The sequence below is a fragment of the Pristis pectinata genome, chromosome 33 (assembly GCF_009764475.1).
Source record: "Pristis pectinata isolate sPriPec2 chromosome 33, sPriPec2.1.pri, whole genome shotgun sequence".
NCBI lineage: Eukaryota > Metazoa > Chordata > Chondrichthyes > Rhinopristiformes > Pristidae > Pristis > Pristis pectinata.
This window is the reverse complement of record NC_067437.1, coordinates 9,916,091-9,988,179: the sequence shown is the minus strand read 5'-3', so window position 1 is coordinate 9,988,179 and position 72,089 is coordinate 9,916,091. Positions and strand designations below refer to the sequence as shown.

Sequence of the window (72,089 nt, the reverse complement as noted above, 5' to 3'; positions counted from 1 at the left end):
GTTTGGTCCAGTTGTAGTGAAGGGACTCATGGGTCCGTTCAATAGTCCATTCTCTGCATATTCATGTGCCTATCTTAAGAGCCTTTTAAACGCCTGTATTGTACTGTATCTGCCTCCACCACTACCCTGGCAGCACATTCCAGGCACCCACCACTCTCTGTGTAAAAGAAAATCTGCCCTGCACATCCCCTTTGAACTTTCCCCCTCTCACATGCCTTCTAGTGTTGGACATTGTTACCCTGTGAAAAAGATATCAGCTGTCTACCCTATGTATGCCTCTCATAATTTTGTAAACTTCTATCAGGTCTCCTGTCAGCCTTCGATACTCCAGAGAAAACAACCCATGTTTGTCCAACTTCTCCTTATAGTACCTGCCCTCTTATCCACGCAGCATCCTGGTAAACCTCTTTTGCACCCTCTCCAAAGCCTCCACATCCTTCCATAATGGGGCAACTAGAATTGAATGCAATGCTCCAGATGCAGCCTAACCAGAGCTAGCATTGACTCAGTTGGCCAACTATGTCATCAGGATATAGGAAATGGAATTGAGTCGGTCTCTCAGAGGTGGTACAGGGTGGGGAAATCTCCTCACGGGCTTTTCTTGTCTTTGGTCATTCCCCTACTCTTTAAACTGAAGTATTAAACTAACACAAAAACTAAAGGACAGTAAGTGATGCATCAACAACATACATCTCACGTGCCAGTGACAGAGTGCAAGGGGCTGAGGTGTGACCACCTTGTGCACAGCTTACTGGGTGAGCGCTTGCAGTCACCCTGCATCACATTCAGGAGGCCGCTGGTGCTTTCACAGGGGCTGGCCGTCAGCAGCCGGATGCTGCTTCCTCTGTTCCTCACCAATAGAGAGCTTTGAAGGCACTGGCAGGAAGCATCAAATTACACGCTCTGGTCACTGCGAGAGTCGTGGCTGAGAGAAGTGTTGCATCTCTCTCAGCTCGCTGTTACTGGATTTGCAATACATGGTGACGTAAGCTGCAGTTTTTAAACTGTTTTCCCACAAAATGTGGTCACGAAGAGAAAAATAGATTACTCACCATCTGTGTTTAAAAATTTAAAGTTATATCAAGCTTGATATGTCCAAAGACGGAGCAGAGAATAAGATTTTTATTTCAGGGGTAGAGAGGCTCAAAGTCTTATGTTCAACCGATAGAACATAGAACAGTACAGCACAGGAACAGGCCCTTCGGCCCACCATGTCTGTGCCAAGCATGACGCCAGATGAAACTAATCCCAACTGCAAACTCAACTGAGGTCCCAAATCACCTAAATTAAGTGTCAGGCTCAAGAAAAAAAGAAAAATTCAGAGACACAAGAGACTGCAGATGCTGGAATCTGGAGCAACACACAAGATACTGGAGGAACTCAGCGGGTCAGGCAGTGTCTGTGAAGGAAGATGGACAGTTGACGTTTTGGGTCAAGACCCTTCCAGATGAAGTCTCAGTCCAGATGAAGGGTCTCGACCTTAAAGTGTTGACTGTCCATTTCCCTCCACAGAGGCTGCTTGACCCGCTAAGTTCCTTCAGCATCTTGTTTGTTGCTGGGAAAAAAACTTTTTTTTTCTTGGACACGGGGTAGTTGGAGGGGAAAAGAAGGGGAAATTACAAGATGGGTTAAGCTGGGAATAGTCAAGCTCTGAGGTTCCATAAGGCAGAGGCAGCAGCTTTTCATGTCCGTGAAAATCAAAGTCTGCAGACGCTGGAAGTCTGAAATAAAAAGAGAACAGAGAAACAGAGTTCGCATTTGAAATCCAAGACGTAGACTGCCAACACTGATTCTCTCTCTCTCTCCACAGACGCTGCCTGACCTGCTGAGTATTTCTAGCTTCTTCTGTCTTTATTTTAGCTTCATGTCTGTTGTGGGTTCAGACTGGAGAGACAGTAATTTGTTATTGTGAATTACCCCTCGTGTGGGTGGCTAGTTAACTTATAGGGACTCTGGCACTTGAGGGAGAATGGGTTACAGGGAAATAAGTGGGAGGGAAGAGATTGCTCCGAGAGATAGCACAAACTTCATGGGCGGAATGGCCTCCCCTGTTGTAATGTGGAAACAAAAAGCTCTCAGCTGGTGAACAAGTCATGGAAATAAACCAGAAGGTGATCTTATTTCCATAGAAATAGGGCACTAATAGACGCAGTCAATTGGTTGTCTCCACCCATACGTCACCAGTTCCGGAACCAATTTTTGCCATCAGCTTTAGTTCAAACAGAGAGATTGATGAGGAGAAGAATTTAAAAATGTTGTGTGCAGTTGTAAATCAAGAGAAAGCAATAGGATTTTGTCCCAGATAGAATTTGCCTTGTTTGACAGAAATAGAGGGAATGGAGAGACCGTAAGACCAAAAGATATAGGGGCAGAATTAAGCCATTTGACCCATTGAGTTTGCACCGCCATTCAGTCATAGCTGATTTTCTTTGCAACGCCGTTCTCTCACCTTCTCCCCGTAACCCTTAACCCCCTTACCAATCAAGAACCTACCAATCTCTGCCTCAAATACACCCAATGATTTGGCCTCCACAGCCATCTGTGACAACACATTCCACAGATTCACCACCCTCTGGCTGAAGAAATTCCTCCTCACCTCAGTTCTAAGGGATGTCCCTTTATTCTGAGGCTGTGCCTTCGGATCCCAGACCCTCCCACTGATGGAAACATCCTCTCCACGTCCACTCTATCCAGGCCTTGCCATATTTGGTCAGTTTCAATGAGATCCCCCCCTCATCCTTCTGAGCTCCATGGAATACAGGCCCAGAGTCATCAAACGCTCCTCATATGTTAAGCCTTTTATTCCCAGGATCATTCTTGTGAACCTCCTTTGGACCCTCTCCAGGGCCAGCACATCTTTCTTTAGATACGAGGCCCAAAATTGCTCACTATACTCCAAATGCACTCTGACCAACGTCTTATAAAGACTGAGCAGTACATTCTTGCTTTTATATTCTCGTTCTCTTGAAATGAATGCTAACATTGCATTTTCCTTGCTTACTACTGACTCAACCTGCAAGTTAACCTTAAGAGAATCCTGAACTAGGACTCCCAAGTCCCTTTGCACCTCTGATTTTCTGAATTCTCTCCCCATTTAGAAAATAGTCTACACCTTTATTCTTCTGACCGAAGTGCACAACCCCACACTTCCCTACGCTGTGTTCCATCTGCCACTTCTTTGTCCACTCTCCCAACCTGTCCAAGTCCCTCTGCGGACTCCCTGCCTCCACAACACTACCTGTCCCTCCACCTATCTTTTTGATAAGAATGATGAAACTTGACAACAGGGGCAGGGTCACAGGGATGAGAGGAAGACAAAAGTTAAGGGAAGAACAACGTACGGTGACGAATAGAGGTTAAGAATGAAAGTTAGAATATCAGTAAGGAAGAAGATGGTGGGAGGAGGAAGGCGGTGGTACAACTAAAATATTTAAAAGACATTTGGACAGAAATATGGACAGGAAGGGTTCAGAGGGATATGGGCCAAATGCAGGCAAATGGGTCTGGCTTAGGAAGGCGCCTTGGTCGGCACCAGTGAGTTGGGCCGAAAGACCTGTTTCCGTGCTATATTACTCCAAACGCTGTACAATCACCACTGAAGAATAGCGTTCAGATGGGTTTAAGTACAAAACCCTTGCTTACAGTCACTGCGTCAGTCTCCAGCCCCAGAGGTGGGCTTGTTGCAAGTGGCTGAGTTCGCCGTTAAAAAAAGTTAATAGCCGTCTTACCTTCTTGAGACTGAACGAAAAATCCAGCTCAGCTAACATCAGCATTGTTCAATAGTAACTTAATCCCCTGAACTCACAGCCAAGTGTTGAGAGAATGGGAATCTTCCAGGTAAATCCAAGATTTCTCCTTGCACATTGAAATATCCAGGAAGGAAGCACTTCTGAGCAAAGTCATTCGATTTATTGGAATTGCTGGATAACTGCAATTTTCACACACCTCCTAAAAGATGCGGAATTCCTGAAAGGCCAGTCATTTGTTGGACTTATCACACTGATGATAGCAGTGTGCAGACAATGCTCCCACTTATGATGTCATCGTAAAACCAAGCCATTGGCTTCCAGTGCTGTACCAAGTGTCCAATTGTTAGCGAAGCTTGCTCCTCGATGGAAGTGAACCTAGAACACCCACACTCCCACCACAGCTTAAGCCACCTCTAAACATCTCACCCATCGCATCCACTACTCCATCCGAACATTGCACCTTGCTGACTACTACACTGAAAGGATCAAGTCAGTCACTCCATTCACAAGGAGGCACATAAATGAGAATGGTAATAGGCCATTCAGCCCCTCAAACCTGGCCCTCCATTCTGTGGAATCCTAGCTGATTTGACCTGACACCCACAGCTCGTGGTGAGGAGTTCCAAAGACTCAATAAATTTTACCTCATCTCCATCATAAATGGACACCTTCTGATTCTGGGACCATTCCTTGTGTTTTCCGACACTCCCAGGAAGGGAAATATCTTCTGAACGTTTACCCCATCTCGTCAACCTTATGTTTCAACCTTCATATTAAACCTCTCATACTAAACATCAATGTGTCCCAACCTGTTTAACCTCTCCTTGCACGACAAATCCTCTGACATAATCTTCCACTAAATTGTAGACTAAAATTATTCACAGTACTCTAGGTGTGGTCTTGCTAGTGCCTGGTAGGGAGCAATCAGACTTCTCTGTGCTTATATTCCAACCTCCTGAAATCAAACAAAAGTTTTTCACTGTATCCTGGTACATGTGACAATAATAATTTATTACAGAGATGAACACCAGCTGCATTGTAGATTAGAGGAACTCTACACACAGCCAAGTTAAATATGAACTCAGCGTCATACTTATGGTCAGTCAAACTACCAGGTCATTGAACTGTTCATCTAAGGAAAGTCAGATACAAATTCACTACCAAGCAGTGGGATAACTGCAAGGGAATTATGAAGTGGGCAAGATATCAATTTCAGTAATGACGACAATTCTTTTGACATGAGTGGGATAAGCAAAATGTTCATAATAGTGTGAGAAATGGAGTTTCTTGCTTAAGTACAAGATGGTGCCTAGATAGATAAGGCTACCACAATCGTGAGCTGAATGGTTCAAATGTTGATTAAAGTCAACCATGCCAGGTAATCCGGGTGTTTTTGCTCCAACCTCTCTTCCAACCTGACTTCTCAATTCCAGAATTTTTTTGCCAATTTGGTCGACCACGGAAAAGCACCACTTCCCCAGTCTCAATGTAACACACCAACCTTGTGGTTAGCAGTGATTTCTACAGGCCACAGGTGTTGGCCACACGTAATTCAGCCACATCTGGTCATCTGCTACAGGAAAGGGTTAATGCCACCATTGTCTACTCTAGCGGGCTGGTTTTCAACCGACTTGTGCAGAATTCGTTTGGTTGACAGCCTATTTAAATGGAAAGGCTGGTTTCCAGTGAAGACAGGCAATGTTGTTCCTGCTTCAGATGGGAGTGGGTGCAAAATGGTTACAGCTGATCAAGGAGCTGGTGGACTTTGCACTGAGCAACTCCACGTTGGTGGAGAAACCTACACAGTCAACAAGCAAATTCCACACATGCTTTCGTGTACTCCATGGAAAATGGGATGTTACCCTCTATTGCAAGCAGATGTTGAGTAATAAATGGGTGTTTCTACAACCATACAAGACAGAGATTGTGCCCGTCTAATGTTAGGCATTACTTAGCTTTACTTATCGAGATAGGTGCAATATTTAAGTGGATACCAAACCAATGTCAACCAGTCAGTATTGGTATCACAAGGGCATTCCACCTTAAAAATCCAATGAGAAATATGCTCCTTCCAAGCCAAATGTAAATGGATCCCAAAAAAATTGTTTCAAAGGAGTTAAGATGATTTGCAGAAGCCTTAAAATTTGATGCTGAGCCATGCAGAAATATTAAAACATTGATTAAATGCCTTGTTAAGTGGTGCTTAAGGAACATCTCATTGGGAGGTAGACTGAAACAACAAGAGGGAATCTCCCACCACATTGTAAATCAGAGGGACTCTAGGACAGTGCCATAGTCATCATCAGTCACACCACATTCCCAGTATTGCAGCTACTCAATAAAGACAGAGCTGGTTTTCAATTTCCTTATTTGGCTTGCAGCCCAGTTGAATGGAAAGGCTGCCATCTAGTGCAGCAGTGAAGACGTGCAATGTTGTTCCTGCTTCTGAAGGGAGTGGGGAAAAATGGTTACAGTTAAATTGGTATATTGGTTTATCATTGTCACTTGTACCGAGGTGCAGTGAAAAACTTGGCTTGCATACCGATCATACAGATCAGTTCGTTACAACAGTGCATTGAGGTAGTACAAGGGAAAAGCAATAACAGAATGCAGAATAAAGTGTTACAGTAACAGAGAAAGTGCAGTGCAAACAGACAATAAGGTTCAAGGCCATAATGAGGTAGGTTGTGAGGTCAGGAGTCCATCTTATTATACTAGGGGACCGTTAAATAGTCTTATAACAGCGGGATAGAAGCCATCCTTGAGCCTGGTGGTATATGCTTTCAGGCTTTTGTATCTTCTGCCCAATGGGAGGGGGGAGAAAAGAGAATGTCTGTGGTGGGTGGGGTCTTTGATTATGCTGGCTGCTTTACCGGGGCCACGAGAAGTGTAGAGAGCATCCATGGAGGGGAGGCTGGTTTCCGTGATGTGCTGAGCTGCGTCTTCAACTCTGCAGTTTCTTGAAGTCCCAGGCAGAGCAGTTGCCATACCAAGCCATGATGCATCCGGATAGGACGCTTTCTGTGGTGCCTCAATAAAAATTGGTGAGGGTCAAAGGGGACATGTCAAATTTCTTTAGCCTCCTGAGGATTTAGAGGCACTGATGAACTTTCTTGGCCGTGGCGTCCTCATGGTTGGACTAGGGCGGGCTATTGGTGACGTTCACTCCTAGGAACTTGAAACTCTCAACCCTCTCGACCTCGGCACCATTAATGTAAACAGGATCATGTACACTAGGAGCTAATGGACTTTGCACTGAACACCTCAGACAACAAACATTTGATCTCAAAGCCACAAAAGGGGGTTCCAGGTGGAAAAAGTCCAGAGAATCCATTGACTCATCCTCCCATTTTGGAAGGTGGTCTCCCCACGTTAGGGACAAGAGATGGGCTGCACAAACAGAAACAGAGGAAAGAGCAAGCGTGTGTTTGGCAGGGACTATTCCTTGGGTGGAGAAAAAGAAAAAAATAGAGAATAAAAGGTTGTTCATTTATGTGCAGAAAACAAATGACTTGAAATAGAATGGAACCTCAAGCCAAGAGCACCAAGAAAAATCTAGGGTCAATGTTGGCAAAGGACGGTTAAAACAAGCTGCAACAATTCATGCAAAGAGATCTCAGCCTTGCCTCAGTAGAATCACAATGCCATTGTATGGCAATAGAGAGAGATTTTAATTTTCTCCTATTAAGCAGAGCTGGATGAGAAGTTAATGACGGGGCCAAATCCTCTCCAAAAAAGACAATCAACTCCAAAGCCAGACAGAGCTGAGGAAATAGCAAAATCCAGTGTCAGGAGCATCACAAAAATATCCCCTCGCGCCTAGAGTATATCCATGGAGGTCCGGTTTGCAAATGTCACAATAGAGTTATTATGTAACTCAATTTCAAATTTGTATCCATGGAATTTAATGAGAACCTGTCAAAGCAAAAATGGGAAACAAATGTCAGAAAATTGACAGCAGAATTCATAGGAGCACACTGCCTGGTCCCTGGTGTCCAGGAACCTCCAACCCAATTCACTCCATGACCCACTGCTCTGTGCTTTATTTATTGTGGCAGGTGCAACACTTAAGTGGTCCACATCATATTTACTGGCCAGTACTGGTATAAAAGAGTATTCCACCTAACCAAACCAACTGGAAAAATGTTCTCCCAAGACAATTGTAGGTAGATCCCAAAATATGATTTAATAGTTCATGCTGAGTCACCTAGAAATATTAAGGTATCAAATGGGCAGGCAAAGTAGTGTAGCAGTTAGCATAACACTTCACAGCACCAGCGACCCGGGTTCAATTCCAGCCGTTGACTGTAAGGAGTTTGTGCATTCTCCCTGTGTCTGCGTGGGTTTCCTCCAGGTGCTCCGGTTTCCTCCCACATTCCAAAGACATACAGGTTAGGAAGTAGTGGACATGCTATGTTGGTGCCGGAAGCGTGGCAACACTTGCAGGCTGCCCCCAGAACACTATGCAAAAGATTCATTTCACTGTGTGTTTCAACGTACGTGTGACTAATAAAGATATCTTATCTTATCTAAGTGCTTTGTCAGATGGTAGTTAAGGAGGTAGAGTGAAACAATACAGGTCGGGGATGAAAATGAATCTGCAGCCTGGGTAAGTGAAGGCATGGCATGTCAATGGAAGCAACAGATCAGAATACAGAGGAGGCCAGAACTGGAGTGGGAGATACATCTGCAGTCAGTGTGGAGGTTAAATATCAAGGTTCTGAATATTTGGGAGATAGCACTAGAGGGCCTGTTTTATTAGAGAGATGAACACCAGCTGCAGAAGAATAGTGGAACCCTACACACAACCATGTTGAACATGAACTCAGCGCCATACTTACTGTCAGTCAGCGTACCAGGTCATTGAACTGTCCACCCAAGGAAAGTCAGTTAGAAATTCAATACAAGTGCCGTCCACATCAACTGAAGGGCCTGGGGTCTGGTCCTTCAGCTGATGTTACATGGCAACTTCTAGAGAACAAGCACCAGCAGAGACAGGATGGGCAAACAATCCCTGTATTCACAACATCTGAGGTGAGCTTTCACTCCCAGCTACACTCAGATATCACTGAGATACACACTGAAGCAAGTGTGCATCAAGCAATATGTGGCCAAGCTCACTCTATACTCTTTTAAGGCAAGGCCTTCAAACTGTAAAACTAGGCTCCTTCAGAGCCCCGTCTGGAAGTGTTGACCCACAATGATTCTAATTCCCATACCCATCTTGAACTCTCCCTCAACCACTGCCAAAGAAGTATGTATCACCTTGGAGACCTTTCATCAAAGGAAAATGCTAGCCCACACCCCAAACACATGTTCCTGATAAACACCATTTTGAGGACAATTCAGTGGACAAAAGGCTAAGATTCTGAAGATATTGTTGAAAGATTGACAGAGGAAATCAAAAATTTCCTTCCTTTCACTCAACAATTCTCAAAGCAGGATGCATGATTGGATATTAGGATAGAGACAAGGAAAAGTTCAACAAAGGGTGGGAATGTTTGGAATTCTCTAATCCCAGATGCTGCAGACACGGTCGACTCAAGATTTAAGACAAAAGGATGCTGGAGAGATTGGGGAAGAAGAAAGCATGAAGGTTGCAAGGCTGGTAAAGATCCTGACCTTCAGTGCTGTCTGTGTAGAGTCTGCATGTTCTGCGTGACAAGGGAGTTTCCTCTGGGTGCTCTGGTTTCCTCCCACATTCCAAGAACATGGAAGTTGGAAGTTTATTTGGCCACGGTATATTGTTTCTAATATATAGGCGAGTGGTAAAATGTGAGGAGTGTTGATGAAAATGGGAGGAGAATAAAATGGAATTAATGTAAATGGGTGCATGATGGTCAGCACAAACTCTGTGGACCGAAGGGTCATGTCCATGCCGGAGTCGGCTCTGTGTCCATGACCCCTTGCATCATCCTGTTTTTGATAACAAGACCTTAATCAGGTTTTCTACTCCCTTATCCACACACTCAGTTAGATCACAGCCCTATCTCACTTTGAACACGTCTCCCTTCTTAAATGGGAAGATGGTTTTTTGGTTTTTGGTTTTGGTTTATTATTGTCACTTGTACCGAGGTACAGTGAAAAACTTGTCTTGCATACTGATTGTACAGGTCAGTACATTACACAGTGCAGTTACACAAAGTTAGTACAGAGTGCATTGATGTAGTACAGGTAAAAGCAATAACAGTACAGAGTAAAGTGTCACAGCTACAGAGAAAGTGCAGTGCAATAAGGTGCAAGGTCACAACAAGGTAGATGGCTTTCGTCTGCTCCGTCTGCCACTCTCCATTTCCCATGTTGTTGATGGAAATCACACCGCCTTACTGATCAAACCGAGGGTTAAAATACAATGTCTCATTGTCATCATCCACTCCCAGACAAACGGAGAATCTGCAACAAAAGAAGATCATCTCCTCTGAAACACAAGATGTTCATCCCATCTGTAGCTGGGAAACTTCATGAAATATTTTGTTACAGAATGGCTTGTAAACTGACTTTGAAGGATCAAGCACAATGGCAAAAACAAAATCAAACTGCTGCAGGAACTCAGCAGGTCAAGCAGCTACTGTGGAGGCAGAGGGATGGTCAACGTATTGGATCGAGACCCTGCCTCAGGACTGAGAGTGTACAGGGAAGGCAGTCAGTATAAAGAGGTGTCAGCCCAGTGGCAAGTCTTGACTCACATGCACAAATTCAGGTTTCCAAATTAACTCAGACCACCAGCACAGGTTTAACAGCAACCAGCTTGGATTTGGTCCCTGAGTTTGGAATATCTGCTATAAACTATTGGTATTGGTTTATTATTGTCACTTGTACCAAGGTACAGTGAAAAACTTGTCTTGCACACCGATCGTAGTGGAAGCAGGCAGTTTGGAGGAGTTCAAGAAGTTTTTAGATAGACACATGAACATAAGGGGAATGGAGAGACATGAATGATACACAGAAGGAGGACGAGTGGACAGTCAGAGACTTTTTCCCATGGTAACAATGGTGAAGGCGAGGGGACAATTTTAAGGTGATTGGAGGAAGGTATAAAGGGGATATCAGGGGTAAGTTTTTTACACAGAGAGTGGTGGGTGCGTGGAACGCACCGTGCAGAGGTTGTGGGGGCAGATACATTCGGGATATTTAAGAGACTCTTAGATAGACACATGAATGATAGGAAAAAAGGGGGCTATGTGGGAGGGAAGGGTTAGATAGATCTTGAGCAGGATAAAATGTCAGCACAACATTGCGCACCGAAGGGCCTGTACTGTGCTGCAATGTTCTATGTTCTATGTTCGCTGTGTTTCGATGTACATGTGATGAATGAAGATATCTTATCCTATTCAAAGCTCATTGTAATGATTCACACCAAAACAGGAAGATCAGATTCCTGAAGGTGATTGAAAGGATGACTCCATGATCAGTATTAAAGTGAATGCTCAGTCTTAGAGATCACGTGTCACGGGGAGCCCCGCCTCCCCACCTGCCCCACCCACTGGCCAGGGAACCAGCTACTGGCCGCAAGCAGTGTCTACCATCTGGTTCCCCGCTTCATCCCCTCCCACGTGCCCTGCCCACTCTCCCCACCCCCCCGATGCTTCAGCCTCACGCCCTACCCCACCCACACTGACAGAGTCCATTCCCCCTTCAACTGTGACTCCCCTGACTTCCCAGGACCTCCTCCCTACTCACTTCCTTGCTCCAATACCCCTCCACATCTCCAGTGGCTGGGACCCCAGCAACCCCACCCACCGAACTGTGCACCCCCCAGATTGTTGGTTCTCTCAACTTGAAACATACAGGAACCTTGTTCCCCTTGCTCCCTTTAAACTTGCTGGATTCAGTGGAAAAATTACTGTTCTGCTGTGTAACATTAGAAAGAAAAACTGAATTAAAAGCGTGTTGGAATCTAACAGGATAACATCCAACAGTCTGGAAATCTGCTGGTCCAGTACCACCAAAGTGTGCTGCATTACTGAAGTTTTACTGAAGTCCACCTTCTTACGCCTGGCACCAGACGGTCTCAATTTCTACACGCGTCACCTCGCGTCGGCAATGTCATAGAGAAAGCAAAACCAAACACTAGGGGCTAACTTCTAGCAGGATGGATCTGAGAAGTAGGGAAGATGTATAAAGCAGCATCAAACCTTGATTACGTCACCACGATTACTACAGGCAGTTTTGGTTCTACAATATAAAAAGGAGAGGCACAGTTTGAGGGGGATGGAAGGGGTGGGATGCTGAGACAAACAATGATGACTGCAGAAGTGCAAGGCCATGCATAAACAGGGAGAGATGAACAGATTACCAACAAGAACAGAAATGCTGAGATATCTCTGAAATAGAAGCCCAGGGTAGCACTGGGGACAAGTCACAAGTGAGGTCTTTGACCAATGGGTTAATTGGGCACAGTTAGAGAAGTTGAACAGAGGAATGTAAATGCAATGGAATGGGGACAGTGAGAGAACAGCAATACAAATCGGCAAATGCTAACACTGCAAAGTGCAGCTTTGGAGGATGCACCCGGTAGGTCAGGCTGTGCTGGTGGAGAGAGAAAAACTAAGTTAATATTACAGACGGAGTTGCAAGCAAGAGATCTGACAGCTGTGGTAGAGGGAAAGTTCAGGAAGATGGAAGATTTCTCAGAGGCACGGGTGTGGATCGGCACGTCATTGGAGGTGGAGGAACTGGGGCAAAGGAATGGAGTCCTTGCAGGAGGAAGTAAAGGAAAACTCCGATAACCCAGCACAGTCGGGACCTTGGTAGTGTCGGATAACAGAAGTCCAGACTATTGGATACTATACTATTAATGCCCCAATGCATTTAATTCACTTTTTTAATGATACACAGATAATAAACCTTCCAGTAAACGCACTGAGTTTCATGGAGCACGGTAACCGTGTGGTTCGACAACTGGCTCACCATCGGGATATGGCAATAGCAGAATCAGAGAGTTTGACAGCAGAGGGAGAGACAGCTGTGGGAGTCTGTAGGCTCCAGGACAATAGGGTGTTACTGCTGCGCTGAACTTGGACCCCATGAAAGCCAATCCCACTGTGTTGCTCCTCCGATTCCAGACTCCTGGATGTCCCTAACATTCTCTCGGATTGGGGTAGGGCTGGTGAGGAAGATGGGGGTGAAACAATGGAGCAACAAATGGGATTGCTACAGGCTCTTCAGCCCACAAGGTTGTGCTGAACTAATTAAGCTAATGACACCTAATTAAACTAATCCCTTCTGCCTGCACATGGTCCATATCCCTCCATTCCTGCATATTCATGTGCCTGTCTCAGATCCTCTTAAACGCCTCTGTCGTATCTGCCTCCACCACCACTCCTGGCAATGCATTCCAGACACCCACCACTCTCTGTGTAAAAAACTTGCCCCGCACATCTCCTTTGAACCTCCCCCATCTCACCTTAAATGCACGCCCTCTAGTATTAGACATTTTGACCCTGGGAAAAAGATACCAACTGTCTACTCTATCTTTTCCTCTCATAATTTTATAAACTTCTATCAGGTCTCCCCTCAGCCTCCGCTGCTCCAGAGGGAACAACACTAGTTTGTCCAACCTTTCCTTACAGCACATGCCCTCTAATCCAGGCAGCATCCTGGTGAACCTCTTCTGTACCTCTTCTGTACCTTCCTTTAATGGGGCGACTAGAATTGAATGTAGGACTCCAGATGCGGCCTAACCAGAGCTTTATAAAGCCGCAACATAACTCCCTGACTCTTGAACTCAGTGGCTCGATTAACAAAGGCAAGCATGCCATGCACCTTCTTTACCACCCAAACAACTTGCACGGTCACCTTCAGGTTGCTATGGACTTTGACCCCTAGATCCCTCTGTATATCAACACTGTAAACAATCCTGCCATTAACTGTGTACTTTCCCTTTATACTTGATCTCCCAAACTGCAACACCTTGTTTACCCAGATTAAACGCCATCTGAATCATTGCTTGGATGCAGGAGAAAATGCAGTGCTATCTCAGCATTGTGAGGCTTGATCTAATTTCATGCACATGCATGGCCCAGGGTTAGAAGGCTACAGAGCAAGCGCTGGTAAATGGGATTAGTAGGGATGGGTACTTGATGGTCAGTATGGATGTGGTGGGACAAAGGTTCTGTTTCTGTGCTGTATGACTCTATTGCTCTAATTTGAAGGCAAATGTGGCTCTGAGCATTCAAGTACAACAGAGGGTAAGGTCCCATTTAGAGGGTAATAGAGGGTAAGGCACTCTTGCAATAGAGGGTAAGGTCCCATTTCCCTACTGTACATGAAAGTGAACATGCAGCGTCAAGTACCCCCAAATCCCTCCACACAACAACATTCTGTAGTCACTTCATTTTGCATTTTCCTCCCTACCAAGGTGGACAGCCTCGTCCTCAAGTGTCACATCTGGGCCCACTTCAGTCTCTCTCGCTTTGCAGACAACTTACTCTCCCATTTATCCTCTCCTGTCTGTTCATTCAAGCCATGGGTCATAAATAGATGAGATTCCAACTGATGCTTGTGGCATCTGATCAGTTACTGCTCACCAAACTGAATCACCCATTTACCCCAAATGTATGTGGCACCAGTCTCTAGATCATTATTGATTTGATCCAAGTGCTCAGCTGTTACTAACTGGGCTCCTGGATAACCTTTATTGACACAGCATCACAGATGGGTGTCATAGTCACCTCTTACTGGGCATGTGCCGAAATAGAGTCCAACTCTGGGCAAATTCAACCTCGACAGTCATTGTCAAATATCATGAAAGTGTCTCACCAAGGGATTAAAGAAATCAGACAAGACAATTCATGTGCTCAAAGCAATTTTATTTGCACTACAAATGCAAATCAACTCCATTTTGACTGTCATCTTGGTGACATATCCCAACATCCAAATTGTCAAACCCGACGTACGTTTAACATGTGTGATTTGAAAAGCAGAATAAGCCTGTGCAATAGCATTGAATAAATGTGCAAGCTGGGAGAAGAGGCAGACTGTGTCCATTGGTTAGATGCAGAATGACTAGAAATGAGGCAAAAATGGTCTCAACCTACTGCAGAACACCTCGTGAGTAAAGGGAAAACTGTTGTTAAATGTTAGAAAAATAAAAGACTGCAGATGCTGAAATCTTGATGAAAAACACGATGATGCTGGAGGAACTTCTTCAGGTCTTGACCAGAAACGTTGACCGCCTGCTTTTCTCCACGGATGCTACCTGGCCTGCTGAGTTCCTCCAGCATCATCGTGTTTTTCATGTTGTTAAATGTTCACTGCAGGAGAATTCCCATATTCCCTATAAAGAGGGTTCTGTGGAAAAAGTCTAGAAAATCCCTATTCTCATCAGTGAACACTACAGGTAAGATACAGAGCAAAACTCCCTCTACGCTACCCCATCACACACGAAGATTGTATCCTCACATCAGGAACAAGAGGTGAGATGTACAAACAGAAACAGAGGAAGGAGCAATCGTGTGTTTGGCAGGGACTATTCCCTGGGGTGGGGAGTGTGGAGAAAAAGAAATGTATAAGGAATTTAAATGTTGTGAACAAACTCCTGTGATGAGACCACCTAGAAAAGTGTAGTTAACTAGTCAGTGAGAGCAGAAGTCCAGGGCAAAGTAGTGTAGAATCCAAAGGCAAACAGTGTAGAGGAAGTAGTTGTGCTCGGAGCTGGACCAATGACCTCCCATTGAATGGAGAGGTGCACTGCCCCTGTGGATGCTCAGTCAGACCTCTTCTATTCACAGCTGCTGTGGCGATAGGACAGCAAAGAGGGAAACAGTTCAAGCCCAGCTCAAAGGCAAGCAAAGAGTTGCAACAGCTAGTAGCAAATTCAGCAAAAAAAAAACCCTTTCTAACATGCCACAGGTGTACCTGCATCCACTCCCCACACCAGAATCTGGAAATAAAACCGTTCTCCTCCTGAAATGGTTTGAAGACCCAGGGGAGTCTGCTTCCCCATCGGAACTCAAAAATTCAGTTTCAGGAGTTTCACGTTAATTTGCCCTTGCACCAGAAAATAGGTGAACATATCCATATTGCTCCGGTTGGGAAATATCACTTTTGAGCAATCAGGTAACACGATCTCAAACTTTTCTCCAAGGAATTTTATGACAAGCTGCAGAGACAGAAATGGGAAACAGACATTAGAAAATTGCCAACAGCATTTACAGGAGCAGACTGCATGGTCCACACTGCACAGGAACCACCAACCCCAATTCACCCTCTGACCCACCCCTCCAATTATGTGCATTTCTCAGCTTTACTTACAGAGATGGGTGCAATACTTAAGTGGTCAGGGTTGTGTCAACTGCCCAATATTGGTATCACAAGGGCATTCCATCTAACCGAAACAACTAGAAAGATGCTCCCTTGAAGCGGCTAGCTACACACTACAAAATGAAGACACGGAGCCACTGGTTCGAAATCAGAAGTCGAATGAACGACGGGGGTGCGGTGCGCCTTCAATATCCCAAAACTTCCCGCGCTACAGTTGCCGCGTTGACGTCGCACACGGGTCACCTGACCTTCCTGCGCGCCATCTTGGATGGGGAAGAAGGAGCCCCCCGCGCCATCTTGGATCGGGGCCTCTGGCAACGTTCACGATGTCGGGAGCCAGTTCGATGCTGGTGCGGTGAGTCGCTACAGTTTCAATGTAGTTAAGATGTTTTACAAAAGCCTTACAATTTGATGCTGAGCAACAAGGAAATATTAAAGCATCGATCAAATGGCTTGTTAGGTGGTGGTTAAGGAAGATCTTATTGGAAGGTAGACTGAAACAACAAGAGGAGAACTCCCCTGCATTGTAAATCAGAGGGACTCTACACATGTTATACACGGACAGTGCCATAGTCATCATCAGTCACACCACATCCCCAGTGTTGCAGCTACTCATTAAAGGCAGAGCTGGTTTTCAACCAACTTGTACAGAACTTGCTTGGCTTGTAGCCCAGTTAAATGGAAAGGCTGCCATCTGGAGTAGCAGTGAAGACAGGCAATGTTGTTCCTGCTTCAGAAGGGAGTGGGGAAACTGCTTGCAGCTGATCTAGGAGCTGGTGGACTCTGCACTGAGCACTTCAGAGGACAACTATTTGATCTTAAAGCCACAATTTAGTGTTAACTGTGGCTCAAAGGGTTCAAATCCCATTCCACACAAGCTCCCAGTGCAGGTCAGAGGGAGTGCTCGGAGCCACGTTTGCCTTCAAATTAGAGTGATAGAGTCATACAGCACAGAAACAGAACCTTTGTCCCACCACATCCATACTGACCATCAAGTACCCATCCCTTCTAATCCCATTTACCAGAATTTAGTCTGTAGCCTTCTACCCCTGGGCCATGCATGTGCACGAAATTAGATCAAGCCTCACAATGCTGAGATAGCACTGCATCTTCTCCTGAATCCAAGCAATGATAATAGCCAGGCCAGTTCACGTCACCCTGGAACAAGGTGCAACTTCACATGTGTTGTGTGATTCTTTGAGCAATATTCCTTTGAATTTGGAGAAATTTAGTCAAGTACCAAAATCAAACTGGAACTGGAGACACGGACAACTGTTTCCTGATCCTATTGGTCTGGGACCTCACTAAAGGGAACCAGAGCAGCAGGTCAGGAAGTGGAAGGATTGAGGGGAGGGTAGATGTCATGATCAGTACGTCTGTAAGGAAGGATAGGCACAAGGTAATAAACACGATGGGACGGAAGGATTGAAGTGTGTTTATTTTACTGCCAGGAGTTTTAAGGGTAAGGGAGATGAACGTAGAGCATGGATCAGTACATGCAACTCTGATGTTGTGGACATTACAGAGACTTGTTTGAGAGAGGGGCAGGAGTGGCTGCTTAATCTTCAGGGCTTCGATGTTTTACAGAGATAGAGAGGGAGGTAAAAGAGGAGGAGGAGTTGCACAACTAATCAGGGATAATATCACAGCTGAATTCAGAGGGAACATAATGGAGGGCTCAGTCTAAAATAAGAAAGGTGCAATCAATCTGGTGGGATTATGCTTCAGACCCCCAGTAGCCGCTGGAATACTGAAGAACAGATATGCAGGCAGATTAGGGAAAGGCACAAAAACAACAGGGTTGTCATAGTTGGGGGTCTTCAACCTCCCCAATACAGACTGGGACCTCCTTAGTGCAAGAGGGTAGGATGGGGTAGAATTTGTTAGGTGCATCCAAGAGAGTTTCTTAAAACAGGGTGTGGATAGTCCATCTGGAGGCAGGACCATACTGGACCTGGTGTTGGGAAATGAGCCTGGCCAGGTGACTAACCTTTCAGTGGGGGAACATTTAGGATCACAACTCCTTAAGTTTTGAGATAGTACTGAATAAGGGTAGGTATGGACCTTGCAGGAAAGCATTAAATTGGGAGAGGGTAAATTCCAAGGGTATTAGGCAGGAGCCAGGGAGAGTTAATTGGGAACAGCTGTTTTTGGGTGTCCACATCTGACATGTGGATGGTGCTTAAAGACCAACTGCACAGAGAACAGCACAGGTATGTTCCAGTAAGAAGGAAGGACAAGGACGGCAAGGTAACGGAACCTTGGGTGAGGAGAGGGGTCATGAATTTAGGTTTAGGAAGCTAAAATCGAACAGGGCCTTTGAGCCAGAAGCCAGAAAAGAACTCAAGAAGGGGATTAGTAGAGCCAGGACAGACCGTAAAAAGTCCTTGGCAAGTGGGATTAAAGAGAATTCCAAGGCATTCTATGCATTGATTAAGAGCAAGAGGATAACAAGGGAGAGGGTAGGACCACTCAAGGATAAAGGAGGGAACATGTGCTTGGAGTCGGAGGATGTGTGTGAGGTCCTAATTTAGTAGTTTGTGTTGGTGCTCACCAAGGAGAAGGACATGGAGGATAGTAGGTTCAGTGTGGGGGATGCCAATATGCCAGGGCATTTTGAGATAAAGAAAGAGGTAATGTTGGGTCTCTTGACGGACATTAGGGTGGATAAGTCTTCAGGGCCTGATGGGATATACCACAGGTTATTGAGAGAGAGAGAAAGAGGTGCGTTTGGAAGAGATGAGATTGCTGGGGCCTTGACCAAGATCTTTGTGTCATCTCTAGCCACAGGTAAGGTCACGGAGGGCTGGTGAGTAGCTAATGGTTTTCCTTTGTTGAAGAAGGGAAATAGGGATAATCCTGGAAGTCATAAACTGATGAGTCTCACATCAGTGGTAGGGAAGGTTTTGGAGAGGATTCTTAGGGACAGGATTAATGAGCATTTGGAAAACCATGGCCTAATTAGGGACAATCAGCATGGCTTTGTGCAAGGCAGGTCGTGTCTTTCTAACTCAAGGTTTTCGAGGAGGTGACGAAGGTGATTGATGAAGGTAGAGCTGTGGATGTTGTCTACATGGATTTCAGGTGCCTCATGGGAGGCTCCTCCAGAAGATTAAGATGTATGGGATCCACTGTGACTTGGCTATTTGGATTCAGAATTGACTTGCCTATAGAAGACAGAAGGCAGTGGTCGATGGGACTTATTCTGGCTGGAGGTCCATGACTAGTGGTGTTTCCAGAGATCCGTACTGAGACCTCTGCTGTTTGTGATATAATGTATGTAAATGACCTGGATGAAAATGTTCACCAGGATGCAGCCTGGTTAGAGGGCATGTGCCATAAGGAGAGGTTGGACAAACTAGGGTTGTTCCCTCTGGAACAGTGGAGGTCAAGGGGAAACCTGATGGACGTTTATAAAATTATGAGAGGTATAGATGTAGACAGCCGGTATCTTTATTCCAGGGTCAAAATGTTCAATACTAGAGGGCGTTCATTTAAAGTTAGATGGGGGAAGTTCAAAGGAGATGTTCAGGGCAAGTTTTTTTTGTACACAGAGAGTGGTGGGTGCCTGGAATTCACTACCAGGGGTGGTGGTGGAGGCAGATATGATAAGAGGTATTTAAGAGGCTCTCAGATAGGCACATGAATATGCAGGAATGGAGCGATACGGACCATGTGCAGGCAGAAGGGATTAGTTTAATTAGGTGTCATTAGCTTAATTAGTTCAGCACAACATTGTGGGCTGAAGAGCCTGTTCCTGTGCTGTCCTGTTCTGTGTCCTGTAGCAATCCCATTTGTTGCTCCATTGTTTCACCCCCATCTTCCTCACCAGCCCTACCCCAATCCGAGAGAATGTTAGGGACATCCAGGAGTTTGGGATCGGAGGAGCAACACAGTGGGATTGGCTTTCATGGGGTCCAAGTTTCTTTAACCTCCTGAGGAAGTAGAGGCATTGGTGAGCTTTCTTGACCATGGCATCTACGTGATTTGACCAGGACAGGCTATTGGTGATGTTCACTCCCAGAAACTTAAACGGATATCAGGATCGAGACAAGGAATATTTCTTCAAAGTGTGGGAATGTTTGGAATCCTCAATCCTGGAGGTTGTAAGTGCCGTTGAAAACTTAAGTCAAAAGGATGCTCAGGAGGTTGGAGGGAAAGGCAGGGAGTAAGAATGGAAAGGAAGCTAAATAACAGGAGAAGGTGGCATGAAGGTAGCACAGCGAACAGAGCTGCTGCCTCACAGCGCCAGAGACCCGGGTTCAATCCTGACCTCCGGTGCTGCCTGTGTGGAGTTTGCATGTTCCCCCTGTGACCCTGTGGGTTTCCTCCCACATTCCAAAGACATGCCGAATGGTATGTTAATTGCCCTTTGTAAATTTGTCCCTAGTGTAGCTGAGTGGTAAAATCTGTGTGGGGTTGAGGGGAGATGGAGGGTGGGAATTGATGGGAATCTGATGAGAACACAATGGGATCAGTATGAGTAGATGATTGACAGTCAGCACGGACTCAGTTTCCATTTTGTGTGACTATTGGATCCTGGAGCAGGCTCAGCTCTTGCACCATCAGACTTATGATCACAAGGCTTTAATCATGTGTCCTGCTCCCTTGTGCACAATCTCATTGAGATCATCCCACTATCTCACCTGGAACTTTTCACCCTTCTTAAATGGGAAGTTGAAATCCCTCTGCTCAGTCTGCCACACGCCGTTTACCCTGTTGTTTGTGACAAGCACACCATCACCTTCATCAAACCGTGGATTAAAATGCAATGCCAAATTATTGTCATCCTTTCCCAGATTAAATGAAAATCTGTAAAACAAAAGAGGATCGAGCTTCATTTATCACATCCTGCAAAAGACAAAAGCACTGGCCCATCTGTAGCGGCCAAACCTCATGAGCAACTTTGGTACGAATGTCTTGCAAACTGACTAAAGCTTCAAGCAGATTGGCGAGACTGGAATCACATGCAACGAAAGTGCACAAGGATGGGTTTCCAATATAACGAGGACCATCCCCACAGATTTAACAGGAACCAGGTTTTGATTTGATCCCCAAAATTGAAATATTCTCATTTCTGTCACGTGAGATGTCACTCATTCTGAATTACTAATCACTTCTAGGCCACTGAACCACTGTACATACACAGCAGCACCCTTTTTAGAAAATTCAGGCAAATGAATTTAAAAACTTCTTCCCAAAAGAGAGAGCACGAAAGTCAGTGACTGCAGATTGCTTTGTCTAGTGAGCTCTAATCCCATCTTCAGGATGTAAAGTGGTTGGACACTTATGCCATCTCACACAGCCCACTGGTGCTCATCCAGAGCTGCTCATGGCATCAGGGGAGGAAGCTGGCATTTGCCACGTGGCACTTTGCCTGAACTATCAGATTTCACAACCAGCTCCCAGAAACCACCAGGACACTCGACTGCAAACCAGCAGCTCCCACAGAGACTTAAATATTGCTCTTCAGTATAAGGTCTGCCAAGGACAATTGGGGTTTCTGATCTGAATCGCTGAGTGGTTATTTCACAGCCAAAAATACAAGATAACAACTTGCCTTCTTTAATCAAGGGGCATTTCACAGAACCACGAGGCAAAAGTAGGCACTAAGTAGGCATTAGGTTCCAGTGGTGAGCTTTAGCAGAACCTTGGAGGAAAGTGTTTAGGAAAGTATTTCTCACTACAGGTGTGAGACCGAAGCCGCAGGTATCAACAGTGGGTGCAGACGACTGGAGAATCTGGATCCTGCAATGTGGAGGTGGGAGGACTGTGAGAAACATGCCGGGGAACAAAACACTGATTCACCTCTTACCTGTCGGCTGAGTGTTTGATTACCCCTTCGATTTCCAGAGAGCCACCAGCCTTTATTTCAAGATCAACCATTTTTAGAATCTGTTGGAGAGGAAAAAGCTCCTGAGATGAGAAAATTAAAGGATCAACGAGAAGCCTTGCTTTAACCAGCTTGGGGGAAGGGTGGCTGAGAAAAGCACTTAACTTTGAGATGTCTGTAAGGTTAAAAGGCCAAAACAAACATGCAACAAATGGTGGGTCTCCCTCACTCCACACCCAAAGTGGCCAGCTTTGATTTAAAAAGAACAAATTCTTTGTTCTCTAAAGCAGCCAGGAAAACACATCATGGTGAGTAACTGTTGACATCACCCTTCAAATTGGTGGCACCAAGTGGGTGAATCCAATGGCTCATCATTCACAAAGCACAGCCCAAGGAGTGTGTAGCTATAGAAAGAACAGAAAACAGGCAGCAAAAGAAATCAGGTCCTGTAGCTCCCATGGGATCTCCTATGGGAATGGGACACCCCTAAAGTAACACTGTGGTAATATTCAAAACTCATTGTGATGACTTCCACCAAAACAGAAAGATCAGAATGGGGTCAAAGAGATGACCAAGAGATGAGGAATGTGTGGGCCAAACACACTGATCAGAAACGAGGGGAGGTTTGCAGCCAAGCGCTTGGACGTATATTTCTTACGGACTTGGGTCTGGAAAATTTATTATGCCTCTGTATAATGTGTGAAAAACAGTGAAATTAAAGGGTGTGTCGGATCTGGTTATTTTCAAATCCGTAGGTTCTTTCAGGAGTCCAAGAATGAGTTGAAAGCAACTTGGTGCTTCACAAAGTTTTATTGGAAAAGTTTAAAACAAAGAAATAGTCACAGAGCACACGGCACTAGCTTTACTACTGGGAGATGAGCCGAGACAAAAGGAACTAAAGATGAGCTAGGGCCGGGGGAGGTCAGGGGGGTGGGGGTGGTGGGGGGGTGGGGAGGGGAAGTGAGCAAGAGAGGGATAGAGGCAAAGTAGAGAGATAAGCAAAAGAGAGAGAGAGATAAGTAAGAGAATGATTAACAAAAAGCGACACCTTTTATACCTGAGATAAGTGGTACTCCTTCGCTAACAATAGCCCAATCAGGAAACCTGTTAGATACAGTACCTGTGGCCAAACCAACCAATGAGAAAACACATATTCACCTGATGGAAGCAGCCATTCCTTGTGCAGCCACTAATTAAAAAAACTAATTAAAACAGTCGAATCCAACAGGGGTTAGAGTATTAATTGGGTTAACATCCAATCCTCCAGAAAAATTGGACAGTCCAGCACCCATGGATGCCAGGTTATGTTTACTGGTCCACTTATTGTCTCCTCAGAGTCACAACCTCGCACTTCTCACATGGAATTCTGTTTGCCACTCACTGTCCCTGTACTGTTGCAGAGTCCACATATCCTCATCGCAACATGCCACTTACCTAAATTGGTATTGTCGGCAAACTTGGCTTCTTAACGCTGGCCCTGTAGTGACTGGAGCTGGAGCCAAGGCCACAATGTCCCATTGTTTTGGGACTATGTGATAATCTCCTTACACAAAATACAGCTTTGGCAAGTTATGTGGTCAACTGGTCTCAAGAAGTCAGTTTACAAGTCTACTTGCACCAGAGGAAAACCAGGTTATCAGACTGTTGATTTATAACGGGATTGTACACGAGCCCCTTCAGTAACCAATGGTTTGAGAGATCGAAAGGTACGGGTACATAGTTTCCTGAAATTGGCAAAATAGGTAGACAGGGTGGTGAAGAAAGCATTTGGCACGCTTGCCTTCATCAGTAGGAGCACTGAGTACAGGTGTTGGGATGACATGTTGCAACTGTACAAGTTGTTGGTGAGACCACTTTTGGAGCACTGTGTGCAGTTCTGGTCACCGAGCTACAGGAAGGATGTCATTAAGCTGGAAAGGGTGCAGAAAAGATTCACGGGGATGTTACTGGAGGGCTTGAGTTATAATGAGAGGCTAGATAGGCTGGGAACTTTTTCCCTGGAGTTTAGGAGGCTGAGGGGTGAGGTTTATAAAATCATGGGGGTCTAGATAAAATGGATGGTCACAGTTTTTCTTCCCCAGAATAAGGGAGTCTAAAACTAGAGGACATAGATTTAAGGGAATCATTTAAAAGGGACCCGAGGGGCAACTTTTCCCACACAGGCCAATAGGTGTATGCGAGCTGCCAGAGGAAGCTGTAGAGGCTGGTACAATTACAACATTTAAAAGACGTTTGGACAGGTTCATGAATAGAAAAGGTTTGGAAGGATAATGGTCAAATGCAGGCAAATGGGACTAGATTACATAGACATCTTGGTTGGCATGGACAAGTCGGGCAGAAGGGCTTGTTTCTGTTCTGTATAAGTGAGTAAATAGAAGTAAAGTTAACCAAATTAAGACCTACCACTTGCAACAATATCAGAAGCCTGATAAGGACAGTAAACAGTTTGCTTCCAAATTTTACGTCTTCCTCAATGCAAAAAACAAGGCTAATCTCATCTTGGTTCTACAGCCCACCCTGATCATTATCTTAAATCTTTGTCGGAGGAAGATCAGTCCCAGTGAATTTAAGTAATCAGTGATAAAACCCAACACACCCCAATATTCTGAAAGTGCTGGAAACACTCAGCAGGTCAGGCAGCATCTGTGGAGAAGGAAAGCAATTCTGATGCAGGTAGTAAGCAAGTTACTTGAAGTTGGAAATTTTGTTATGGGACCAGAAGACTGCAAAGTGCCCAGAGAGAAGAGGAGGGACTGTTCTTCAAGCTTATGTCGGACCTTGTTGTAACAGTGTAGAGGCTACAGACAAGTCAGAGTGGGACTGTGATGGAAAATTGAAGTGGTGGACAACAGGGAGCTCCGAGTCGAACCCTGCAGACTGACCAGTGTTAGGCAAAGCAATGACCTAATCTGCATCAAAGTCAAAGTCGAGTTTATTGTCATATGCACAAGTACGTGTGTGCACAGGTGCAATGAAAAACTTACTCGCAGCAGCATCACAGGCACATGGCATCATACGAAGAAGGAATCACAAGAAGGACATAAATTAAACATGAATTATACACAACTTTTACAAAAAAAACGCAGAACAACAAAAAAGACCATTTTAGTGCAAAATCATCAAAGTGGTCATAGTGTTGCCAAACTCTATGATTAGGGTTGTACAAATGGTTGAAGGAAAGTAGCTGTTCTTGAACTTGGTGGTGTGGGACATTACCTCCTGCCCGATGGTATGTGTGAGAAGATGGTTGGAAATTTTTAATGATGATATCCGCTGTAAAGGAGTCCACAATGTAGCACCAATTGCAGTACACAGGTCTGAAAGAAGTGCAAGTAGATCACTGCTTCGCGGAAGGACTGTTGGGTCCCTGATGGTGAGGAGGGAGGAGGTGAAAGGACAGACATTGCATGGGAAAGTGCCTTCAGAAAGGACATGGCTGGTTGAGGTGGAAGGATGGACTAAGGAATGGTCCCTTTGAAGAGCTGAAAGAGAGGGGAGGGGAAGACATATCTGGTCTGGAATCTCATTGGAGGTGGCAAAAATTGCCAAGGATGATCGACTGAATGCAGAAGCTGGTGGGGTGGAAAACGAGGATCCCACAGATCCCAGTTTGGGACATAAAGAGAGAATTTACTCTTCTATAGTCAGTTCCACTTTAGAACCAGGCACCAACACTAAGAACCAGAAGATATAGCAGCAATTAAAATGCACAGGAGAGAGGTGGATTTTGCCCAATACATCACGGGCACATCCCTCCCCACCATCGGTGGTATCTACAGGAGGTGCCGCCTCAATAAAGCAATGTCCACCATCAAAGATCCCTCTATCCGGGCCATGCCATCTTCTTGCAGCTGCCATCGGGCAGGAGGTACAGAAGCCTGAAGTCCCACACCACCAGGTTCAAGAACAGCTACTTCCCTTCAACCAACCAGCACAACCCTAATCACTAGAGTTTAGCAACACTGTACCCACTTTAATAAGTTTGCACTAAAATGGACTTTGTTTTTCTTTGTTCTAATTCTGTTCTTTCTTGTAAAAGTTGTGTATAATTTATGTTTTTCTTGTGAATGCTGCTTATCTGATGCTATGTGCCCGTGATGCTGCTGCAAGGAAGTTGTTCACGCGCCCATGCATACATGTACTTGTACATATAACAATAAGCTCAACTTTGACCATTGATCTTTTGAATTTGATATTATTCAGTTACAAAATTACTGGAAACACTCAATGACAGTCAGCATTTGTGAAGAGAAGAGCAGGGGTAATATTTCAGTCAATCACTTTTCGGCAGAATATTGCACTATTGCTTCACTTTCATCAACTGCAGTTCTTTAATAGAGATTGCATTTACTGACAGAGGTGCTTAGGAAAAACATCACCTGCAAATTAAAACCTCTAAGAGGACAAAAATATTGCTTCATGCTGGCTACTTTGAGCCATTTATGTCCCTCAGATTACACCCAAGTTCAATCAAGCTGGTGACAGCTTAATACTCACAAACTCCATGGTGGGCTGTACTTTCCTTCCCTCTTTCTCCTTACAAGAAAAACCAGCTCTCGAATATGAAGCTATTGCAACACACGTGAATTTATACGTGCGATACCATTATTTGATTGGTCTAATCCGTACGTTACTTTCAGTCAGGCCCTTTGGGGCCACCAGCCAATCATAGACTAGGATTCCCGCTCTCCTACCTATCCAGACCACTCCCTCCACCTCTGACTCACCAACGACAACTGGTACATGGTCTCCCAACTTGCTCTTTCTGAAGTCAACGATTAGCTCCTTGGTTTTGTTGATGATAAACGTGAGCTTGTTGTTGCAACACCCCTCAACTAGATGTCCTATTTCCTGTACACTGATTCATCAGCAACGGTGATTTTGCCAACAACAGTGGTGTCGTTGGTGAATTTTTAGATGGTACTGGAGCTGTGCTTAGCCACAGTCTTGGGTGTACAAGACTAGAGCAGGGAGCTAAGCACACAGCCTTGAGGTGTGTTACGGACTCAGTAAAAGTCCCTTTAAGATAGAGAGTCTGTGTGTGTGTGTGTGTGTGTGTGCGGCGTGCTTACGTCAATAGAAGATAAAGGACGTAATGACGTTGTTGAAGAAGGCAGAAGAAGAAGGAGAGAGAGAGAGAAGGGAGAGAGACACCAGCCTGCTTGTTTTCTCTATCGATGGATGAGAAACAATAACTGTGTTTGCCACTGAAATCCATGTATGGAAGTTGGAAGTAATCCGGTGGAGTTCACTTTGTTGCTGACCTGTAGAAGGAAACAGGTATTTGTGTGTGGACGACCACGGTTCGGATGCTTTTCGGGGTGAGGAAGTCACTACCGAGTAAACACTGAAGTGTCGTTTGGGTTCCATCGTGGAACATTTGGATTTCATATGTACTCTCTCTATGTTTCTCTACGTCTACGTCTTATCTTCAGACAACGGTGGTTGTTGAAGAAGCCCTTGCTCATGTTTCACCTTATGGCTTGCGGAACTGAACTTTAAGAACCATTCCGGAACTGGGAGTTTTGGACTTTGCCACACCCACACACACACGAAGAGTTTAGTTTTGGGGTTAACGTTCGAGGTTTAACATTTTTGAATTCTAACATACTAACATTTTTACTTTTATTTTACGTATTATCATAAGTAGTGATTAATAAAATAGTTTTTAACACTGAATCATGCTCAGTGTGTTTCTTGTGTTGCTGGTTTGTGACAGGTGCACCTGTGTTGATGATCAGTGAGGAGGAAATGTTGTTATCAATCCATACTGATTGACATCTACTGCAGAAGAGTAAATGGTGCCTTTTGACTATACTGTGGCTGATGGGAGACTTGACATTATATAAGAGAACTATGCTTGCAGCCAACAGTAAATCTGGGCTTGGAGCCAGCAGGTCTGCAGAATTCTGCTGAACCAGACTTTGAAATAAAACAGAATGCGGGTTCAGCCTTGAGCGCACTGATAAGAGGAACCGGTTGGTGTTGTTTTATTTTAATCTATGTAACACATTAATTAAATTCTTAACTATGTAACAACTGTAACTCAACTAGACACGTAATATAGCTGTTGTTTTAACATATAAATTGAGCTTGCAACCTTCTGTATGTTAAGAGCCTGGGTGACAGTGGAGATTGCTGCCCACTCTCCATGGTACCATGTATAAATACAGGCTTGGAACGAAACTTGGAGTTATTATCTCTTATTGTAGATTAAATTAGAGTTTCCACGACATCTGCCCATGAGGAAGTCAAGGATCCAGTTGCAAAGGGAGGTACAGAGGCCCAGATCTTCAAACTTGGTGATAAGTTTGTAGGTCTGATGTCTTGATCTTAGAATATAGAACACAGAAGAGTGCAGCACAGGAAGAGGCCTTTCAGCCCATAATGTCTGTGCTGACTATGATGCCAAATTAAACTAATCCCATCTGTCTGCAATATGGCACAGTGGTGTAGTGGTTAGAGCAACACTATTATGGCGCCAGTGACCCGGGTTCAGTTCCCGCAGCTGTCTGTAAGGAGCTTGTACGTTCTCCCCGTGTCTGCGTGGGTTTCCTCCGGGTGCTCCGGTTTCCTCCCACATTCCAAAGATGTACAGGTTAGGAAGTTGTGGGCGTGCTATGTCAGCAACGGAAGTGCACCGACACTTGCGGGCTGCCCCCAGCACATCCTACGCAACAAGACGCATTTCACTGTGTGTTTCAATGTACATGTGATTAATAAATATTAATATTAATTATGATCTGTAGCCCTCCATTCCCTGATTGTTCATGTGCCTGTCTCAATGCCTCTTAAACATTGCTATCATATCTGCTTCTGCCACCTCCTCTGGCATCGTGTTCCAGGCACCCACCACTCTCTGTGTAAAAAAAATCTTATCCTGAAAATCTCTCTCAGACTTTCCCTCCTCACCTTAAAGCTGTGAACTCTAGTATTTGACATTTCCATCCTGGGAAAAAACCTTTGACTATCTCCATTGTCTACGCCTCTCTTAATTTCATATACTTCAATCACATTGCCTCTCAGTTTCTAACGTTCCAGAGAAAACAAACCACCTTTGTCTAACCTCTCCTTATAGCTGATTCTCTCTAATCCAGGCCAATGCCTGGCGGACGTCTTCTGCACCCCCTACAAAGCCTCCACATTCTTCCTGTAATGTAGAAACCAGAACTGCACACAATATTCCAAATGAGGCCGAAACAAAGTTTTATATAGTTGCAACATGACTTCCCAACTTTTATAATCTATACCCCAGCCAATGAAAGCATTTATGCTCTAAACCATCTACTTGTGTCTCCTTTTTCAGGGAGCTGTGGACTTGCACCCCAACATCCCTCTGTACATCAGTGCTCTTAAAAGTCCTGCTATTTACTGTATACTTTCCTCTGACATTTGATCTCCAAAGTAACACCTCACACTTGTCCAGATTAAACCCCATTTGCCATTTCTCTGCCCACATTTCCAATTGGTCGAAATCCTTCTGTATTCTTTGACAACCTTCCTCACTGTTCACAATTCTGCCAATTTTTGTGTAGCCTGCAAACTTACTCATCAGCCCAACTACACTGTCATCAAGATCATTTATATAGATATCACACACAACAGAGGTCCCAGCACGGATACTTGTGGAACACCACAGGTCACAGACCTCCACAAGACACCCCTCCACCACTGCCCTCTGTCTTCTATGGACAAGTCAATTTTGAATCCAATCAACCAAGTCTCATGGATCCCTCGTGCCTTGATCTTCTGGATCAGTCTACCTGAGGGACCTTGTCAACTGCTTTACTGAAGCCCATGCATACAACATCCATTGCTCTACTCTCATCAATCATCCTCGCTTCCACTTCAAAAAAACTTTGTGAGTCGTGTCCTCCCCTGCACAAAGCCACGCTGACTATACCTAATAATCCCATGCTTTTCCAAATGCAAGCACATCCTATGCCTAAGATTCGTTTCCAATAATTTCACTACCACTGAGGTAAGGTTCACCGGCCTATAATTTTCTGCATTATCCCTAATGCTGTCCTTAAACAAAGGAAAAACTTTGGCTATTCTCCATATTTCATTGGAGGTTATTCATCTCCTTATTTCATTGCTGCACCAATGGCAGCTGTAGCTCCATCTGCACTGGCCCCACCAACTACTCCCTGACGTATTGCACTTTCCCATGCAACTGCAGGAGGTGCAACACCTGACTCTTCACCTCTTCCCTCCCCACCACCCACCGACCCCCACAGTCCTTCCATGTGAGGCAGTGATTCACTTGCACTTTTTCTAATCTAGCTCACTGCATTCCATGTTCACAAGTGATCTCCTCGACAGTGGAGAAACCAAGCGCAGAGTGGGTGATTGCTTTGTGGAGTTCCTGCATTCGATCTGCAGAGCGGACTCTCAGCTTCTGGTTGCCTGCCACTTTAATTCTCCATCCCACTCTGATCTACCTGTCTGAGACTCCATGCACTGTTACAATGAGGCCCAGTGCAAGCCTGAGGAACAACACCTCATCTTCTGCCTGGGCACATTGCAGCCTTCCCGACTCATTATCAACATCTCCCACCTCAGTTAACTCACTTTCTCTGTCTGTATCACAACGGGCCATTTCTGCTGTAAGACATCCATTTGTGCTTTGGCTCAGTTTTTCTCTCCCCATCAGCACAGCCTGACATTCTGGGCATGTCCCACAGCCCTGCCATTTGCAACACATTCCATTTCTGTGTGTCAGCACACTCTACTTGCCCCCATTAACCGTTTTGGCTGGATATCACCTACAACTCATCCCCATTCACTCTATGACAGATATTCCCTTTCTCCTATACACCTTTCTCCCAACTTCTCTGAAATTTAAAATAACCTGCTTGTGCCCTTCCTTGATTCTCACCAACATTCTATGACCCGAACACAAGAAGATAGGAGCAGGAGTCGGCCACTCAGCCCCTTCTGCCGGCCCCAACATTCGATATGATCATAGCTGATCTGCCCCAGCCTCATCTCCTCTTCCATGACAGTTCCCATAACCATCAATTCCCCTAATCTTTCAAAAAATTATCTTGCTTCTCTTTAAATCCTTCCAAAGATCGAGCCTCCACAACATCTAGTTTAGAATTCCAGAGACACCATCCTCTGTAAGAAGAAATTCCTATGCATCTCAGCTTTAAATGAACGCCAACACATATTGTAACTGCCCCCCATCATTTAATTCTCTCCCACTAATTGAAACGTCTCCACACCAGCTGTCATGTCCCCTTGAAAGAGGTTATGCTGATACACATCAGTCGCAAACACTTTGGCATATAGGAAGCCTGTTCCTGCTGCTTGTTGAAGATTTATGGCCAAATCAGGCACGTGCTTGCTGCTCCAGTGTAGGAATTATCTTTCACCCCACTCCACCTCGACACGGTCTACAGCTCTCACCATTTCCGCCCCATCAAAAGTCAACCACACTGCCGTGGTCTGGAGCCATCTTTAAACGGTGGACAATTAAGATGATGTTTTAAATGCTCAGCAGGTCAGGCAGCATCTGTGGGAGAGGGAAACTGACTGTTTCAGGTCAATGAACCTCTCAGGGAAAAATTAGAAAACAGGCATGTCTAAAATTACAGAGAAGGATGAAGAGGGTAAAGGCAGCAGATGTAGATGACACAAAGTGGTGTTGATGAGGAGAGAGTGCTGAAGACTGGGTAAGGGCTGCTCATCTCTCCAGAGGAGGTGTAAACCAGGACAGAGCACAGAAGAAATAAAGGACCTGTATGGACCCGAGATGCAGAACATAGCAGTTGCTTGAAATTTGGAATACAGGAGAACGCGGGGAGAGCACAGATGGTTAGAAAGCCTCGTTTTGTTACTAACGACCAACAGTGTTCCTTCCTCTTCTTGGTTGCAACATTAATGCTTCATTCTCTTTGCTGTCAATTTCGACACTAACCAGAATTAACAGCACAAAATGAGTATCAGTATTAAACATCTCCAAACCATATATGGTCTGTAATATAGAAATAGATGCCACCCCCACAATAAAAACAAAGAATGCAGCCTTCAAACCAGCCATTATTTTATTTTCCATGATTACAATTCAAAGGCTTGTTTGTTGACAGCTCCATAAATACAGCAAGCAGAAAGGCTCGCCAGTACTTCCTCCAACGTTTGTGCCCTACAAGGAAATAAAACCAGCAGGTCAGTCAGAAAAATGTCAGCAACACAAATTCAAGATCTCCTTGGATATTAAAACCCAGCCAGATCACAGTCAAACCAAACCAAGCTCAAGGAGTTTTATTCTTACACCCAACCTGACATTCAGGTAATTAGGATCTAACACACTTACTCATTTTTAGAGCACAGAACAAGCCCACGATGTTGTGCTGAACTATTAAGCTAATGATGCCTAATTAACCCCTTCTGCCTGCACATGGTACTTATCCCTCCATTCTCTGCATATTCATGTATCTAAGACCCTTTTAAACAGTAGAGACAGCATGTCCATTACATAGCTTATAAAAGACTTGAATCTTTATGATGTATTTCATTATCTCATATCCCAAAGTACACAAGTATTGGTAGGGCGTTTGTTAAACTGTGTATAGCAAGATCCATGACCTCAGTGATTCTGAAGGACATCAGGTCACAAATGTGTGATCTCTTGAGCTAACAAAAAAAAGAGATAAGATATATTCACAGGTTTTTTTTTAAATCTTTCTCTAGTGACTGTTGGACCTGCATTTAGCAGCTGCCAGCACCAACATCGTGTTATGCTTACTCTCGACATATTACATTTATTATTGAATTCAGGTATTTATGGACAAAAGATGTTGTCTAACCAGTTTATTTTATACATTAATAAAGGTAAAGAAAAGATTGACAAATCACAGAAATAATCTGGCATCTGGCAAATTCATTTGGCATAGTGTTCAGTACAGGTATTGTTATACTTATTATACATGCTGTACTGTTCTATGTTCTTGAATTTACGCAAGAGCAGATGAGGTCTCAGGTGCCTACCAGATTACATGCTCAAGTCTCCAGAGAAAGACTCAAATCCAAAAGATAGGGCATTCCAAAAACTCACAACCCTGTGATGGAAGAAAGTCAGCTTCATCTTAATATTAAGGAAATTCTTTTATACTGGCAGCTGATTGCCCCCTAGGCCACACCCTTAGACAGTGAAGTGTTGACCACATAGCAAACTAAGAATATTTCTGTCCCTAACAGTCATGAGTCTTTATTTTAAAACAAACAATCTAGTTGCATCATGGTCACCAATACTAGCTTTATTTTCCAGATTTACTCCATCTGAATTTAAATTTCTCAGCTCTTAGAACCATCACCAGATCATTAATTCAGATGTGCCAGGCACCGTATCTTTCACTACCCCTCTACTAAACGATTCCACTTACTCAGGTGATCATACTCCCAGATGTAACTGACGATAACATAACCAGCCAGCAACATAGCAACCCCACCAATGCCGCCACGTTTCACGTTGATATACTTGTTGTAGTATCGATCATGTCCTGGAAAATGGGGAGGCAAGGAAGCACCAGAGACGTGGGTTAAATCCTAGTCAGTATTCCCTGCTCATGTCAAAAACGACAACCGTGCAGAGTGTGGTGGTGTCCCGTGTAAGGGAAACCAAATCCACTACTGCACTTTCCTACCTTTCCTCTCAGAGCACCCATTATTCACTTACTAGCTAACGAGCAAGTGTCAACATAAGTGACTGCAGATACAACAGGTAAAAGGCTGGAGGAACTCACCAGGTCAGGCAGCATCTATGGAGGGAAATGGACAATTGACATTTCAGATCGAGACCTTTCATCTGGACTAGGTAGTCAAGGTATCTGAACCAGTTGAGAACAGTCCAGATGAAGGGCCTCGACCAGAAACATCGATTGTCCACTTCCCTCCATAGGTGCTGCCTGACCCACTGAGTTCCTCCAGACTTTTGTGAGCTACTGTATGAGCAAGTGTCTATAGCCAAATCCATTACCAGTGGTACCAGTTGTAAACCAGCCATCCTAAAGGTCAGTAGATATCAAACATTCTTGTTCATTAGACTGCTTGCCACACCATTAACCCTACTCCACCCCAGCCCAGACTTTAATTAACCCACATTTACTTCAAATGGGTGGAATTAATCACTCCACAAATGGAAGTATATCCTGACAAGATATCTTTATTAGTCACGTGTACATCGATACACACAGTGAAATGCATCTTTTGTGTAAAGTGTTCTGGGGGCAGGCACGGTAGTGTAGTGGTTAGTGTAACACTATTACAGAGCCAGCGACACAGGTTCAATTCCGGCCACTGTCTGTAAGGAGTTTGTACGTTCTCCCCGTGTCTGCGTGGGTTTCCTCCGGGTGCTCCGGTTTCCTCCCACATTCCGAATACATACGGTTTAGGAAGTTGTGGGCATCCTATGTTGGTGCCGGAAGCGTGGCGACACTTGCAGGCTGCTCCCAGAACACTCTACGCAAAAGATGCATTTCACTGTGTGTTTCGATGTACATGTGACTAATAAAGATATCTTACATTAAGTGTCACCATGTGTCCAGCACCAACATAGCATGCTCACGACTTCCTAACCCGTACATCTTTGGAACATGGGAGGAAACCGGAGCACCCAGAGGAAACCCACGCAGACACGGGGAGAACGTACAAACTCATAACAGACAGCGGCCGGAAATGAACCCAGGTCGCTGGCGCTGTAATAGCGTCACACTAACCGCTACACTACCATGCCTGCCCCATAGAAGAACGATGCATATACATACATTTACACATACATGCACAACCACGCGTACCTAGCCATTATAGGCCTACAGAAGCCTATTAAAGGGGATCATCCTGAAACCCCTCCCAAATCTGAACATGCCCATTTAACCAAGGTGGCTGTCACATCCAAGCTACCCCAACACCAAACCCATGACTTCGAAGCACATGTAATTGATTTGAAAACAATATGTTACCCAGTTAAAAATATTTAATAAATGATGACACAAGAGGCTGCAAATGTTGGAATCTGGAGCAACAAAGAGAACTCAGCGGGTCGAGCAGCATCCGTGGGGGGGAAACGAACTGTCCATGATTTGGGTTGAAACCCTGCATCAAGTCCAAACACAGGTCTTGACCCGAAACATGGACAATTTCTCCCCCCCCCAGATGCTGTTCGACCCGCTGAGTTCCTCCAGCAGATTGTTTGTTGCATTTAACAAATGAAGTTTTATTAAAAGGGTAAGGGGATATGCAAGTCTAAATTTACAACTCTCAGCTCCACTGCTCCCAACTGCCCACCATCCCTCTCTCTTTTGATTCCTTGTCACCTTCCTTTCTTATCAGATTCCATAATCTACAGTCCTTTGTAGCAGGCACGGTAGTGTATCAGTTAGCATCTGAGGTCAGTCCCAACCCGTCTGAGTGGGGTAAAACTAGTCTGGACTCACAGGACAGCGCACCCCAGCACTCTTTTAAAGGTTTATTAAAACCGAGCACATGCCATGAATAAAGTAACACGCTAGAGGAGTTCACCTCCAAGTGACTCATCATATCTGTCACGTTTGAACCAATTTATTCAGTTCCACTGAGCCAGAGCTTCACACCTTGACTTTTGTTGCCTTGTTACGAGCCAGGTTGCTACTTGGTGAGTGTCCCTTTAAAGCACCAGTGTAGTAGTGTGTGTGTGCTTTTATCTGACTGCTGCGAGTGAAAAAAAATACTGTAACTGGAGCGTACTGGCAGTTACACAGAGAGACAGAGAGAGAGAGAGAGTTGGGCACTGACTGCCGGTCTCTGTATCTATGGATGAAGAACAATAGCTGTGACTGTCACTATACAATCCATGTATGGACTTTTGGAGCAATCTGTGGAGTTCACTTTGTCGTTAACCTGTAATGGAAAACAAGTATATCTGTGGGCGGCCACGTATCAAGTGACCTTGCTGTGGCAGATACTTCGGAACAAAGCAGTAGAGATTTTCGGTGGTTAAGGTGTGGTGTGGGTTCCATCGTGGGACTTGTGGATTTTGTAAATTCTCTCTGCATTCTCTCTACATTCTCTCTGCATTCTCTCTGCATTCTCCCTACATTCTCTCTACATTCTCTCTGCATTCTCTCTGCATTCTCTCTACATTCTCTCTACATTCTCTCTACATTCTCTCTACATTCTCTTTGCACTCTACATTCTCTCTGCATTCTCTCTACATTCTCTCTATATTCTACATTCTCTCTGCATTCTCTGTGCATTCTACTGTGGTTTTCAGAAGTCTTTGCTCATCGTTCTACTTTATGACTTGCTGAACTGAACTTTGAGAACTATTCCTAGACTTGGGATTTGGGAACTTGCCACACACACACTTCGGGTTTATTTTGGGGTCAATGCCTGATATCTAACATTTTTATTTCTCTTATTATTAATAAGTAGATTCTAACATTTATATATGGCTCGTTGTGTTTCTATTGTTGCTGGGACGTAACAGCCTCGTCTGCTGTCAATGTTTCCTAGTCGCTGCTATTTACAGCAAATGGATCACAGTGACTAATTGAACCAGAGGGATGGGAACCAGAGGGGTAGGTCAGAAGAAGAAGTGGATGTGGAAAGTCAGATCTAACATGTAGCTTTGAGGAAGGAGAAGCAGAGTACAGGGTATAAAAGTAGAAAGGTGGATGGGCTAAAGTGCATTTACTTAAATGCAAGAAGTATCAGGAATAAAGGTGATGAACTGAGTGCTTGGATAAGTACATGGGACTATGATGTTGTGGCTCTTGCAGAGACTTGGCTGTCACCAGGGCAGGAATGGATATTGAATATTCCTGGATTTCAGTGTTTTAAAAGGGATAGGGAGGGGGGAAGGAGAGGGGGAGGGGGGAAGGAGAGGAGGAGGGGTGGCGTTGCTGGTCAGGGATACTATTACAGCTGCAGAAAGGGTGGATAATGTAGAAGGATCCTCTCTAGAGTCAGTATGGGTGGAAGTTAGGAACAGGAAAGGAGCAGTTACTCTACTGGGAGTATTCTATGGGCCCCCCGGTAGCAGCAGGGATACTGAGGAGCAGATTGGAAGGCAGATTTTGGAAAGGTGCAAGAATAACAGGGCTGTTATCATGGGAGACTTCAACTTCCCAAATATTGATTGGCACCTGCTTAGTGCCAAAGGTTTAGACGGGGCAGAGTTTGTTAAGTGTGTCCAGGACGGATTCCTGTCACAGTATGTTGACAGGCCGACTAGAGGGAATGCCACATTAGATCTAGTATTAGGTAATGAACTGGGTCAGGTGACAGATCTCTTGGTGGGTGAGCATTTGGGGGACATTGACCACCACTCCCTAACCTTTAGCATTGTCATGGACAAGGATAGGAGCAGAGAGGACAGGAAGATATTTAATTGGGCAAGGGCAAATTATGAGGCTATAAGGCTAGAACTTGAGAGTGTAAATTGGGATGACATTTATGAAGGGAAATGTGCTACGGAGATGTGGTCGGTGTTCAGGGATCTCTTGCAGGAAGTTAGGGATAAATTTGTCCCGGTGAGCCAGAGAAAGAATGGCAAGATGAACAAACCATGGGTGACAAGAGAGGTGGAACAACTAGCTAGGAGGAAGAAGGCAGCATACATAAGGTGTAGGCAGCAAGGATTAGATAGGGGACATGAAAAGGCTTTGGCAAGTTGAGTTAAGGAGAATCCCAAGGCTTTGTCACACATACGTGAAGGGCAAAAGGATGAGGAGAGTAAAGGTAGGACTGATTAGAGACAAAGGTGGGAAGATGTGCCTGGAAGCTGTGGAAGTGGATGAGGTTCTCAGTGAATACTTCTCTTCAGTATTCACCAAAGAGAGGGGCCTTGATGACGCTGAAGACAGTGTTGGTAAGGGTAATGTTCTAGAGCATATAGATATCAAGAAGAAGGATGTGTTGGAGCTGTTAGAAAATATTAGGACAGATGAGTCCCCGGGCCCTGACAGAATATGCCCCAGACTGCTCCGCGAGGTGAGGGAGGAGATTGCTGAACCATTGGCTAGGATCTTTGAGTCCTCGTTGTCCACGGGAATGGTACCAGAGGATTCGAGGGTGGCAAACGTTGCCCCATTATTCAAAAAAGGTAGTAGGGATAGTCCAGGGAATTACAGACCAGTGAGCCTTATGTCTGTGGTGGGCAAGCTGTTGGAAAGGATTCTTAGAGATAGCATCTATGAGCATTTAGAGAATCATGAACTGATGAGGGACAGCCAGCATGGCTTTGTGAAGGGAAGATCATGTCTCACAAGCCTGATAGGAGGTGACCAGGATGATTGATGAGGGTAGTGCAGTAGATGTGGTCTACATGAATTTTAGTAAAGCATTTGACAAGGTTCCACATGGTAGGCTTCTTCAGAAGGTCAGAGGGCATGGGATCCAGGGAGGCTTGGCCGTGGGGATTCAGAATTGGCTTGCCTGTAGAAAGCAGAGGGTTGTGGTGGAGGGAGTGCATTCAGATTGGAGGGCTGTGACTAGTGGTGTCCAACAGGGATTGGTTCTGGGACCTCTACTTTTTGTGATTTTTATTAATGACTTGAATGAGGGGGTAGAAGGGTGGGTTGGCAAGTTTGCAGACAACACAAAGATCGGTGGTGTTGTGGATAGTGTGGAGGACTGTTGAAGATTGCAGAGGGATATTGATAGGATGCAGAGCTGGGCTGAGAAGTGGCAGATGGAGTTCAATCTGGAGAAGTGTGAGATGGTATACTTTGGAAGGAAAAACTCCAAGGCGGAGTACAAGGTTAATGGCAGGATTCTGGGTAGTGTGGAGGAGCAGAGGGATCTGGGGGTTCATATCCACAGATCACTGAAAGTTGCCTCACAGGTGGATAGGGTAGTTAAGAAAGCTTATGGGATGTTAGCTTTCATAAGTCATGGGATTGAGTTTAAGAGCCATGACGTAATGATGCAGCTCTACAAAACTCTGGTTAGACCACATTTGGACTACTGTGTCCAGTTCTGGTCGCCTCATTATAGGAAGGATGTGGAAGCGTTGGAAAGGGTGCAGAGGAGATTTACCAGGATGCTGCCTGGGTTGGACAGTATGGATTATGAGGAGAGACTAAGGGAGCTAGGGCTTTACTCTTTGGAGAGAAGGAGGATGAGGGGAGACATGATAGAGGTGTACAAAATATTAAGAGGAATAGGTAGAGTAGACAGCCAGCGGCTCTTTCCCAGGGCACCAATGCTCAATACAAGAGGGCATGGCTTTAAGGTAATGGGTGGGAAGTTCAAGGGCGATATCAAGGGAGGTTTTTCACCCAGAGAGTGGTTGGGGCATGGAATGCACTGCCTGGGGTAGTGGTGGAGGCAGATAAGTTGGTCAAGTTCAAGAGATTGTTAGATAAGCATATGGAAGAATTTAAAATAGGGGGATATGTGGGAGGAAGGGATTAGATAGTCTTAGGCGTGGTTTAAAGGTGGGCACAACATTGAGGGGCAAAGGGCCTGTATTGTGCTGTATTGTTCTATGGTTCTATGTCTGGTACATGAGGCAAAGTTCTTATCCAAGCATTTATCCAAGTTGTTATTTGTGAGGTCCATACTTGCTGCCATCATGGAGTAATTCTGATGCTTTATACGTCTTATTGTCACAGGCACGGTTGTGTAGCGGTTAGCGTAACGATATTACAGCACCAGCAACCCGGGTTTAATTCCCGTTGCTGTCTGTGAGGAGTTAGTACGTTCTCCCCGTGTCTGCATGGGTTTCCTCCGGGTGCTCCAGTTTCCTCCCACATCCTGAAGACGTACGGGTTAGGAAGTTGTGGACATGATATGTTGGCGCTGGAAGCGTGGCGACACTTACGGGCTACCCCCAGCATATTTTCAGTAATGCAAGCGGATGCATTTCACTGTGTGTTTCGATGTACATGTGACTAATAAATAAATATCTTATATTTAATTTTATAGGGCTCTACAAGATTGTCCCTTAGCCTCCTATGTTCCAGTGAGAGTAAGCTCAGCTTATCCAGTCTCTCCTTATAACTAGAGCTCTCCATTCGAGGAAATATCCTGGTGAATCTCTCCCGCACTCTCTCTCTATTGTACCACATCCTTTCTGCAGTGTGGAGACTGGAACTGCTCCTAAAACCTACTCTGACTGACTTTAAACTACTTGTCCCAGTTTCTCCTAATGGTGCTCAGTATCAAGTTTTGATCGGTAACACTCCTGCCTCGGGTTGCTTTACTCTGTTAAAGGCGTCAAATAAATGCAGGTTGCCGCAGTCTCCTCTATTCCTTTATTCAGCGAAGGGGACCTCAGTACAGAAAGAGGATAATGTAAAGGTGCGGGTGATCCTCTGGCCACTCTTGCAGGCAATATTCTGTTCAGAAGCCGTAGAGATAATCGATAACTGCACCCTTCAATCCTTCTACATGCAGGATCTAAAACCAACAAAATTGGCCACTGTAAATTGCCCCTAGTGTGTAGGTGAGTTGATGAGAAAGTGGGGAGAATCAAACCAAATGGGGTTAATGTAGGGTCAATGTAAATAGAGGCACAAGAGACCGCAGATGCTGCTGGAGGAACTCAGTGGGTCGGGCAGCATCTGTGGAGGGAAATGGACGGTCGATGTTTCGGGTTGAGACCCTTCACCTGGACTGTGGAGGGGAGATGGTCGGTATATAGAGATGGTGGGGGGGGGGGGGGGGGAGTGGGGGAGGCAAGAGCTGGCAAGCCTCTGTGGAGTGAAATGGACAGTTGTTAGTGTAAATGGTTTGTTGACGGTGTGCCGAAGGCCTGTTCCATGTTGACGGTGTGCCGAAGGCCTGTTCCATGTTGCATTCCTCTAAGACTGGATGGATTGAGTTGCAAGGAGAAGCTGGATAGGCTGGGGTTGTTTTCTTTGGAACACAGGAGGCTGAGGGGTGACATAGAGGTATATAAAATCATTGGGAGCACAGATATTGTGGATGGTTACAGTCTCTTTCACATGGTAGGAAGGTCTAAGACTGGAGGGCACAGGTTCAAGGTGAGAGGGGAAAGACTTAAAGGGGACCTGAGGGGCAACTTTTTCACACAGAGGGTGGTGGGTATATGGAACGAGCTGCCAGAGGAAGTGGTAGAGGTGGGGACAGTTACAACTTTTAAAGGATATTTTAAAGGCAGGCACGGTAGTGTAACGGTTAGCATAATGCTTTACAGCGCCAGTGACCCGGGTTCAATTCCGGCCACTGTCTGTAAGGAGTTTGTACATTCTCCCTCTGACTGTGTGGGTTTCCTCCGGGTGCTCCGGTTTCCTCCCACATTCCAAAGACGTACGGGTTAGGAAGTCATGGGCATGCTATGTTGGCACCGGAAGCGTGGCGACACTTGCGGGCTGCCCCCAGAACACTCCACGCAAAAGATGCATTTCACTGTGTGTTTTGATGTACATGTGACTAATGAAGATCTTATATTTAGACAGGTGCAGGGATAGGAAAGGTTTAAGTGGGATATTGACCAAATGCAGGCAAATGGGACTAGCTCAGGTGGGCAACTTGGTCGGCATGGACATTGGGCTGAAGGGCCTATTTCCGTGCTGTGCGTTTCTCCGCCTCTAATTGAGGGTCAGCTCTGAAAAAAGCTTGTATTTATAAGGCACCTTTCATGACCTAAGCATGTGGATGTGGGTGCCACTGGCAGGTCAGCTTTCATCACTTATGCCTAAATTATCCTTGAACTATGTGGTTTTTGGGCCTCTACTGATCAGTTGAGAGTCATCCACATCGCTGTTGATGTGGAGTTACATATAGACCAGACCAGGCAAGGACTGCAAATTTCCTTTCTGAAGGGACATTTATTAAATAGATTTTTTTTAACAGCATTCGTGCAGTCTCATACAACGTTACTGATGATTTTTATTCCAGGTTTATTTAATTTCTTGACCATGATTTTTTCCAGATGCATTGAGATTTGAAACCTTGCCTGCCTCACCCCTCCCCATCTCCTCTTTAGACCGGCTATCTTCCCAGTCCTGATCCAGGGTCTTGACTCAAAATGTCGACAGTTCCCTCACCCTTCGCAAATGCTGCTTGACCCATTGAGTTCCTCCAGCAGTTGATTTATTGCCACAGATTAGTTCTCTTGATCTGCTTTAGGGTAATCCACCACATGAAAGGTGGGGTTAAAAGGTTAGAGAAACAAAGGACTGCAGATGCTGAAATCTAGGTGAAAAACACGATGATGCTGGAGGAACTCAGAAGGTCAGGCAGCATCCGTGGAGAAAAGCAGGTGATCAACGTTTCGGATCAGGACCCTTCTTCAGGACTGAAGATCAGGAGATCAAGATTCAGGACTGGACTATCTCATTTGGATATGTCTCGCAAAGACATTTGGATAAGTACATAGATGGGGGGGGGTTAGAGGGACATGGGCCAAATGCAGATAATTTGGTCTAGCTTTGTGGGCACCATGGTTGGCATGGATGAGCTGGGCTGAAAGGCATGTAACCCTGCTGTATTCTATGACTCCATGGAGTATTGTGTGCATTTGTGTTTGCCACACTGAGAGCGGATGTGATTACACTGCTGAGGGTGCAGAAATGATTCACATGAATGTTGCCTGGACTGGAGGGCTTGAGTTATAAGGAGATATTCGATGGGCTGAGTTCATCCCAAAGATAAGATCTTTTTATTAGTCACATGTACATCGAATCACACAGTGAAATGCATCTTTTGCGTAGAGTGTTCTGGGGGCAGCCCGCAAGTGTCGCCATGCTTCCGGTGCCAACATGGCATGCCCACAACTTCCTAACCCGTACATCTTTGGAATGTGGGAGGAAACCGGAGCACCACGAGGAAACCCATGCAGTCACGGGGAGAACGTACAAACTCCTTACAGACAGCGGCCATAATTGAACCTGGGTCGCTGGCGCTGTAGTAGCGTTACGCTAACTGCTACACTACCGTGCCTGCCTCAGGGCTGACCTGACAGAGGTTTATAAAATTATGAGGGGCACAGATAAGGTGAAGGGTTACAGTATTTTTTCCCATGGTAGAGGGCATAGGTTTAAGGTGAGAGCGGAAAGAGTTAAAGGGGACCTGAGGGACAATTTTTTCACACAGAGGGTGGTGGGTACATGGAACGAGCTGTAGAGGAGGAGGCAGAGACAGGTACAATTACAACGTTTGAAAGATATTTGGACAGATACATGGATAGGAAAGGTTTAGAAGGATATGGGCCAAACACAGGCAAATGGGATTAGCATTCTGATCACGGTCTGGTATGGAAATTCCGAAGCACAGGAACGCGAGAGGCTACAGAGAGGAGTGGACTCAGCCAGTTCCATCATGAGTACAGCTCTCCCCAGCACTGAGGACATCTACAAGAGGTGATGTCTCAGGAAGGCGACATCCATCATCAGGGACCCAGGCCATGATGCTGACACCAGGCAGAAGGTACAGGAGTCTGAGGACCCACACCTCAAAGTTCAACAACAGCTTCTTCCTCACTGCCGTCATGTTCTTGAATCAACCTGAAAAACCCTGACACTACCTCCGACTGTATTTCTTTTTCTCTCTACACTTGCATTAGTGTCATTATTAGTGTCCCAGTCCAGATGAAGAGCCCTGACCCGAAACACCGTCTGTCCATTTCCCTCCACAGATGCTGCCTGACCCGCTGAGTTCCTCCAGGGTCTTGTGTGATGCTCCAGATTCCAGCATCTGCAGTCTCTTGTGTCTCCTGGTACCGTTATGTTTATTTTGTTGTGTAAATTATATATAATTTATGTTCCTTTACATTTACGTTAACATGTTTGTACTGATGCTGCAAAAAACCAACTGCGATTGCATTTATACCCCGGGTATGGATGCCCGTGGCAATAAACTTGAACTTGAGCTCAAATCGGCAGCTTGGTCAGCATGGACAAGTCGGGCCGAAGGGCCTGTGTCCTTGCTGTTTATGAAATGAAAATCCCATTGAGCCTTCGACGGGTTAAACTTGTTGCTTCACACATCATAACTAACCTTTCTGATTCGAGCAAAGTTTCCTCTCGCCGAAAGGGTCAAACTAAAAGAGAAAAGGAGCCTCCCACAGGTCAGGAAAATGGAGCGTCCTGTCGACGCTGATTGGACCCGCTGATCTGCCAGACGCCAGGCGATTGGATGGGCGGTGACGTCTCTCTAGCGGCGTCATCCCGCAGGAGTTGTGCGGATGGCAGGCAGGGCTGTGAAGATGGCGGACCGGCCAGGTGAGTGCGGGGGATACATTGTATCGTTCGGGGATACTGTGGTGTTCTGGAACAGCGGGACTGGATACAATGTATCCAACGAGGCGTTCGAAACAATGTATCCCGGGGGCTGGGGGGAACGGTGCACGGGGAGCGGAGAGCTGGAAGGATCTGTGAGCAAGGTCACCCTTAGTGGGTTGACTCCTACCCCTGGGTTGTTGTCTGGAGGAGGGAGGAGGGAGGAGGGATCTAACCCACCTAGGGCGATGGGCATGGGGGCGAGGGTGCTGGGCAAGAGGGGTGAACATCGGGGTGGGTGGTGGAGACAAGACCAAACAGAGGATATTGGACATGGGGCCAAAATCACATCTAAGGGAGTATTGGCTGTGAGGTGCAGGGTGAAGGAGATGGGCCACAGGAGTTGATATTCAGCTGGAGGTTGAATACACCCTTGGGAGAGGGACTGTGTGTTGGATTATTGGGACTTGAAGTGTCAGTGCCAGTCATTCCTGGGAGTAAGTGATAGACCTGGTAACAGTGAACATAGAACGTTGCAGCACGGTACAGGCCCTTCGGCCCATGATGTTGTGCTGACATTTTATCCTGCTCTAAAATTTATCTAACCCTTCCCTCCCACATAGCCCTCCATTTTTCTATCATTCACGTGGCTATCTAAGAGTCTCTTAAATGTCCCTAATGTATCTGCCTCCACCACTTCTGCCAGCAGTGCGTTCCATGCACCCACCATTCTGTAAAACAAAAACTGACATCCCCCCCTTATACCTTCCTCCAATCACCATAAAATCATGTCCCCTCGTGTTAGCCATTGTCGCCCTGGGGAAAAAGTCTCTGACCGTCACTCGATCTATGCCTCTTATCATCTTGTACACCTCTCATCCTCCTCCTCTCCAAAGAGAACAGCCCTAGCTCGCTTCAACTCTCAACTCCCAGTGTCGCTTGGAGTCTTTGGAGGGAAAAGGAGTGTGACGGGAAAAATTAGCTCAGGAAATGTGGATGTTGTAATTAATTGGGATCTGTGTTCAGTGTGATTTAGCTGACAAGGAGATGTGATTGTAGAGAGTTATTGTGCTTGGAGACACGAGACTGCAGGTACCGGAATCTGGAGCAAAACTGCTGGAGGAACTCAGCGGGTCAGGCAGCATCTGTGGAGGGAAATGGAGAGTCAACGTTTTGGGAAAAGACCCTTCAACTGATTATTGTCCTTGTGTGTATGGTAACATTGACAGAGGAAATCAAAATTTTCCTTCCTTTCACTCAACAAGTCTTAAATCAGGATGCATGACTGTATATTAGGATAGAGACAAGGAAACATTCGACAAAGGGTGGGAATGCTTGGAATTCTCTAATCCCAGATGCTGCAGACACGGTCGACTCAAGACTTAAGACAAAAGGATGCTGGAGAGATTGGAGAAGAAGAAAGTATGGAAGTTGCACAGCTGGTAAAGCTGCTGCCTCACAGCTCTGGTGACCTGGGTTTGATCCTGACCTTCGGTGCTGTCTGTGTACAGTCTGCATGTTCTGCGTGACATGGGACTTTCCTCTGGGTGCTCTGGTTTCCTCCCACATTCCAAGAACATGGAAGTTGGAAGTTTATTTGGCCACAGTAAATTGTTTCTAATATATAGGTGAGTGGTAAAATGTGAGGAGTGTTGATGAAAATGGGAGGAGAATAAAATGGAATTAATGTAAATGGGTGCATGATGGTCAGCACAAACTCTGTGGACCGAAGGGTCACGTCCGTGCCAGAGTCGGCTCTGTGTCCATGACCCCTTGCATCATCCTGCTTTTGAAAACAAGATCTTAATCAGGTCTTCTGCTCCCTTATCCACACACTCAGTTAGATCACAGCCACTATCTCACTTTGAACAAGTCTCCCTTCTTAAATGGGAAGATGGTTTTTTGGTTTTTGGTTTTGGTTTATTATTGTCACTTGTACCGAGGTACAGTGAAAAACTTGTCTTGCATACCAGTCGTACAGATCAATTCATTACACAGTGCAGTTACATTGAGTTAGTACAGAGCGCATTGATGTAGTACAGGTAAAAGCAATAACAGTACGGAGTAAAGTGTCACAGCTACAGAGAAAGTGCAGTGCAATAAGGTGCAAGGTCACAACAAGGTAGATGGCTTTCGTCTGCTCCGTCTGCCACTCTCCGTTTCCCATGTTGTTGATGAAAATCACACCACCTTACTGATCAAACCGAGGGTTAAAATACAATGTCTCATTGTCATCATCCGTTCCGTGACAAACGGAGAATCTGCAACAAAAGAAGATCATCTCCTCTGAAACACAAGATGTTCATCCCATCTGTAGCTGGGAAACTTCATGAAATATTTTGTTACAGAATGACTTGTAAACTGACTTTGAAGGATCAAGCACAATGGCAAAAACAAAATCAAACTGCTGCAGGAACTCAGCAGGTCAAGCAGCTACTGTGGAGGCAGAGGGATGGTCAACGTATTGGATCGAGACCCTGCCTCAGGACTGAGAGTGTACAGGGAAGGCAGTCAGTATAAAGAGGTGTCAGCCCAGTGGCAAGTCTTGACTCACATGCACAAATTCAGGTTTCCAAATTAACTCAGACCACCAGCTCAGGTTTGACAGCAACCAGCTTGGATTTGGTCCCTGAGTTTGGAATATCTACTATAAGCTATTGGTATTGGTTTATTATTGTCACTTGTACCAAGGTACAGTGAAAAACTTGTCTTGCACACCGATCGTAGTGGAAGCAGGCAGTTTGGAGGAGTTCAAGAAGTTTTTAGATAGACACATGAACATAAGGGGAATGGAGAGACATGAATGATACACAGAAGGAGGACGAGTGGACAGTCAGAGACTTTTTCCCAGGGTAACAATGGCGAAGACGAGGGGACATAATTTTAAGGTGATTGGAGGAAGGTATAAAGGGGATATCAGGGGTAAGTTTTTTACACAGAGAGTGGTGGGTGCGTGGAACGCACTTCGTGCAGAGGTTGTGGGGGCAGATACATTAGGGACATTTAAGAAACTCTTAGATAGACACATGAATGATAGAAAAATAGGGGCTATGTGGGAGGGAAGGGTTAGATAGATCTTGAGCAGGATAAAATGTCAGCACAACATTGTGGGCTGAAGGGCCTGTACTGTGCTGCAATGTTCTATGTTCTATGTTCGCTGTGTTTCGATGTACATGTGATGAATGAAGATATCTTATCCTATTCAAAGCTCATTGTAATGATTCACACCAAAACAAGAAGATCAGATTCCTGAAGGTGATTGAAAGGATGACTCCATGATCAGTATTAAAGTGAATGCTCAGTCTTAGAGATCACGTGTCACGGGGAGCCCCGCCTCCCCACCTGCCCCACCCACTGGCCAGGGAACCAACTACTGGCCGCAAGCAGTGTCTACCATCTGGTTCCCCGCTTCATCCCCTCCCACGTGCCCTGCCCTCTCTCCCCACCCCCCCGATGCTTCAGCCTCGCGCCCTACCCCACCCACACTGGCAAGAGTCCATTCCCCTTCCCACCGTGACTCCCCTGACTTCCCAGGACCTCCTCCCTACTCACTTCCTTGCTCCAATACCCCTCCACATCTCCAGTGGCTGGGACCCCAGCAACCCCACCCACTGAACTGCGCACCCCCCAGATTGTTGGTTCTCTCAACTTGAAACGTACCGGGACCTTGTTCCCCTTGCTCCCTTTAAACTTGCTGGATTCAGTGGAAAGATTACTGTTCTGCTGTGTAACATTGGAAAGAAAAACTGAATTAAAAGTGTGTTGGAATCTAACAGGATAACATCCAACAGTCTGGAAAATCTGCTGGTCCAGTACCACCAAAGTGTGCTGCATTACTGAAGTTTTACTGAAGTCCACCTTCTTACGCCTGGCACCAGACGGTCTCAATTTCAACACGCGTCACCTCGCGTCGGCAATGTCATAGAGAAAGCAAAACCAAACACTAGGGGCTAACTTCTAGCAGGATGGATCTGAGAAGTAGGGAAGATGTATAAAGCAGCATCAAACCTTGATTACGTCACCACGATTACTACAGGCAGTTTTGGTTCTACAATATAAAAAGGAGAGGCACAGTTTGAGGGGGATGGAAGGGGTGGGATGCTGAGACAAACAATGATGACTGCAGAAGTGCAAGGCCATGCATAAACAGGGAGAGATGAACAGATTACCAACAAGAACAGAAATGCTGAGATATCTCTGAAATAGAAGCCCAGGGTAGCACTGGGGACAAGTCACAAGTGAGGTCTTTGACCAATGGGTTAATGGGGCACAGTTAGAGAAGTTGAACAGAGGAATGTAAATGCAATGGAATGGGGACAGTGAGAGAACAGCAATACAAATCGGCAAATGCTAACACTGCAAAGTGCAGCTTTGGAGGATGCACCCGGTAGGTCAGGCTGTGCTGGTGGAGAGAGAAAAACTAAGTTAATATTAAAGACGGAGTTGCAAGCAAGAGATCTGACAGCTGTGGTAGAGGGAAAGTTCAGGAAGATGGAAGATTTCTCAGAGGCACGGGTGTGGATCGGCACGTCATTGGAGGTGGAGGAACTGGGGCAAAGGAATGGAGTCCTTGCAGGAGGAAGTAAAGGAAAACTCCGATAACCCAGCACAGTCGGGACCTTGGTAGTGTCGGATAACAGAAGTTCCAGACTATTGGATACTATACTATTAATGCCCCAATGCATTTAATTCACTTTTTTAATGATACACAGATAATAAACCTTCCAGTAAACGCAATGAGTTTCATGGAGCACGGTAACCGTGTGGTTCGACAACTGCCTCACCATCGGGATATGGCAATAGCAGAATCAGAGAGTTTGACAGCAGAGGGAGAGACAGCTGTGGGAGTCTGTAGGCTCCAGGACAATAGGGTGTTACTGCTGCGCTGAACTTGGACCCCATGAAAGCCAATCCCACTGTGTTGCTCCTCCGATTCCAGACTCCCGGATGTCCCTAACATTCTCTCGGATTGGGGTAGGGCTGGTGAGGAAGATGGGGGTGAAACAATGGAGCAACAAATGGGATTGCTACAGGACACAGAACAGGACAGCACAGGAACAGGCTCTTCAGCCCACAATGTTGTGCTGAACTAATTAAGCTAATGACACCTAATTAAACTAATCCCTTCTGCCTGCACATGGTCCATATCGCTCCATTCCTGCATATTCATGTGCCTGTCTCAGATCCTCTTAAACGCCTCTGTCGTATCTGCCTCCACCACCACTCCTGGCAATGCATTCCAGGCACCCACCACTCTCTGTGTAAAAAACTTGCCCCGCACATCTCCTTTGAACTTCCCCCATCTCACCTGAAATGCACGCCCTCTAGTATTAGACATTTTGACCCTGGGAAAAAGATACCAACTGTCTACTCTATCTTTTCCTCTCATAATTTTATAAACTTCTATCAGGTCTCCCCTCAGCCTCCGCTGCTCCAGAGGGAACAACACTAGTCTGTCCAACCTTTCCTTACAGCACATGCCCTCTAATCCAGGCAGCATCCTGGTGAACCTCTTCTGTACCTCTCCAAACTCTCCATGTCCTTCCTTTAATGGGGCGACTAGAATTGAATGTAGGACTCCAGATGCGGCCTAACCAGAGCTTTATAAAGCCGCGACATAACCTCCTGACTCTTGAACTCAGTGCCTCGATTAACAAAGGTAAGCATGCCATGCACCTTCTTTACCAATTTGTGCAGCCACCTTCAGGGAGCTATGGACTTTGACCCCTAGATCCCTCTGTACATCAACACTCTAAACAATCCTGCCATTAACTGTGTACTTCCCCTTTATATTTGATCTCCCAAACTGCAACACCTTGCTTACCCAGATTAAACTCCATCTGCACCTTGTTCCAGGGTGACATGAACTGGCCTGGCTATTATCATTGCTTGGATTCAGGAGAAGATGCAGTGCTATCTCAGCCTTGTGAGGCTTGATCTAATTTCATGCACATACATGGCCCAGGGGTAGAAGGCTACAGAGCAAGCGCTGGTAAATGGGATTAGTAGGGATGGGTACTTGATGGTCGGTATGGATGTGGTGGGACAAAGGTTCTGTTTCTGTGCTGTGTGACCCTATTGCTCTAATTTGAAGGCAAATGTGGCTCTGAGCACTCAAGTACAAGTAACCAGTAGGGAAATGGGACCTTACCTCTTGCAATAGAGGGTAAGTTCCCATTTCCCTACTGTACACGAAGGTGAACATGCAGTGTCAAGTATCCCCAAATCCTTCCACACAACAACATTCTGTAGTCACTCCATTTTGCTTTTTCCTCCCTACCAAGGTGGACAACCTTGTCCTCAAGTGTCACATCTGGGCCCACTTCAGTCTCTCTCGCTTTGCAGACAACTTACTCTCGCACTTATCCTCTCCTGTCTGTTCATTCAAACCATAGGTCGTAAATAGATGAGATTCCAACTGATGCTTGTGGCATCTGATCAGTTACTGCTCACCAACCTGAATCACCCATTTACCCCACCTGTATGTGGCACCAGTCCCAAGATTATTATTGATTTGATTCAAATGCTCAGCTGTTACTAACTGGGCTCCTGGATAACCTTTATTGACACAGCATCACAGACGGGTGTCATAGTCACCTCTTACTGGGCATGTGCAGAAATAGAGTCCAACTCTGGGCGAATTCAAGCTCGATAGTCATTGTCAAATATCATGAAAGTGTCTCACCAAGGGATTAAAGAAATCAGACAAGACAATTCATTTGCTCAAAGCAATTTTATTTGTACTACAAATGCAAATCAACTCCATTTTGACTTTGTCATCTTGGTGACCTGTCCCAACATCCAAATTGTCAAACCTGATGTACGTTTAACATGTGTGATTTGAATAGCAGAATAAGCCTGTGCAATAGCATTGAATAAATGGGCAAGCTGGGAGAAGAGGCAGACTGTGTCCATTGGTTAGATGCAGAATGACTAGAAATGAGGCAAAAATGGTCTCAACTTACTGCAGAACACCTCGTGAGTAAAGGGAAAACTGATGTTAGATGTTAGAGAAACAAAGGACTGCAGATTCTGGAATCTTGATGAAAAATACAACGATGCTGGAGGAACTCAGCAGGCCAGGCAGCATCCGTGAAGAAAAGCAGGCAGTCAACTTTTCCAGTTGGGACCTGAAGAAGGTTGTATCGTCACATCAGGAACAAGAGGTGAGATGTACAAACAGAAACAGAGGAAAGAGTAAGCCTGTGTTTGGCAGGGACTATTCCTTGGGGTGGGGAGTGTGGAGAAAAGGAAATATATAAGAAATTTAAATGTTGTGAACAAACTCCTGTGATGAGACCACCTAGAAAAGTGTAGTTAACTAGTCAGTGAAAGCAGAAGGCCAGGGCAAACTAGTGTAGAATCCAAAGGCAAACAGTGCAGAGGAAGTAGTTGTGCTAAGAGCTGGACCAACGACCTCCCATTGAATGGAGAGGTGCACTGCCCCTGTGGATGCTCAGTCAGACCTATTCACAGCTGCTGTGGCGATAGGACAGCAAAGAGGGAAACAGTTCAAGCCCAGCTCAAAGGCAAGCAAAGAGTTGCAACAGCTGGTAGCAAATTCAGCAAAACAAAACCCTTTCTAACATGCCACAGGTGTACCTGCATCCACTCCCCACACCCGAATCTGGAAATAAAACCATTCTCCTCCTGAAATGTTTTGAAAACCCAGGGGAGTCTGCTTCCCCATCGGAACTCAAAAATTCAGTTTCAAGAGTTTCACGTTAATGTGCCCTTGCACCAGAAATAAGGTCAACGCATCCATATCGGTACGGTTGGGAAATGCCACTTTTGAGTAATCAGGTAACACGATCTCAAACTTTTCTCCAAGGAACTTAATGACAAGCTGCAGAGACAGAAATGGGAAACAAACGTCAGAAAATTGCCAACAGAATTCACAGGAGCAGACTGCATGGTCCACACTGCACAGGAACCACCAACCCCAATTCACCCTTTGACCCACCCCTCCAATTATGTGCATTTCTCAGCTTCATTTATAGAGACGGGTGCAATACTTAAGTGGTCAGGGTCGTGTCAACTGCCCAATATTGGTATCACAAGGGCATTCCATCTAACCGAAACAACTAGGAAGATGCTCCCTTGAAGCCAAATCCCAAAAAAAGTGTTTCAATGTAGTTAAGATGTTTTGCAAAAGCCTTACAATTTGATGCTGAGCAACAAGGAAATATTAAAGCATCGATCAAATGGCTTGTTAGGTGGTGGTTAAGGAAGATCTTATTGGAAGGTAGACTGAAACAACAAGAGGTGAACTCCCCTGCATTGTAAATCAGAGGGACTCTACACATGTTATACATGGACAGTGCCATAGTCATCATCAGTCACACCACATCCCCAGTGTTGCAGCTACTCATTAAAGGCAGAGCTGGTTTTCAACCAACTTGTACAGAACTTGCTTGGCTTGTAGCCCAGTTAAATGGAAAGGCTGCCATCTGGAGTAGCAGTGAAGACAGGCAATGTTGTTCCTGCTTCAGAAGGGAGTGGGGAAACTGCTTGCAGCTGATCTAGGAGCTGGTGGACTCTGTACTGAGCACTTCAGAGGACAACTATTTGATCTTAAAGCCACAATTTAGTGTCAACTGTGGCTCAAAGGGTTCAAATCCCATTCCACACAAGCTCCCAGTGCAGGTCAGAGGGAGTGCTCAGAGCCACATTTGCCTTCAAATTAGAGTGATAGAGTCATACAGCACAGAAACAGAACCTTTGTCCCACCACATCCATACTGACCATCAAGTACCCATCCCTACTAATCCCATTTACCAGCACTTGATCTGTAGCCTTCTACCCCTAGAACATGCATGTGCATGAAATTAGATCAAGCCTCACAATGCTGAGATAACACTGCATCTTCTCCTGAATCCAAGCAATGATAATAGCCAGGCCAGTTCACGTCACCCTGGAACAAGGTGCAACTTCACATGTGCTGTGTGATTCTTTGAGCAATATTCCTTTGAATTTGGAGAAAATTAGTCAAGTACCAAAATCAAACTGGAACTGGAGACATGGACAACTGTTTCCTGATCCTATTGGTCTGGGACCTCACTAAAGGGAACCAGAGAAGCAGGTCAGGAAGTGGAAGGATTGAGGGGAGGGTAGATGTCATGATCAGTACATCTGTAAGGAAGGATAGGCAGGAGCAAGGTAATAAACACGATGGGACGGAAGGATTGAAGTGTGTTTATTTTACTGCCAGGAGTTTTAAGGGTAAGGGAGATGAACGTAGAGCATGGATCAGTACACGCAACTATGATGTTGTGGACATTACAGAGATGTTTGAGAGAGGGGCAGGACTGGCTGCTTAATGTTCCAGGGATTCGATGTTTTTGCAGAGATAGAGAGGGAGGTAAAAGAGGAGGAGGAGTTGCACAACTAATCAGGGATAATATCACAGCTGAATTCAGAGGGAACATAATGGAGGGCTCAGTCTAAAATAAGAAAGGTGCAATCAATCTGGTGGGATTATGCTTCAGACCCCCAGTAGCCGCTGGTATACTGAAGAACAGATATGCAGGCAGATTAGGGAAAGGCACAAAAACAACAGGGTTGTCGTAGTTGGGGGTCTTCAACCTCCCCAATACAGACTGGGACCTCCTTACTGCAAGAGGGTAGGATGGGATAGAATTTGTTAGATGCATACAAGAGACTTTCTTAAAACAGAGTGTGGATAGTCCATCCGGAAGAGGGACCATACTGGACCTGGTGTTAGGAAATGAGCCTGGCCAGGTGACTAACCTTTCAGTGGGGGAACATTTAGGATCACAACTCCTTAAGTTTTGAGATAGTTCTGAATAAGGGTAGGTATGGACCTTGCAGGAAAGCATTAAATTGGGGGAGGGTAAATTCCGAGGGTATTAGGCAGGAGCCAGGGAGAGTTAATTGGGAACAGCTGTTTTTGGGTGTCCACATCTGACATGTGGATGGTGCTTAAAGACCAACTGCACAGAGAACAGCACAGGTATGTTCCAGTAAGAAGGAAGGACAAGGACGGCAAGGTAACGGAACCTTGGGTGAGGAGAGAGGTCGTGAATTTAGGTTTAGGAAGCTAAAATCGAACAGGGCCTTTGAGCCAGGAACCAGAAAAGAACTCAAGAAGGGGATTAGGAGAGCCAGGACAGACCGTGAAAAGTCCTTGGCAAGTTGGATTCAAAAGAATTCCAAGGCATATGCATAGATCAAGAGCAAGAGGATAACGAGGGAGAGGGTAGGACCACTCAAGGATAAAGGAGGGAACATGTGCTTGGAGTCGGAGGATGTGTGTGAGGTCCTAATTTAGTAGTTTGTGTTGGTGCTCACCAAGGAGAAGGACATGGAGGATAGTAGGTTCAGTGTGGGGGATGCCAATATGCCAGGGCATTTTGAGATAAAGAAAGAGGTAATGTTGGGTCTCTTGACGAACATTAAGGTGGATAAGTCTTCAGGGCCTGATGGGATATACCGCAGGTTATTGAGAGAGAGAGAAAGAGGTGCATTCGGAAGAATTGAGAATGCTGGGGCCTTGACCAAGATCTTTGTGTCCTCTCTAGCCACGGGTAAGTACACGGAGGACTCATGGTTTTCCTTTGTTGAAGAGGGGAAATAGGGATAATCCTGGAAGTCATAAACTGATGAGTCTCACATCAGTGGTAGGGAGGCTGTTGGAGAGGATTCTTAGGGATAGGATTAATGATCATTTGGAAAAACATGGCCTAATTAGGGACAGTCAGCATGGCTTTGTGCAGGGCAGGTCGTGTCTTACTAACTCAAGTTTTTCGAGGAGGTGATGAAGGTGATTGATGAAGGTAGAGCTGTGGATGTTGTCTACATGGATTTCAGGTGCCTCATGGGAGGCTCATCCAGAAGATTAAGATGCATGGGATCCACGGTGAATTGGCCATTTGGATTCAGAATTGACTTGCCCATAGAAGGCAAGAGGGTAGTGGTCGATGGGAGGTCCGTGACTAGTGGTGTTTCACAGAGATCCATACTGAGACCTCTGCGATATATGTAAATGACCTGGATGAAAATGTTCACCAGGATGCTGCCTGGATTAGAGGGCATGTGCCATAAGGAGAGGTTGGACAAACTAGGGTTGTTCTCTCTGGAGCAGCGGAGGCTGAGGGGAAACCTGATAGAGGTTAATAAAATTATAAGCGGTATAGATAGAGTAGACAGCCGGTATCTTTATTCCAGGGTCAAAATATCTAATCCTGGAGGGCGTGCATCTAAGGTGAGAGGGGGGAGGTTCAAAGGATAAGTGGGGGGCAAGTTTTTTTTGTACAGAGAGTGGTGGGTGCCTGGAATTCACTACCAGGGGTGGTGGTGGAGGCAGATACGTCAGAGGTGTTTAAGAGGCTCTTAGACAGGCACATGAATATGCAGGAATGGAGCGATATGGACCATGTGCAGGCAGAAGGGATTAGTTTAATTAGGTGTCATTAGCTTAATTAGTTCAGCACAACATTGTGGGCTGAAGAGCCTGTTCCTGTGCTGTCCTGTTCTGTGTCCTGTAGCAATCCCATTTGTTGCTCCATTGTTTCACCCCCATCTTCCTCACCAGCCCTACCCCAATCCGAGAGAATGTTAGGGACATCCAGGAGTCTGGAGTAGGGGGAGGAACACAGTGGGATTGGCTTTGGTGGGGTCCAAGTTCAGCACAGCAGTAAAACCCTATTGTCCTGGTGCTTGTTTGGAGATTGGGTTGTGAGGCCATTGAGGGTTTGAGGTGAGAACTTAAAAGCACAAATGGCCCAACCATGTGAGCTCAGCTTCACGTCACTAACCATTCATTTCCACCACTAACTCCTCACAAAATTAGAGATGAGTTGTCATCCAAAGGTACACTCAGATGTTGCTTAGATGCACACTGAACCCTTGTGCGTACCAAGCAATACTTCAAGATCAGGTGTGTCCAGCTAATTTCATACTCCAAGGCAAGGGCTCAGAACCATTGAACTAAGAACCTTCCAAGCCTGGTCTGGATGTGTTGCCCCCCACCCCCCCAGTGATTCCAATGCACCTCTTGTCATCTACTTCAACCATTGCCAATCAGGTATGTAGACTCCTAAACTTGGGAGATACTTCGTCAAAGGAAGATGCTAACCCACGCCCCAAGGTGTGTTCCTGATCAACAGCATTTTGATGACAATTCATTGGACAAAAGGCTGGAGTTCTGAAGATGTTGCTGAAAGATTTATGGGGAAAATCAAACTTTTCCTTCCTTTCACCTGGAAGTCTAGCACTTGGAGGCATAATTGGTATTGGTATTGGTTTATTATTGTCACTTGTACCAAGGTACAGTGAAAAACTTGTCTTGCAGACCGATTGTACAGATCAATTCATTACACAGTGCAGTTACGTTGAGTTAGTACAGAGTGCATTGAGGTAGTACAGGTAAGAACAGTAACGGTACAGAGTAAAGTGTCACAGCTATAGAGAAAGTGCAGTGAAATAAGGTGCAAGGTCACAACAAGGCAGATTGTGAGTTCAGACTCCATCTCATCATATAAGGGAACTGTTCAATAGTCTTATCACAGTGGGATAGAAGCTGTTCTTAAGCCTGGTGATATATGCCCTCAGGCTCCAGTATCTGCTGCCCGATAGAAGAGGAGAGAAGAGAGAGTGACCCAGGTGGGTGGGGTCTTTGATTATGCTAGCTACTTCGCCAAGGCAGCGAGAGGTAAAGACAGAGTCCAAGGAGGGGAGGCTATTTTCCATGACGCACTGGGCTGTGTCCACAACTCTCTGCAGTTTCTTGTGGTCCTGGGCAGAGCAGTTGCTGTACCAAGCTGTGATGCATCCAGATAGGATGCTTTCTATGGTGCAAAGATAAAAGTTGGTGAGTGTCAAAGGGGACATACTGAATTTCTTTAGCCTCCTGAGGAAGTAGAGGCACTGGTGAGCTTTCTTGGCCATGGCATCTACGTGATTTGACCACGACAGGCTATTGGTGATGTTCACTCCCAGGAGGTTAATTGGATATTAGGATCAAGACAAAGAATATTTCTTCAAAGGATGGGAATATTTGGTATTCTCAATCCCGGAGGTTGTAAATGCTGTTGAAAACTTAAGACAAAAGGATGCTCAGGAGGTTGGAGGGAAAGGCAGGGAGTAAGAATGGAAAGGAAGCTAAATAACAGGAGAAGGTGGCATGAAGGTAGCACAGCGAACAGAGCTGTTGCCTCACAGCGCCAGAGACCCGGGTTCAATCCTGACCTCCGGTGCTGCCTGTGTGGAGTTTGCATGTTCCCCATGTGACCCTGTGGGTTTCCTCCCACATTCCAAAGACGTACCGAATGGTATGTTAATTGCCCTTTGTAAATTTGTCCCTAGTGTAGCTGCGTGGTAGAATCTGTGTGGGGTTGAGGGGAGATGGAGGGTGGGAATTGATGGGAATCTGATGAGAACACAATGGGATCAGTATGAGTAGATGATTGACAGTCAGCACGGACTCAGTTTCCATTTTGTGTGACTATTGGATCCTGGAGCAGGCTCAGCTCTTGCACCATCAGACTTATGATCATGTGTCTTTAATCATGTGTCCTGCTCCCTTGTCCACAATCTCATTGAGATCATCCCACTATCTCACCTTGAACTCTTCACCCTTCTTAAATGGGAAGTTGAAATCCTTCTGCTCAGTCTGCCACACGCCATTTACCCTGTTGTTTGTGACAAGCACACCATCACCTTCATCAAACCGAGGATTAAAATGCAATGCCAAATTGTTGTCATCCTTTCCCAGATTAAATGAAAATCTGTAAAACAAAAGAGGATCGAGCTTCGTTTATCACATCCCGCAAAACGCAAAAGCACTGGCCCATCTGTAGCGGTCAAACCTCATGAGCAACTTTGGTACGAATGTCTTGCAAACTGACTTTAAAGCTTCAAGCAGATTGGCAAGACTGGAATCACATGCAAGGAAAGTGCACAAGGATGGGTTTCCAAAATAACCAGGAGCATCCCCACAGATTTAACAGGAACCAGTTTTGATTTGATCCCCAAAATTGAAATATTCTCATTTCTGTCATGTGAGATGTCACCCATTCTGAATTACTAATCACTTCTAGGCCACCGAACCACTGTACATACACAGCAGCACCCTCTTTAGAAAATTCAGGCAAATTAATTTAAAAACTTCTTCCCAAAAGAGAGAGCACGAAAATCAGTGACTGCAGATTGCTTTGTCTAGTGAGCTCTAATCCCATCTTCAGGATGTAAAGTGGTTGGACACTTATGCCATCTCACACAGCCCACTGGTGCTCATCCAGAGCTGCTCATGGCATCAGGGGAGGAAGCTGGCATTTGCCACGTGGCACTTTGCATGAACTATCAGATCTCACAACCAGCTCCCAAAAACCACCAGGACACTCGACTGCAAACCAGCAGCTCCCACAGATACTTAAATATTGCTCTTCAGTATAAGGGCTGCCAAGGACAATTGGGGTTTCTGATCTGAATCGCTGAGTGGTTATTTCACAGCCAAAAATACAAGATAACAACTTGCCTTCTTTAATCAAGGGGTATTTCACAGAACCACGATGCAAAAGTAGGCACTAAGTAGGCATTAGGTTCTGATGGTGAGCTTTAGCAGAACCTTGGAGGAAAGTGTTTAGGAAAGTATTTCTCACTACAGGTGTGAGACCGAAGCCGCAGGTATCAACAGTGGGTGCAGACGACTGGAGAATATGGATCCTGCAATTTGGAGGTGGGAGGACTGTGAGAAACATGCCGGGGAACAAAACACTGATTCACCTCTTACCTGTCGGCTGAGTGTTTGATTACCCCTTCGATTTCCAGAGAGCCACCAGCCTTTATTTCAAGATCAACCATTTTTAGAATCTGTTGGAGAGGAAAAAGCTCCTGAGATGAGAAAATTAAAGGATCAACGAGAAGCTTTGCTTTAACCAGCTTGGGGGAAGGGTGGCTGGGGAAAGTGCTTAACTTTGAGATGCCTGTAAGGTTAAAAGCCAAAACAAACCTGCAACAAATGGTGGGTCTCCCTCACTCCACACCCACCTCCCCTTTAGCAACGATAAAGTGGCCAGCTTTGATTTAAAAAGAACAAATTCTTTGTTCTCTAAAGCAGCCAGGAAAACACATCATGGTGAGTAACTGTTGACATCACCCTTCAAATTGGTGGCACCAAGTGGGTGAATCCAATGGCTCATCATTCACAAAGCACAGCCCAAGGAGTGTGTAGCAATAGAAAGAACAGAAAACAGGCAGCAAAAGAAATCAGGTCTTGTAGCTCCCATGGAATCTCCTATGGGAATGGGACACCCCTAAAGTAATACGGTGGTAATATTCAAAACTCATCGTGATGACTTCCACCAAAACAGAAAGATCAGAATGGGGTCAAAGAGATGACCAAGAAATGAGGAGTGTGTGGCCCAAACACCACTGATCAGGAACGTGGGGAGGTTTGCAGCAAATGCTTGTATATTTCCTATGGACTTTAACTGGAAAATTTATTATACCTCTGTGTAATGTGTGAAAAACAAAGTGAAATTAAAGGGCGTTTGAGTATTAATAGGGTTAACATCCAATCCTCCAGAAAAATCAGACAGTCCAGCACCCAATGATGCCAGGTTATGAGTTTACTCATTCACCATTTGACTCCTCAGAGTCACAACCTCACACTTCTCACATGAAATTCCATTTGCCAAGCTTTCACCCACTTGTTGTCCCCGTATTGCTGCAGAGTCCAAATATCCTCATTGCAACATGACTCTTAACTAAATTGGTATTGTCGGCAAACTTGACTACTTAACGCTGGCCCTGTAGTGACTGGAGTGGAGCCAATGCCACAATGTCCCATTGTTTTGGGGCTAAGTGATAATCTCTATATGACCCTATTGCCTGGCTCCCAGGCACACCTTACACAAAATACAGCTCTGGCGAGTTATGTGGTCACCTGGTCTGAAGAAGTTGGTTAATAAGTCTTCTGGCACCAGAGGAAAACCAGTTATCAGACTGTTGATCTATAGAAGGATGGTACACGAGCCCCTTCAGTAACCAATGGTTTGACAGATCAAAGGGTACAGGTACATAGCTTCCGGAAAGTGGCGAAACAGGTAGACAGGGTGGTGAAGAAGGCATTTGGCACACTTGCCTTCACAGGTCAGAGCATTGAGTACAGGTGTTGGGGTGCCATGTTGCAACTGTACAAGTTGTTGGTGAGACCACTTTTGGAGCACAGTGTGCAGTTCTGGTCACCGAGCTATAGGAAGGATGTCATTAAGCTGGAAAGGGTGCAGAAAAGATTCACGGGGATGTTACTGGAGGGCTTGAGTTATAATGAGAGGCTGGATAGGCTGGGAATTTTTTCCCTGGAGTTTAGGAGACTGAGGGGTGAGGTTTATAAAATCATGGGAGGTGTAGATAAAGTGGATGGTCACAGTTTTTCTCCCCCAGAATAGGGGAGTCTAAAACTAGAGGACATAGATTTAAGGGAAATATTTAAGAGGGATCCAAGAGGCAACTTTTCCCACACAGGCTGATAGGTGTATGCAAGCTGCCAGAGGAAGCTGTAGAGGCTGGTACAATTACAATATTTAAAAGACGTTTGGACAGGTTCATGAATAGAAAACGTTTAGAAGGATAATGGTCAAATGCAGGCAAATGGGACTAGATTACATAGACATCTTGGTTGGCATGGACAAGTCGGGCAGAAGGGCCTGTTTCTGTTCTGTATAAGTGAGTAAATAGAAGTAAAGTTAACCAAATTAAGACCTATCACTTGCAACAATATCAGAAGCCTGATAAGGACAGTAAACAGTTTGCTTCCCAATTTTACGTCTTCCTCAATGCAAAAAACAAGGCTAATCTCATCTTGGTTCTACGGTCCACCCTGATCATTATCTTAAATCTTTGTCGGAGGAAGATCAGTCCCAGTGAATTTAAGTAATCAGTGATAAAACCCAACACACCCCAATATTCTGAAAGTGCTGGAAACACTCAGCAGGTCAGGCAGCATCTGTGGAGAAGGAAAGCAATTCTGATGCAGGTAGTAAGCAAGTTACTTGAAGATGGAAATTTTGTTATGGGACCAGAAGACTGCAAAGTGCCCAGAGAGAAGAGGAGAGGCTGTTCCTCAACCTTATGTCGGACCTTGTTGTAACAGTGTAGAGGCTACAGACAAGTCAGTGTGGGACTATAATGGAGAATCGAAGTGGTGGACAACAGGGAGCTCCGAGTCGAACCCTGCAGACTGACCAGTGTTTGGCAAAGCAATGACCTAATCTGCATCAAAGTCAAAGTCGAGTTTATTGTCATATGCACAAGTACGTGTGTGCACAGGTGCAATGAAAAACTTACTCGCAGCTGCATCACAGGCGCATGGCATCATACGAAGAAGGATTCACAAGAAAGGCATAAATTAAACATAAATTATACACAACTTTTACAAAAAAACCACACAGAACAAAAAAAAGACCATCTTAGTGCAAAATCATCAAAGTGGTCATAGTGTTGCCAAACTCTAGTGATTAGGGTTGTGCAAATGGTTGAGGGGAAGTAGCTGTTCTTGAACTTGGTGGTGTGGGACTTTACCTCCTGCCCGATGGTATGTGTGAGAAGATGGTGGGAAATCTTTAATGATGGTATGTTTTTCTTGTGAATGAAGCTTATATGATTCTGCGTGCCTGTGATGCTGCTGCAAGTAAGTTTTTCATGCACCCATGCATACATGTACTTGTACATATAACATTAAGCTCAACTTTGATCATTGATCTTTTGACTTTGATATTATTCAGTTACAAAAATTACTGGAAACACTCAATGACAGGCAGCATTTGTGAAAAGAAGAGCAGAGGTAATATTTCAGTCAATCACTTTTTGGCAGAATATTGCACTATTGCTTCACTTTCATCAACTGCAGTTCTTTAATAGAGATTGCATTTACTGACAGAGGTGCTTAGGAAAAACATCACCCGCAAATTAAAACCTCTAAGAGGACAAAAATATAGCTTCATGCTGGCTACTTTGAGCCAATTATGTCCCTCAGATTACACCCAAGTTAAATCAAGCTGGTGACAGGTTAATACTCACGAACTCCATGGTGGGCTGTACTTTCCTTCCCTCTTTCTCCTTCCTAGAACAACCAGCTCTCGAATATGAAGCTATTGCAACACACTTGAATTTATAAGTGCGATACCATTGCACTTGATTGTTATTTGATTGGTCTAATCCATACATTACTTTTAGTCAGGCCGTTTGGGGCCACCAGCCAATCATAGACTAGGATTCCCTCTCTCCTACCTATCTAAACCACTCCCTCCACCTCTGACTCACCAACGACAACTGGTACATGGTCTCCCAACTTGCTCTTTCTGAATTCAATGATTGGCTCCTTTGTTTTGTTGATGATAAGCATGAGCTTGTTGTTGCAACACCCCTCAACTAGATGTTCTATTTCCTGTACACTGACTCATCAGCAACGGTGATTTTGCCAACAGTGGTGTCGTTGGCGAATTTATAGATGGTACTGGAGCTGTGCTTACCCACAGTCTTGGGTGTAAGAGACTAGAGCAGGGGGCTAAGCACACAGCCTGGAGGTGCACCTGTGTTGATGATCAGTGAGGACGAGATGTTGTTATCAATCCATACCGATTGACATCTACCCATGAGGAAGTCAAGGATCCAGTTGCAAAGGGAGGTACAGAGGCCCAGATCTTCAAACTTGGTGATAAGTTTGTAGGTCTGATGTCTTGATCTTAGAATATAGAACACAGAACAGTGCAGCACAGGAAGAGGCCTTTCAGCCCATAATGTCTGTGCTGACTATGATGCCAAATTAAACTAATCCCATCTGTCTGCAATATGGCACAGTGGTGTAGCGGTTAGTGTAACGCTATTATGGTGCCAGTGACCCGGGTTCAATTCCCGCCACTGTCTGTAAGGAGTTTGTACGTTCTCCCCTTGTCTACGTGGGTTTCCTCCCACATTCTAAAGACGTTTGGGTTAAGAAGTTGTGGGCATGCTATGTCAGCAACGGAAGTGTGGCAACACGTGCAGGTTGCCCCCAGCACATTCTACACAACAAGATGCATTTCACTGTGTGTTTCGATGAACATGTGATTAATAAATATTAATTATGATCTGTAGCCCTCCATTCCCTGATTGTTCATGTGCCTGTCTCAATGCTTCTTAAACATTGCTATCACATCTGTTTCCACCACCTCCTCTGGCATCGTGTTCCAGACACCCACCACTCTCTGTGTAAAAAAACTTGTCCTGCAAATCTCAAACTTTCCCCCTCTCACCTTTAAGGCTGTGAACTCTAGTATTTGAGCTGTTCTTGAACTTGGTGGTATGGGACATTACCTCCTGCCCGATGGTATGTGTGAGAAGATGGTTGGAAATCTTTAATGATGGTACCCGCTGTAAAGGAGTCCACAATGTAGCACCAATTGCAGTACACAGGTCCGAAAGAAGTGCAAGTAGATCACTGCTTCCTGGAAGGGCTGTTAGGTCCCTGATGGTGAGGAGGGAGGAGGTGAAAGGACAGACATTGTATGGGAAAGTGCCTTCAGAAAGGACATGGCTGGTGGAGATGGAAGGACAGACCAAGGAATGGTCCCTTTGAAGAACTGAAAGAGAGGGGAGGGGAAGATATATCTGGTCTGGAATCTCATTGGAGGTGGCAAAAATTGCCAAGGATGATCGACTGAATGCAGAAGCTGGTGGGGTGGAAAACGAGGATCCCACAGATCCCAATGTGGGACCTAAAGAGAGAATTTACTCCTGTATAGTCAGCTCCACTTTAGAACCAGGCACCAACACTAAGAACCAGAAGATATAGCAGCAATTTGAATGCACAGGAGAGTAGTGGATTCCGCCCAATACATCACGGGCACATCCCTCACCACCATCGGTGGTATCTACAGGAGGTGCTTCCTCAAGAAGGCAATGGCCACCATCAAAGATCCCCACCATCCAGGCCATGCCATCTTCTTGCAGCTGTCATTGGACAGGAGGTACAGAAGCCTGAAGTCCGACACCACCAGGTTTAACAACAGTAACTTCCCTTCAACCAACCAGCACAACCCTAATCACTAGAGTTTAGCAAAACTGTACCCACTTTGATCACATTGCACTAAAATGGACTTTGTTTTTCTTTGTTCTAATTCTGTTCTTTCTTGTAAAAGTTGTGTATAATTTATGTTTTTCTTGTGAATGCTGCTTATCTGATGCTATGTGCCTGTGATGCTGCTGCAAGTAAGTTTTTCATGCACCCATGCATACATGTACTTGTACATATAACATTAAGCTCAACTTTGATCATTGATCTTTTGACTTTGATATTATTCAGTTACAAAAATTACTGGAAACACTCAACGTCAGGCAGCATTTGTGAAGAGGAGAGCAGAGGTAATATTTCAGTCAATCACTTTTTGGCAGAATATTGCACTATTGCTTCACTTTCATCAACTGCAGTTCTTTAATAGAGATTGCACTTACTGACAGAGGTGCTTAGGAAAAACATCACCCGCAAATTAAAACCTCTAAGAGGACAAAAATATTGCTTCATACTGGCTACTTTGAGCCAATTATGTCCCTCAGATTACACCCAAGTTAAATCAAGCTGGTGACAGCTTAATACTCACAAACTCCATGGTGGGCTGTACGTTCATAGAACCATAGAACTATAGAACACTACAGCACAGAAAACAGGCCATTCAGCCCTTCTAGTCTGTGCCGAAACGTTATTTCGCTAGTCCCATTTACTTGCACCCAGTCCATAACCCTCTAGACGTCTTCTGTCCATGTATCTATCCAATTTATTCTTAAAACTCAAGAGTGAGCCCGCATTTACTACATCAGATGGCAGCCCGTTCCACACTCCCACCACTCTTTGAGTGAAGACGTTCCCCCTGTTGTTCCCCCTAAACCTTTCCCCTTTCACCCTAAAGCCATGTCCTCTCGTACTTATCTCTCCTAATCTAGGTGGAAATAGCCTACTCGCATTAACTCTGTCTATGCCCCTCATAATTTTGTAAACCTCTATCAAATCTCCCCTCATTCTTCTACGCTCCAAGGAATAAAGTCCTATCCTGTTCAATCTTTCCCTTTAACTCAACTCCCGAAGACCCGGCAACATTCTAGTAAATCTCCTCTGCACTCTTTCAATCTTACTGATATCCTTCCTATAATTAGGTGACCAGAACCGCACACAATACTCCAAATTTGGCTTCACCAATGTCTTATACAACCTCACCGTAACATCCCAACTCCTATACTTTGATTTACGAATGCCAGGATGCCAAAAGCCTTCTTTACAACCCTGTCTACTACCTGTGACGCCATTTTCAAGGAATTATGTATCTGAACTGCCAGATCCCTTTGTTCCTCCACATTCCTTAGTGCCCTACCATTTACTGTGTATGTCCTACCTTGATTTGTCCTTCCAATATGCAACACCTCACACTTGTCTGCATTAAATTCTATCTGCCATTTTCTGGTCCATTTTTCCAGTTGGTTCAGATCCCTCTGCAAGCTGTGAAAGCCTTCCTCACTGTCCACAACGCCTCCAATCTTAGTGTCATCAGCAAACTTGCTGATCCAATTTACCACATTATCATCTAGATCATTGATACAGACAACAAACAACAATGGCCCCACCACAGATCCCCGAGGCACACCACTAGTCACAGGCCTCCAGTCTGAGGAACAATCATCCACTACCACTCTCTGTCTTCTCCCACAAAGCCAATTTTGAATCCAGTTTACAACCTTTCTATGGATACCTAGTGTCTGAACCTTCTGAACTAAGCTCCCATTTGGGACCTTGTCAAAGGCCTTACTAAAGTCCATGTAGACGACATCCACAGCCTTTCCTTCATCTACTTTCTTGGTAACCTCCTCAAAAAACTCTACAAGATTCGTTAAACACGATCTACCACGCACAAAGCCATGCTTACTATCCTTAATCAGCCCTTGGCTGTCCAAATACTTGTGTATCCGATCTCTCAGAACACCTTCCAATAATTTACCTACTACTGATGTCAGGCTCACCGGTTTACCTGGTTTACTTTTAGAGCCTTTTTTAAACAACGGAACAACATGAGCTACCCTCCAGTCCTCCGGCACTTCACCTGTGGCTAAGGACATTTTAAATATATCTGCCAGGGCCCCTGCAATTTCTACACTAGTCTCCCTCAATGTCCGAGGAAATATCTTGTCAGGCCCAGGGGATTTATCTAACTTTATTTGCTGTAAGGCAGAAAGCACTTCCTCCTCTTTAATCTCTATATGTTCCATGACACTACTGCTTGTTTCCCTTTCTTCCATATACACTATGCCGGTTTCTGGCATAAAAATTGTTTAAGATCTCCCCCATCTCCTGAGGCTCCACACATAGACAACCACTCTGATCTTCTAGGGGACCAATTTTGTCCCTTACCATCCTTTTACTCTTCATATACTTGTAGAAACCCTTTGGGTTTACTTTCACATTATCTGCCAAAGCAGCCTCATGTCTTTTTGCCTTCCTGATTTCCTTTTTTAGTATTTTCTTACATTTTCTATACTCTTCAGTTGCCTATACCTGCTATACACCTCTCTCTTTTTCTTAACCAGATCGCCAATATCCCTTGAAAACCAAGATTCCCTATGCTTGTTAACTTTGCCTTTAATCCTGGCAGGAACATGCAAACTCTGCACTCTCAAAATTTCGCTTTTGAAGGCCTTCCACTTACTGAACACATCCTTGCCAGAAAACAACTTGTCCCAATCCACTCTTCCTAGATCCTTTCTCATTTCCACAAAATTGGCCTTTATCTAATTTAGAACCTCAACTCGAGGACCAGACTTATCCATAATTAACTTGAAACTAATGACATTATGGTGACTGGACCCAAAATGCTCACCTACACATACTTCTGTCACCTGACCTGTCTGGTTCCCTAATAGGAGATCAAGTATTGCATTCTCTCTCGTTGGTACCTTATATATTGATTCAGAAAACTTTCCTGAACACATTTGACAAATTCCAAGCCATCCAGCCCTTTCACAGTGTGGGAGTCCCAGTCAATATGTGGACTAGGATTCCTCTCTCCTACCTATCTAGACCACTCCCTCCACCTCTGACTCACCAACGACAACTGGTACCTAGTTTCCTAACCTCCCCTTTCTGAAGTCAGTAGTTAACTCCCTGGTTTTGTTGATGATAAGCATGAGCTTGTTGTTGCAACACCTCAACTAGATGTTCTATTTCCTGTACTCATCAGCAAAAGTGATTTTGCCAACAACAGTGTCGTTGGTGAATTTGTAAATGGTATTGGAGCTGTGTTTAGCCACAGTCTTGGGTGTATGAGACTAGAGCAGGGGGCTAAGCACACAGCCTTGAGGTGTACCTGTGTTGATGATCAGTGAGGAGGAGATGTTGTTATCCATAGAACCATAGAACAATACAGCATGATACAAGCCCTTTGGCCCACCATGTTGTGCTGATTTTCAACCTACGCCTAAGACAATCTAACCCCTTCCTCCCACATATCCCTCTATTTTAAATTCCTCCATATGCTTATAGAACAGTACAGCACTGAACAGGCCATTCGATCTCTTGAACTTGACCAACGTATTAGCCCCCACCACCACCCCAGGCAGTGCATTCCATACACCAACCACTTTCTGGGTGAAAAACCTCCCTCTGACATCTCCCTTGAACTTCCCACCCATTACCTTAAAGCCATGCCCTCTTGTATTGAGCATTGGTGCTCTGGGAAAGAGGGGCTGGCTGTCCACGCTACCTATTCCTCTTAATATTTTGTATACCTCTATCATGTCTCCTCTCATCCTCCTTCTCTCCAATGAGTAAAGCCCTAGCTCCCTTAGTCTCTCCTCATAATGCATACTCTCTAATCCAGACAGCATCCTGGTAAATCTCCTCTGCACCCTTTCCAACGCCTCCACATCCTTCTTATAATGAGGCGACCAGAATTGGGGACAGTACTCTAAGTGTGGTCTAACCAGAGTTTTGTAGAGCTGCATCATTACCCCATGGCTCTTAAGTCGATCCCACGACTTATGAAAGCTAACATCCCATAAGCTTTCTTAACTACCCTATCCACCTGTGAGGCAACTTTCAGTGATCTGTGGATATGAACCCCCAGATCCCTCTGCTCCTCCACACTACCCAGAATCCTGCCATTAACCTTGTACTCTGCCTTGGAGTTAGTCCTTCCAAAGTGTACCACATCACACTTCTCCGGATTGAACTCCATCTGCCACTTCTCAGCCCAGCTCTGTATCCTATCAATACCCCTCTGTAAGCTGCGACAGCCCTCCACACTATCCACAACACCACTGACCTTTGTGTCGTCTGCAAACTTGCTAACCCACCCTTCCACCCCATCATCCAAGTCATTAATAAAAATCGCGAAAAGTAGAGGTCCCAGAACCGATCCCTGCGGGACACCACTAGTCACAGCCCTCCAATCTGAATGCACTCCCTCCACCACAACCCTCTGCTTTCTACAGGCAAGCCAATTCTGAATCCATCCTTACTGATTGATGTTATCAATCCATACTGATTGACATCTACCCATGAGGAAGTCAAGGATCCAGTTGCAAAGGGAGGTACAGAGGCCCAGATCTTCAAACTTGGTGGTAAGTTTATAGGTCTGACTATTTGATCTTAGAATATAGAACACAGAACAGTGCAGCACAGGAAGAGGCCTTTCAGCCCATAATGTCTGTGCTGACTATGATGCCAAATTAAACTAATCCCATCTGTCTGCAATATGGCACAGTGGTGTAGCGGTTAGTGTAACGCCATTATGGTGCCAGTGACCCGGGTTCAATTCCCGCCCCTGTCTGTAAGGAGTTTGTATGTTCTCCCCGTGTCTGCGTGGGTTTCCTCCGGGTGCTCCAGATTCCTCCCACATTCCAAAGATGTACAAGTTAGGAAGTTGTGGGCATGCTATGTCAGCAACGGAAGTGCACCGACACTTGCGGGCTGCCCCCGGCACATCCTACGCAACAAGACGCATTTCACTGTGTGTTTCGATGTACATGTGATTAATAAATATTAATTATGATCTGTAGCCTTCCATTCCCTGTCTCCAAGACTCCAAGTCCAGGAATGGTTCTTAAAGTTCAGTTCAGCAAGCCATAAGGTGAAACATGAGCAAAGGCTTTTTCAACAACCACCGTTGTCTGAAGATAAGACGTAGATGTAGAGAAAACATAGAGAGAGTAATTACGAAATCCAAACGTTCCACGATGGAACCCAAACGACACCTCAGTGTTTACTCGGTAGTGTCTTCCTCACCCCGAAGAGCATCCAACTCGTGGTTGTCCACGCAAATACCTGTTTCCTTCTACAGGTCAGCAACAAAGTGAATGCCACTGGATTACTTCCAATTTCCATATGTGGATTGCAGTGACAGACACAGTTATTGTTTCTCATCCATCGATAGAGAAAACTAGCAGGCTGGTGTCTCTCCCTTTCTCTCTCGCTCTCTCTCTCTCTCTTTCTCTGTCTCTGTCCCTCTCTCTCTCTCTCCAACTGCCCTCTTTGACGTCATTACGTCCTTTATCTTCTGTTGACGTAAGCATGCCCCACACACACACACACACACACACACACACACACACACACACACAATTAATTCTAACTTGAAGGGACATTCACCGAGTCCGTAAAACCTCCCACCTAAAAGGAATTTTTTTTCAGGAATAATTTAACTGCACATACAGTTGGTAATGTTAATAATTATCATTCTCCATTGTCTACGCCTCTCATAATTTTATATACTCCGATCACATTGCCACTCAGTTTCCAACGTCCCAGAGAAAACAATCCACCTTTGTCTAACCTCTCCTTATAGCTAATACTCTCTAATCCAGGCCAAGACCTGGTGGACGTCTTCTGTACCCACTACAAAGCCTCCACATTCTTCCTGTAATGTGGAAAACAGAACTGCACACAATATTCCAAATGAGGCCGAAACAAAGTTTTATATAGTTGCAACATGACTTCCCAACTTTTATAATCTATACCCCAGCCAATGAAAGCATTTATGCTCTAAACCATCTACTTGTGTCTCCACTTTCAGGGAGCTGTGGACTTGCACCCCAACATCCCTCTGTACATCAGTGCTCTTAAAAGTCCTGCTATTTACTGTATACTTTCCTCTGACATTTGATCTCCAAAGTAACACCTCACACTTGTCCGGATTAAACTCCATTTGCCATTTCTCTGCCCACATTTCCAATTGGTCGAAATCCTTCAGTATTCTTTGACAACCTTCCTCACTGTTCACAATTCTGCCAATTTTTGTGTAGCCTGCAAACTTACTCATCAGCCCACCTACACTGTCATCAAGATCATTTATATAGATATCACACACAACAGAGGTCCCAGCATGGATACTTGTGGAACACCACAGGTCACAGACCTCCACAAGACACCCCTCCACCACTGCCCTCTGTCTTCTATGGACAAGTCAATTTTGAATCCAATCAACCAAGTCTCATGGATCCCTCGTGCCTTGATCTTCTGGATCAGTCTACCTGAGGGACCTTGTCAACTGCTTTACTGAAGCCCATGCATACAACATCCATTGCTCTACTCTCATCAATCATCCTCGCTTCCACTTCAAAAAAACTTTGTGAGACGTGTCCTCCCCTGCACAAAGCCATGCTGACTATACCTAATAATCCCATGCTTTTCCAAATGCAAGCACATCCTATGCCTAAGATTCGTTTCCAATAATTTCACTACCGTCGAAGTAAGGTTCACTGGCCTATAATTTTCTGCATTATCCCTAATGCTGTCCTTAAACAAAGGAAAAACTTTGGCTATTCTCCATATTTCATTGGAGGTTATTCATCTCCTTATTTCATTGCTGCACCAATGGCAGCTGTAGCTCCATCTGCACTGGCCCCACCAACTACTCCCTGACTGTCACGAACCAGCAACAAAAGAAACACACTAAGCATGATTCAGCGTTAAAAACTATTTTATTAATCACTACTTATGATAATACAAAAAATAAATGTAAAAATGTTAGTATGTTAGAATTCAAAAATGTTAAACCTTGAACATTAACCCCAAAAACTAAACTCTTCGTGTGTGTGTGTGTGTGTGGCAAAGTCCCAAACTCCAAGTCCAGGAATGGTTCTTAAAGTTCAGTTCCACAAGTCATAAGGTGAAACATGAGCAAAGGCTTCTTCAACAACCACCGTTGTCTGAAGATAAGTCGTAGATGTAGAGAACATAGAGAGAGTAATTACGAAATCCAAACGTTCCACGATGGAACCCAAATGACACTTCAGTGTTTACTCGGTAGTGACTTCCTCACCCCGAAAAGCATCTGAATCGTGGTCGTCCACACACAAATACCTGTTTCCTTCTACAGGTCAGCAACAAAGTGAACTCCACCGGATTACTTCCAATTTCCATACATGGATTTCTGTGGCAGACACAGTTATTGTTTCTCATCCATCAATAGAGAACACTAGCAGGCTGGTATCTCTCTCCCTTCTCTCTCTCTCTCTCTTCTGACTTCTTCAACAACGTCATTACGTCCTTTATCTTCTATTGAAGTAAGCACGCCCCACACACACACACACTCTCTATCTTAAAGGGACATTCACTGAGTCCGTAACACTGACGTATTGCACTTTCCCATGCAACTGCAGGAGGTGCAACACCTGACTCTTCACCTCTTCCCTCCCCACCACCCACCGACCCCCACAGTCCTTCCATGTGAGGCAGTGATTCACTTGCACTTTTTCTAATCTAGCTCACTGCATTCCATGTTCACAAGTGATCTCCTCGACAGTGGAGAAACCAAGCGCAGTGTAGGTGATTGCTTTGTGGAGTTCCTGCATTCGATCTGCAGAACGGACTCTCAGCTTCTGGTTGCCTGCCACTTTAATTCTCCATCCCACTCTGATCTACCTGTCTGAGACTCCATGCACTGTTACAATGAGGCCCAGTGCAAGCCTGAGGAACACCACCTCATCTTCTGCCTAGGCACATTGCAGCCTTCCCGACTCATTATCAACATCTCCCACCTCAGGTAACTCACTTTCTCTGTCTGTATCACAACGGGCCATTTCTGCTGT

General features: G+C 45.1%; 1 protein-coding gene across 1 annotated transcript; it reads right to left on the bottom strand.

Annotated features, from left to right (window-relative positions):
• Window positions 1-14,629: 14,629 nt before the first annotated feature.
• Window positions 14,630-62,216, bottom strand: LOC127585415 (galectin-4-like). Its single transcript, XM_052042840.1, has 10 exons — window positions 62,061-62,216; window positions 58,771-58,850; window positions 57,601-57,766; window positions 51,721-51,864; window positions 43,798-43,840; window positions 33,237-33,353; window positions 26,344-26,414; window positions 21,829-21,908; window positions 20,660-20,825; window positions 14,630-15,852 (listed from the first exon to the last, which is right to left on the bottom strand). The coding sequence occupies exons 1-10, from the start codon at window positions 62,205-62,207 to the stop codon at window positions 15,703-15,705; spliced, it is 1,164 nt and encodes a 387-aa protein (XP_051898800.1). The 5' UTR covers window positions 62,208-62,216; the 3' UTR covers window positions 14,630-15,702.
• Window positions 62,217-72,089: the final 9,873 nt, after the last annotated feature.

Bases quoted from the DNA above. Each gene is read 5' to 3' on its own strand.
- LOC127585415 (XM_052042840.1), bottom strand. From the start codon at position 62,207: ATGTATGGATTAGACCAATCAAATAACAATCAAGTGCAATGGTATCGC. The intron at 57,767-58,770 runs GTAAGAGGTGAA...TTTGTTTTACAG, and splicing joins ATCAAACACTCAGCCGACAG to ATTTTCATTTAATCTGGGAA. The intron at 33,354-43,797 runs GTTAGTTATGAT...CCCATTTTCCAG, and splicing joins ACTTTGCTCGAATCAGAAAG to GACATGATCGATACTACAAC.